Below are 71,758 nucleotides of genomic sequence, written 5' to 3'. Positions count from 1 at the left end.
AGATGTGTACGATACAGGAATTCTCTCCAACATCTGGAGGAAGAAACCAGTCGTCTATTAGGCGACCTCAACTGGAACAATCGAGTCCTCGTTACCAACTTACGACGAGGAGGAGATATCGAGTTTATTCGCGAAATTATCGCGAGTATCCAATTCTACCATGAGAACCTCATGAGATTCGCCGCAACCAGAACGGCGATTGAACGAACCAGAGACGAGGCCCATCAGTCGCACGATTGATGGAACCAAAAAACAAGGCAGGAATAGCTTATCCAAGCTACCACAAGATCGAGCCAGACTCTTCCGAGAATGTCAACTTGCGGGAGATTCAAAAGACGGTGGAGTATTACGGCAACAAGCTGTATGAGCTACCAATGGAGATGAGCAAAATATCACTCAAACAAGAGGAAATACTAACCCTCTTGCGTGATATCCAGAAAAGAATGGAGGAGATCGAAAGGCGAAAACCATATTCCGAAAAAATTCGGAATCAATGGTCCAAAGACCCAACGTATCCATCTCTATTTGATGCAACACCCAAGGAGTTGCAGCCGAAGGACATAATCCGAATCATGAAAGGCAAATATCATGAATAGCCTTGACAGAATCGGATTAGAAGATCTACAAGAGTTAGCAGAATCCTTTGCTAACCTCAATATGGTTGATCTAAAGATGAATCAAGGAGATGAGGTGCCCAAAACCGAGTCTCAAGAAGGAGAACCGTCAAAGAAGGGGTCAGCTCAAGAAAATGCAGGCCAGTTCCAACGAACCAGACGACAGAGGCCTCAGATGCAGGATACTCCTGTAGGAAAGGTCACACTAGAACCAATCCATCCATATGGATTGATTCTCAACCTCGACGAAGCCAGTTTCAAAGAATGGGAGGGTCTCATCGACGAATGGGCTTCATCATTAAAAGTCGTGATTGCCACAATAGATTACGACAAAAAAGAATTTGCCAGAATCTTCGAAGCTAGCTTAGCAGGCATGGCAAAACAATACTGGGATAAAATTGAGGTCCTGACAAGGGAGGAAATGTTTAGTAGCACGTCAATGTATGAAATCATTAAGGAAACTACTAAACAAATTAAAATCCATTTCTTGGGAATGGGTTTTTTCGAAGGATCCGCAGAGGAGAAGCGCAAGAAATATCAACAGGCACTTTACAATCTAAGATTGATGGTGCTAGAGCCAAAAGCTCTCGATGAAATTCTGCGCCTGTACTCCCTATATGTCCATATGGGGGAGGTTGAAGATCAGAAGGCCATGGACCTCTTTTTCCCAAAGTTTCCAAGTCCATGGAGGGAGATGCTCATCAATGAGTATGTTTCACCAGGAGGATATCCACTTGATAGCGCTTCAAGAAGGATGTCTTATGTCCACAAGAAGCTGTCCGAATGGTGTCAAAAGGCAGCGGATCAGAGGAATCTCAAGAGATTGAGGAGACTCAATAAGAGATCCCCATTGATGTGCGACCACATTGATCTTCCAACAGAGATTGGTGCTGAATTGCTATATCAAAGGAGGAGCCGAAAGAAACATAGGTACCAACCCTATGAAAGAAAGTCTAGAAGAAGTTCTTGGAAGCCAAGAACTATGTGGACCAGACAGAAGGCACGCTCCTACAAATCAGGCCAACGGAGCGGACCATCAAGAAACCGATTCTCAAATCAAAAGAGAATCCCGGTGAGAAAAACTTTTAGGCGTACTCAGGCCAAAGCAAATGAAAGTTTCAAGGATTGCAACTGCTGGTCGTGCGGTGCAAAGGGGTATATCTCTACCAATTGCCCCGACAACGAGAAGAAAGGGATAAAAAGATTCGAATCCACACAGGATATCGAAGATGCTATCTTTTACCAGAATTTGATACCCGTGTATCAGTTTGAAGATATATCCTCTGATGAGAGCATATATGAGCAAGAAGAAGTCTTTAGTTCTGAAGATTCGGAGATGACGGATGGATCAACCGGAGACGAGTCAGACTAAAGAAGAACACGTGGTACACCACACCCAGAAAGAGGATCAGGATGGTTTTTCTAGTCATTTTCTGATTCCACAAGAAGAGGTGGTGAAAAAACTCGTGAAAAAACTCAAGAAGGAAACCGGAGAGGTACAGACATACCAAGGGTTTTCCAATGGAAGATTGAATCGAGTTTTATATAGCTTGATTCCATCCAAAAGGAAGCATCATGTCTATTTTGGCGTTACAAACCGAGAAATGGCGCTTCCAATTGAGATTACAAGTAATCAGGTGGAAATCCAGCTGGTTCCAGCCGAAGATATAAGGCAGGATCTTAAGAAAATGAAGCCAGAAGTCGCAAGTACGATGAAATGGATTCATATTGGAGCAATTCAGTTGGTAATCAAATCTTCCCTCTTCCCAGGGACAGACCAACCAATTGACGTCGCACTCTGCGACAAAAGGATCAGAGATGCCAGAGAATCATCAGTTCTCGGAGCTTTTTCGGGCAATCTCTATGCCAAGAAGATTATAACCGAGTTCTACCCACAAATCGCTTATAATCTGCAGGATTCATCCTTCAGCCGAGCCCTGACTCTCTATCAGGACTACAAGAAGAAGGAACTTATGACGGGAGGAAATAGGCCATACTCATTGACTTATCAAGTCTCGCATGCCTTATCAAATTCCCATCACACGGAGTTATTTCTGGGAAAAGAATTTATTGAAATTCCAGAAATATTCAAGGAGGTAGCCAAGGCAGTCAATCCAAACCGAGTGGAGATTCCTCAGATCGGAGAAATCGACATCGATATTGGAGACAAGCAGGTGCTCATCTATACCCAGAGTCTCAGATTGGGAGCACCAAGGTTATCATTCCAAGGAAATAGGCTATCTTCAGGGCCTATAACAAGAAGTTTCTCTCATTCGTATGAGAGAAGGGCGATTCAGGAAACACCAGTTCTGGACATGAGGATCAAACTCAAATGTCCCGAAGGATGGAGACAAGTTTCCACAAGATTTGATACAACAAGCAGGGAAAACAAGTTTCCTTGTAGTTCGTTGTATTATTTGGCGAATCCATGAGACAACCGATACATCGGAACTCTTGAAGTGGGAGGTTTTGAAATCCAAACCGAAGGCCAAGCCGGACAAGAAGCGGATGTCCTGATCTTAGGACGAGATTTCCTTGACAAATATAAACCATGGTCATGGAAATCAGGAGGAATGAAGATTACAATTGGACGCCAAAGAGTGATGATCCAATGACAAGTCCATTCTCGATATACATCTCTGTAGGGATGTTATACGAGAAATACAAAGCAGAATATTTTGCTGCTTACGTGGATTCAGGAGCAGGGATCTGTACAGCAAAACGAGGAGTCTTTCCAGCAGAAGTTGAAGAAGAACTACCTCGAATTGCAGGAAGGGATTTCTCCAAAAAGATATTGCTTCTATCAAAGGGAGTAAAACAAACGGAAATATTGATCGGCGGAGCAGGACAGACACCTTGGTACAAGGTCAAGACTCCACCAATTTATTTCCATGATACCGGAGCAGATATATTATTCGGAAATAATTTTCTGCAAAGCTTCAAGCGGTATATACAAGACAATGAATCCAGGAGGCTAGTGTTCACAACCAATTGTGATCACAAGATCATTGTGCAAAGGCTCAATGGAGCTTTTCATCGCTCAATGCCAATCAAATTCCGCAGCAAGCGTGGTGATGATGGCAGACTCCAGAGACCCCAAATGAAGGATCAAAGGAGATTCGGTGAAGTTTTGCTCAAATGCAGAACTGAGGGATTCCCAGATCTCTCCGAGGAAGAAACTCAAATCCTCAAAGTATCCCTGATATCACACAAAGATATCAAAGAAGAAGAACATGTGTCCATTGCCGACGTCAAAAGAAGAATCCAGAAGTGTTACCACGAGGATCCTTTGGCATGGTGGGACAAGAACCAGCTCAGAGCAACCTTGAAAGTTAAAACTGGAAAGGAGCATGAGTTCGTAAGGTTCAGACCTATCCTGATGAACCCTCGAGATCAACAGGATATGATGAATATAATCAAGGAACACCTTGATTTAAAACTGATCGAAGAAGGAAGATCACCCTACATCAGTTCGGGATTTCTGGTGAGAAATCATGGGGAGATCAAGCGAGGAAAGCCAAGACTGGTCATTAATTACAAAGGGATTAATGACATTCTTGAGTTTGACGGATATTTCATCCCAAGCAGAGAACACCTTATTAACTGCATCAGAAGTGCAAGGGTATTCTCAAAGTTCGATTGCAAGTCGGGTTTTTACCAGATTCGCATGGAAGAAGGGAGTAAGAAGTTCACAGCCTTCTCAACTCCAAAAGGACATTATGTCTGGAATGTCATGCCAATGGGGTTAGCCAACGCGCCCCAGATATTCCAAAGGAAGATGGATAATCTCTTCAAAGATTATTCTTCGTTTATGTTTATTTATATTGATGACATTCTTATTGCATCAAAGAACATTCATGAACATGTTAGGCATCTGGAGATCTTTGCGGATGTTTGTCAACAAGAAGGACTAGTGCTGTCTGAAAAGAAGGCAGTCATAGCCACCCAGAAGATGGAGTTTCTGGGGATTGAGATCGATGAATCTGGGATAATTCTACAAGATCATATTGTGGAAAAAGTCCAGGGATTTCCGGAGGATCTCAGGGAGAAAAAGCAGCTCCAAAGCTTTCTCGGAGTTGTCAATTTTGCAGGGATATTTATCAAAAACCTTGCAGAACACAGAAAGGTTTTCAGTCCACTACTGAAGAAAGATGTTCCATTCATATGGAAAGAGGAGCATCGGGAGGGTATGAAGAAGTTGAAAGAGATTTGCAAAAATCTTCCGAAGCTTTCAATACCACAAGACGAGGATGACTTGGTCCTCTACACTGATGCGAGTGATTTCTGGTGGGCAGCTGTACTCACCAAGATCACCCATTTTGGAGAAGAACCTTGCAGATATTGCAGTGGCCTTTTCTCCGACAACGAAGCTGTGCGATGGCACATCAACGAGAAGGAATTCTTTGCAGTGCGAAAGGCGTTTAAAAAATGGCCGCTTTTCTTACTTGCTAAAAAATTCGTTTTGAAAGTAGATAACACTAACGTTAAAGCTTTCTTAACAAAAAAGATAGAATCTAAACCTGAAAAGGCTAGATTGCTTAGATGGCAAGCAGAATGCCAATATTATGATTATGATATTGTCATCTTGAAATCTGATCAAAATGTTCTTGCAGATTTCCTAACAATGGATGGAGCTCCCTGAGGTGGAGGCCATCGAGGCAAAACAGGCGCAGCTCTTTGAAAGTTTAGAGTTGCTACAACAATAATGGCAAAAGTGTGTTCTACACACCAAACAAGCAGGGAAGATACAAGCGGCTGATGAAGCTCAAGTATCTAACCAAATCGATGCATGCTTCATGAAGATGTTCAATCTTCAAGAAGTAATCAACAAGCCGCTCTTGCGCGTTATTCGAGATAATCGGATTAAAGCAATGCTTTCCGTACAGGACGGATTACCTGTAGCAGGGGATTCAAGTACCCCTAGCCCAAGTCCTGAGGTGATGATTTCACAGTCGGACCCTCGAGGAAAAGATGTTGTTAAGGGATCACACCCTGAATCAACATGTCAACCCTCCACCTCTGGGGTAAAAGAGGAAGAGATCAATCTTAGGCCTATGACAGGCCAAGTCAAGGTTGATACTGATTTTATTGATATTTCTCCTTCTTGGCAGATGTATCAAGACAGGTGGGAGAAACTTCTCACAAGAAAGGGCATTAATCCGGGAAATTGCCGGGTTGATGTTGCAGGAAAATATCCTCGAGTTTGGACAACCCCAGGAGCCAATCCAAACGACGTCAAGGAATGGTATGAGTTCGGGGCGTTAGCCTCAGTTTATACCGCCTCTCCAGCTTTCACCGAGATCAAGGGTCTACCCAAATGGATCCAAAAAACGGTGTTTGATGCATGGGAGAACAATGAGTCCCTCAAACGGGGAGATGTTCTGGAATTGTACTTTTTTAGTGTAGCACCGGAGCCAGTTGGAAAAGGAATCCGTGAGGCTTTCCACTTCATCAAGCTTCGGAGACCTGACACGGGAGCTCTGAACCGGATCAAAGTTCCCGATTTCCAAGCCGCAATCGTCTCAACATTCAAGGAGGACCAAATCTCCACTAGACGAGCATGGGGTCTATGGGTCTGTCTCACAGAGATGGATAAAATGAAGTCCAGATTCAAGTTCTACCAAAGTTCAGATCTGGGAACGTTCCTGGTTAACACAATGACAGGAACAACGACCCCTTTTGCCGAAAAATCTTTCAAAAATAAACGGCAAATGTTGTGGGAAAACAAGATAGCGGGGAGCAAGGAGACTCGTCGCAAATTTTGCAACATGGCTCATCTGGGCCATTGGATTGAGAAGGTCTGCGATCAATGTTCAACGCAGAAGGAGCCAGAATTCGGCAAAGGATTCTTCCCGAAACCTGACAGAAGGAGGTTCCGATCTGATGAACATGATGAACATCAGACTCCAAAGGGAAGAAACCCTCGGGCACCAAAAAAGTAAGGTGGCCGACAAAGCAAAGTGAATCATGTGATTCACAGCAAGGATCGCACCCACAAAAGAAACGACAAAAGTGGGTGGAATGACAAAAAGGACTACTCACCAAACGCTCCAGGACAAATGTGAGTGGAAGGGAAAAGCAGCCGGCCCCTACCAGCATTATCACAAAACGATAAAGCAAGGGTCCAGCACCATGTGATGACATTAACAAGTGTCGGCAATCAAGGCCGACAAAAGAAGGTGGGTGTCTTATTCAAGAAAGCTGGCCACGAAGATGGAATCTGAGGCCAACAACCGAGCAATTATAGAGGGGATCAAACCTCTATATAAACCCAAGTTCTGGAGAGAAGAAGATATCGGAAAATCACAACACATTTTCACAAGCACTTTCTCTCTCTAGAAAAATTATCCTTGTAATTTTTTTTTTTTTTAATTTTGTTTTCAAAGTTTTTTCGTTTTAGTTTTTAGTTCCTTTTTATTTTTATGTACACAAGTATTAGCTACTATGAGTAGCTAAACAAGTTAGTCTCCTCCCTTGGGGAGTATTTTATGAAATAAATTAATTATTATATAATTCCTCTATAAACGCTTAGTTTTTGTCCAACTATTCCGGTTGAGTAAAAATATTTTCTTTATTTTTCCAACAAAGTATTGAGTCAACACTTAGTGAAGGAGAAAGGTTGCAACCATCTCTTGCGAGTGTGTGGTTGGTGCGTGTCGGGTGGGCAGACGAGCCGTAAAACGCAACAGACTGACTCCTGAAGAAGACCAGTCGACAAAGGTATAATGTTGGTTTAAATTTAAGATTTATTTCGAAGTGTTAACGGAAGCATGTTGGGCCTGATTAATTGTTAAACTGTTTTAGAAATCATAATGAGGGTATTTTGTCTTGGTTTTGTAATATGTTGGGGTTATTCTGCACTTTTGATTATTTTGGGGTAGTTTTAGAATTTTCAGAAATTGGTCATGGCAGAAATTAGAAGAATCATAAAGGTGGTGTATTATGGAGCAAAAACTAAAGGTGATGTTATATTCTAGAAAATTGGGAAAGTTGATGTATTTATTGGCCAATACCCCTTATATTAAAATATACTATTGACCTTAAATTAAGTATATATATGAGGGACATAATAGGCAAATCAAATTTTGTAAAACATTGCACTTTTATAATAGGTATAGAGGTATAGATTGATCAAATATAAGATTAATTAATTGTATTTTTATTCGAATTTCTCCAACTCAACCGTGATATGAATCAAACGAAGTTAATAATTTAGTTCAAATGATACTATTTTTATTTGTCTAGGCTATTCTTAAACAATATTAAATCTCAAACTAGTATTTGAAATAGATTCCATTGTGATAAAGTCCAAAATGTCTCTTTTTAACTCTTTTTTTTCCCGTTATTTCTTTGATATAAATGTACTTTTATTTATTCTGGTCACGAGGGATTGTGGCCATGCAACAACTTGTACATTTGATTAAGACAATATGAGCTTGCAAGACCACTTAAGCTTTCTGCGAGCAACTAGTCAATAAGTTGCAAATTTATCTCATCTTATCTGTTAATACCCATTAATTCTTCTCCACGTATATGTACTAATCTCCAATTAATATACAGACAATTTTGTTTTAGTTGTCTTTTTTGTAGAATAAATTAAGCCACCTGTTTTTAATATTGATTCCATATGGATCCTATCTTGCAATTGAGAAGTAGGAAATTGGGCAGAATCTTCTTTTCGATCAGTAGTCGGCTTTCTTGAGAGGGAGAGAGAGAGAGAGAGCTTGTTTATGTACTATATATATGCATTATTTTTGTAAGATGAAGAAAGAAACTAAGAAACTAGCTAAAGAGAGAGAGAGAGAGAGAAAAAAAAGAAAGAAAAAAGAAACCATCAATATATAGTTAGTGGGGAAGAATGGTGGGAGAAACAGTAGAAAAGAAACTCTACAATACGGCATCAAAAGGGGATCTAACAACACTTCAAACACTGCTTCAAGAAGATCCCTATCTTGTTGAAAGTGTCTCATTTGCATGTTCAAGAAATGTTGTGCACATAGCAGCACTGCGGGGGCAAGCATCCATTGTTGAAGAGGTGCTGAACATCAACCCACAGCTAGCTCGAAATTTGGACTCCGAACAATCATCGCCTCTTCACGTTGCAGCAGCACAAGGGAACATTGTGATAGTGAGAAAGTTGTTATCAGTAGCCCCGGAGGCGTGCTGGTGGCGAGACTGTCATGATATGAACCCGATTCATATTGCAGCCATGAATGGGCATGACGAGGTGTTGAAGGTGCTGCTTGAAGAGAGTCATTTGCCTGCTATGGAGAGACTGCATCGCGGGCAGACTGTGTTTCACCTGTGTGTGAAACACGGTCAGCTTATGACATTGAAGGTTTTGGTGGAGAAATTGGGAGAGCTTGTGCATGCAAAGGATGATGATGGGGAGACACTCTTGCATTTGGCTACAAGGTCCAATCAGCTTGAGGTAATCAAGCGCCAACTCCATGTTTTGTTTGTTCATGTCTTCATCGTTTGAGTATGATATTTCATTAGTTATCATTCCACTTAACTTGCTATAATTCATACTCCATCCGTCTCAATTCAATATGTCACATTTCCTTATTTGAACTTTCCAATTCAATATGTTTATACCATCTGTCATTATGGCCCACACATAATTACCTCTTTTCTCATCTGAAAAAGAATATCTACATTTCTCCTATTATTTTGACAAATATAACCTCAAAAAAAGTTATTTTCTCTCTCCTATTTTATTTGGTGAATCGTAATTGAGTGGGTAGTGTTCTAACCGGTGAATCGTGATCGGATTGTGAATTTTACCTAGTATCGAACGTAAGAATCGAAAGAGAGTCTAGTGGAATTGAATTGCCAAGAACAAAAAGGAGTTTTTCGTTGTATTGAGGAGTGCGCACGTCAAAAATACATGGTACAAGTGCATGAGTATTTATAGAGTACACTTTAGGGGCAAAATAGTAATTTCAGTCTTGAAGTCACGTTCCCCGCGTGGTCAGGGGTACTATGGTAATTTCGCCTGCCTTCGCTCATTCCTCTGCTCAGAGACAGAGAACTGTGTGTATCGGGGAGTTCTGGATTCCTCTGTGAACACATGATTCCTCTGCTCTGACATTTCCCGGGTAAAGTGGTCGTTTCTGCCATTGACTATCTAGGAGTGGAGCATTCCTCTGACCTCAACGATTCCTCTGACCCGAGTGATTCCTCTGTCCAAGCCCATTCATCTGCTCTGTGCATATATTACTCCTCATCATTATTATAAATTATTCATTTCTTAATATTCATGTCTAAGCCTTGTGGCCTATTGAATTGGGATGGAGGAAGTAGAATATATAAGATTAATACTATATATCCGTACTATTTTATTAAAACTCATACCGAACTTAATGTTGTATGCACTTTGTGGACCGAGGTTGTATATACTAATTGTGTGATAAAAAATTATATATTTCATTTCATTACAATTCCCAAGTAATGATGCCTCAGATTGTAAAATACTTGGTGCAACACAAAATAACGAGGACGCAAACACCGAATTCCATGGGCAAGACAGAGCTGAAAATCTTGCGTGAGAGTAAGAGCCCTGGAGACAAAAGTAGATATTCAGAAATCAAAAACATGTTGAAAAAATTGCCAGATCCAACAAAGATGTTACCCGCCCGGATGGGCGAATCCGTTTTGGTGGTCCTAGTCCTAATAGCCACCATGGCATTCCAGGCGGGTATCGCCCCCCCGGGCGGCGTATGGGATGAAAACAAGAACACAACCATAGGTGTATTCAATATTACTGTCAGAGCCGGTGAAGCCATCATGGAATCTACTTATGGGCAAGCGTACATGTATGTGTTCGTGGTTTTTAACACCATAGCTTTCGTAGTATCTCTCCTCACAATCTTGCTCATCATGACCGGACTGCCATTCCGAAGCCGTGGTTTCTCCACTTTGGCCATGATTTTTATGTTTGCATCCGCTTTTAGTGTTTCAGTTAGTTATACATTTTCTATAATAGCCATCACTCCCGGAGAAGAACCATCTGGTTTGAGGTACATGTTTTTGTCCGTATACTTCATTGGAGGTCTATTTGTTATCTACTTTTTGGTTAAAGGTCCAGTGTCCGCTATGAGAGAATAGATTCATAAGGTTTAGTTTGGTCCCTAATTCTAATATTTCAAATGTATACTTGCTTTTCAAGCACCAATATGTAATAGTATGTGTAATATGGAATGTTTCAAACTCTAGTCTTTTTCCTTTTTTGTAATGAGTGAGATGAATAAAAGTTGTGGAGAACCTGTTTATGAAAGAAAATTTGCAGTTGCTTTCTGTAGTGCATATATTAAGATCTTTTTCTTTTCTTTTTTCAAATGAATATTGTTGATTTTTGAAAAAGTTGTTGTCAGTAGCCCCAGAGGCGTGCTGGTGGCGAGACTATCATGATATGAATAACCTGATTCATATTGCAGCCATGAATGGGCATGTTGACATCTTGGAGGAGTTGCTTCAAGAGAGTACGAATAAATTAAAATGTAATTTATGAAAAACTATGAAAAATGTCCTAAATTATCTAAGTACGAAGCAAGATGGACTTTAATATTTTTCTTGTTTGATTTTGACGATTTATTGCAAATCTTTTCATCTTATTTTTGGTTTGCGACAGAATGTAGTTCATCGGCCGATCGTCGTCACTTGTAATTTTAATGTAGTCATCAATCTTTTTCTTGGCTACTCTCTTTTGCAGTTCAGTAGGCTGCAACTCCATCGTGAGTTTTTTTTTTAGACGCTATAGTTTGTTTTGATTATTCGGGTGAATGTTTCTTTTCTTTCTTTTGAGTTGACGCTTTTTCAATTGATCCAATATTTATGTTTTCCATTGCTTGTGTATTTTGGATTGCATTGGCTACAATATTAAGATTTCCATGTTGATCGAATTTTATAGACTTGAGCATCGTTATAAAGCTAGCGCCATTTCTGTGTACGCTTGTGTGCTTAATCCTCTATAGTATATAGAGTTTGTTTCACCATGTGAAAAAATATATATATATATATTTGCTAAAATTACGTAATATTTTATTTTATAATATAAATTGTTCAAATTTATTATTTATTGTTTAGTTTGTTACTAATAGAAAAAAGGGTACCCTTTTTTATAGACGGATGAAGTATAAAAATACTTACTTCATCCGTTGTCTTACCCTTACTCCCTCCGTCCACGAAAAATGAGAACCATCTTTCCCTTTTAATACATGTCTCCACATCTTTTTCTTATCTTTTATTCTTACACATATCTTTTATTTACAAAAAGATCATTTTTAATTCAATCTCAACCACTCATTTCATACAATATTGCTACGCTAGCGTATCACCATTGGAGCGAGAGAAGACACAATCATATTGTAAGACACAATAACCACAAATAAAATTAAATTTCCCGAAGTACAGATACTTGGAGCAAGAGAAGAGACACAAGTGGTGAAAGAGAGGCAGAAGAATTAAGCAAATGAGCAATGCAATCCTTTGGCCACCTCATGAATGACTGGTACTGCCAAAAGAAAAATGTGTAAGTACTAAAAAAATCAAAGTCAACACAATTATTGTATAAACTCTTGTTTATTTGTTTCTTGTGTATCAAGGGGTTAGGTGATGAATGTGGTTCATGTCTAAGGTGTGTGTACGCTTATCCACATTTAGCATTTTATTGTGTAAGTCTATTTTGTAACTTATTTCTAGGTAACGAATTGTTTCCCTTGGGCGAAGCTCCCAAACATAGGTGGTTCATTAAATGTAGTGACCCGCTCTTTTATATATTTTAAATCCAGTAAATGAGTGTTTATTCTTGTTCATCAGTGAATGAAAATGGATATTACTCTGATATGAATTCAGCTTATGATCCTGAATTTATATTGTTAAAGCAGTCAATGATATTATTTCAGAGTTATAACTGACTTAGCAAAGTCACGTTATTTTTTTTAAGCGAGATGGAATTAGATTTATTTTTACTCAAATCGTGGATTATTTCCGACTCGTGAGTTAATTAAATCTGCGGATTTAATTTATATATTAAAACAACGAACGCATTAAATCTACGGATTTAATTTAGATTCATTTTATAACTTATCGATTTTAGCGAGATTTATTTAAATAAACAGTATCAAGCAGATACGAGCACGCGATTCATATTACAGATGCATAAAGAATACAAGTCATAAGAATTTGTTCCTAGTTACAATACAACTTTTACTCTTACTACATAGCTAGTGCAATCATCACTCACTTCCTATTTCCTACTCACTACCTGCTAACAAGGGAGGAAAAGATAAAGATATGAAATGTGTGGCACACCAGCAGTCTCCAATCCCCTCCAATTCCACTTACTCCTACCTTCCCCACCACTACACTCCTTTTCCCCCACCACTACACTCAAGTCTTCACCAATGAACTCTTAGTATCAACCCCAGCCAACAAACAACTCTCACTCTCACTTTATTCCACCGAAAAAAATATCGAAGAGCAGCCCCAATTCGTTCAGCCAAGTTCTCAAGGTAAGCCTTGCTTGCTCCACCTTCTTCCATGATTCTACCTGAATTATTGAGACAACAACAACAATTTATTTCAGTTCAGTTCCAACTCATTTAATCCCTCAAGAAATCGAAGAACAAGAGGGCTGCCAAACTTTAAGTTCGGTTATTCCAGTTCATTTAGCACAGCCAATAAGTTCGAACACATTCAAGGTATTAATTCTATTTCGAATATCTATTCTATCAAGCATTCGTACCAGAGCATGATCAATTCATTCATGTAAAATCCCATAGCATCAGTATTGCTTCACAGACAAAAAGAAAGAGAACACCTTAGCTCTTAAACGATCACAGACTTAGTCCCAACATTGATGTTTCAATATTCAGTTTGCATACTCGTCAACACTCGAGTAATAGAAACAAACGAGACTAGAGAACTTAGCTTTATAAATAAGACCGGCTGCCTTTTCGGTTGAGCCAAGACGACGACGATGACGGCGGCAGCTCTTACTGCCTCGGCAGAAATCGGGTGACAGCAGCAGCAGCAGCAGTAGTGTCGCGAATAGAGCAACGACGCTGAATCGCCGGCCTTCCACAGACGGTGGAGATAACGGCAGAACCATGGTGGCGGAGGTGCAACGGAATCAGGGCTCGACTCCCTGCCTACTTTGACATCTGAATCGGGACCGGAGCGACTCAGTGGAGGAGGCGAGACGACGCCGGCTTCGCCGATTGACGGCCAGGGAACCACGGCGGCGGCGATAGTATAGGCCGAGATTAGGGCTCAGATCTTGGGGCGACCTCCCCTGAAGCTGAAAGACAGCAGCAGCGGCTCGGTGCACGGCGGCGGTGGCGATTCCAGACGGAGCAACGCTGGCTTGAGGCGACAACGTCGCCGAAGATTTCAGGAGCGGCGGCGGCGATTTCCGATTTGGGAGAATTAGGGCTCCTCATTTGGGGATCCCCCATTAAATTGAGGAAAGAGGGAGGACGAACGAAGGCGGCGGCCCCAGAGACGCAGACGACGGCCGTTCGCCGGACACCTAATTGCAGCGGCGACGGCGACCTTTAATTCGTGAATTAAGGCTTGCTCTCCTCGCCTCGGACGAACTGTCAACAAGAGAGAAGCTACGGAGAGAGAGACGGGTGCGGTCGCGCCGGACCTAGACTCGGCGGTAGCCGACGCCGGTCGGAGCAGAGGCGGCGACTGAAATCATCGACTGATGTTGAGATGGGAGACTCGACTGATATGAGAGAGAGGGAGTTCTCGACTGATTGTTGAGAGAGAAGAGGGCCGACTGTTCTTGAAAGAGAGAGAGAGTGTAATTTTGCTTGGGCTTTCTATTTAATTTCTTTGGGCCTTTTGTTATACTCTTGGGCCGATTTTTTTTTAATAATTCAAAATGGGCTGGAGATATATATTCTTTTGTGCCTTGTATTAATTTAATTCTTGTGGGCCAGATTTAACCCCGTAATTAAGGCCCAGCTGCATTCATTAAATGGGTCCTTAATATTTTCTATTGGGCTGTTGTATTATCTTAGTTGGGCCTCGTTTGATTTATTTATTTGAGCCAGTTAATCAATTATTTATTCAGTTGGGCTCAGATTTATTTAATTACTTAAGCCAATGAATTATTTCAATTGGGCCTTTCATATTAATTATTCAAGCTCACTTCTACATAACTAATTATTAGGCTGCCTTATATTGAGCCTTTTAATTATTTAATCTTATAACATTACTTGTTTCTATTTTTATTAAGCCCGATTGAGTTTATGAGGTTATAAAGTGAATAAACCGAAATATTTATTTATTTATTTTCTATTGACTACGAGGAGCGGGGTTTATTTAATTGGTGGATTAGAACACCCTAAGAGAACGGATTAATTTTTATTAATTATCCGGCTTCATGAAACGAGACTTAGCTTTTGTTTAAATCCGATAGCTTGGATTAACAATAGAAATTCCTTGATTATTATTTCAGAATAATAATTCATGCATATAGATCATGCATAGTTAATTCTGTATTCTCATTATTTGAGGATTTTACTTGAGCAGTATCTTATTTATATTCTCGTAATAAAGGTCAATCACGAGATTAATAATCAGTCAAGGAACTACTGTACCACAGAAAGTTTATATCAGGTGGGCATTACTTTCATATATATCAAATGAGTTTAATGTTACAATTGAATAAGTTATTCCGTTACAAAATCTTTGAACTGAAAATTATTTCAACTGTTGTCTTGCCATAAATGTTTAAATTTTGGTATGATATCTATCTGATGTGTTATGTAATCGAATTCGGGTCCTGAGCAGTTGATAGCTATCCTGCCAGGGCTAGTGTACACCAGTGACCGTGAGTCATCTAGCGGGTTGGCCGGTCAAGTGACCGTGAGAGGTGGCCACCTCTCCGGCACACAGTTCCAGATATGATAGATTACGAGAGAACTTAGACTGCAGTCGAACTTTAAGAATCACAAATGAATTTAGTAAGCTTGGGCCTTTTAGCGAAAAACTCCCTTGCTGTACTGTTTATTATGGCATGACAATTTACAGTTTTGAAACATGTATTTTTATACTTAGGCATACGTGCCCACTGAGTACTTTTGTACTCAAGCCCTGCATATATTTCTAAATGTGCAGGTTGAGCAGCTGCCGATGGTGATGAAGTGACGAGCGGGACTCTTTTGGTCTTATTATGTATTAATGAACTCTAGGGTTACATGTCTTCATACATGTAATCAGAACCTTATTCCGCTGCGTACTCAGAAGTTTTATGTTATTTTGGATAAGTCGGAGTTATCCGAACTTACTAGTTATTTGAGTCTATACGACTAAAACTCCGTTATATTATAAATATCCCTGTTGTTAACAATGATACTGCGATCCTTTCTTGTTTGATTATTCCCCTTTCTACCCCGCTTCTAATCTCCCTCCATTAGTCACGGTTTCCCCGGCTTAATTATCCTTAATTATGTCCGGTCGTGACATTAAACTTGATTGCCAAGTTGTTGTGTTGATTTATTGCTTTAATGTCTATGTTTACGTGAATGTTCCTCCAAGGCGCAAAACACATTATGGCACACGTATCATCACATATTTCACATATTAATCAATTTTTTCAGCATCTTCTAACATACTCTTATTTCCCATGATTTGTTTATTAAAACATAGTAATTTATATTATATATTAAAATACGGCTTATATAAAAAGAAAAAGGAAAACAAGAACCTAGACAACCCTTGAAAGCATAGAGAAGCAGACTAAGGGCAGAGCCTCATTAAAACATCTTTAAGCAAAACCCAGAGGAAAAAGAGTGCTCGTCTATCACAAGATACAAAAAATCCGCAGAAAAGAGAGCTGAGTTGAGGTGACTTCTAAAATTCCGGCCTAACCATCGTACTAATGAAACCCCGACTCTCACATCCCAAAAACAAAAGCAAGACATAGACGAAAAACAACTAACAAGCCACAGCCTAAAAGAAAGAACCAAAAAAATGTGAACATTCTCAACATCGACTGGAAAAAACCATGAGGAATCCCTGGCCATGGGGACCGACCCCCCCGATCCCAGCTATGAGCGCACTCAAGAACTGAAAAAGAACCCGCGAGATGCTCCATCCCAAATCACATGATCCCAACCAAACAACCAACCAAGAAACTCAAGGGGTGCCGCCCAAAGAAGGAAGTGCAAAACATAACTACAACTATAACCACAAAAGCCGTCGAAGTCCGCATGCGGCCTCCCAGCACACACCACAGCTTGCACCCTCATCAAAACTAGACGAGAACTAAGCCAAGCAGACCATGCCTGCCACAACCAAACAGCATGAAGCGCCACCGAGCACCAAGAAAATGAGCAACAGCTAATGAACGACTCTAACATGGCTATGGGTCGACATATCTCTAGCAACAGCTTGACGAATCTCCTTAATAGCAAAAGGCCACCAACCCTCATATTTCTCACCATTAGCCATAATATCAGCTGGCATATTTCCCTCCCTATAAATGTAAGTGACGATCAATTTAAAATCCGGGAGAAGACGAAGAATATGTTTCCAAGACACCATGAAGCGCCAAGGAACATCCATGGAACAAGTCTCCAATAAGCGAACGACATACATAGAGTCGGCCTCAACCCAAAGATGCATCCAACCATGGTCATGAGCAATGTTGATGGCAGTAATGATGGCTAACAACTCTGCTTCAAATGCAAAACCAATGCCGCCTTTAAACATAGTAATTTATATCATTGAAGGAAATAGAGAAAAATATACTATAATATTACTCCCTCCGTCCGCCAAAAGTATTCCACTTTGGCTGGGCACGGAGTTTAATAAAATTGGAGATGATGTTGATGTAGTGGAGAAAGGGTCCCACCACTTTATGAGATGTGTGGTTGAGATTGAATTTGAGGTGGGTTTTTTGTAAATAAAGAGTGTTTGTAAGGATAAAATATAAAGGTGGATGGTGGGACCATGACTTAAAAAGGAAAGTGGAATACTTTTTGCGGACGCGAAATATAGTAATTGTGGAATACTTTTGGCGGACGGAGGGAGTATTAGTTATTGATTATATTTGAAGATAAAAAATGTTATTTTATACAAAAAAAAAAAGAAATATAAAATTAATTTCCGTCGGGTGAAAATGCATGCTAGTATAATCTAAAATATGAAGACTACAAACGATCATAGTTTATTGGCGTAAAAACCGGTCACAGAGACTTTTCATCGAACATCTCTCGCGCATATGCTTTCCGCAATTATTCAAGCAAATAATAATACTACGTCTCCTTCCTCTGCAACTACACTCAAATCAGATGTCGCAGACGTTTATATTCGTAACGAGATTTTCTCCTCCACGAGGATTGCAAGCCGTTGATACAGAGGTAGAGAACTAGCAACAGAATGAAGCTAAGGAAAACACACACCACCGCCGCCACAATATACCCAAGCGTTTGCTCTTCGTTCGGAGTCGTCATGATCAACGAAGCCCCATAGCCCACCGCAAGCGACGTCAGCGACAGCCACATCGCCGTCGTGGCCACCGCCAGGAAAAAGAAGTGCTCCAGCGGCAGCCCGGTGGTGATGAGCATGATTGTGATGAGGGAAGAAACGAAAGCTGTGGTGTTGGCATTGACGAAGTGCTTATACATCTTGGGATGTGTGTATGCCATCACTGCTTCACCGGCTTTGTGCGTTGACGTGTCGTCTTGCCACACGCCGCCGGGGGGTTGGAGGATGGATTGGAACGCCATGGTGGCGATGAGGACGACCACCACCATTGTGATGTCGGTCATCTTGGGGAGGATTCCCAGCAATTTCGAACGATTTGATAAACTATTCAAGATCTTTCTGATTTCTGGATAGGTGATTGGGTCTCGAGGGCTCTCCTTCAAGATATCCAACGCTGTTTTGCCCATGAATTCGTCATCTCCTTGTCTAGCTTAGTTCTTTGCACCAAGTATCTTATCATCTGTGATTTTTCATACGATTAATAACTGCAATTCTTTTTTTTTTTTTCATTGAACAAATAATTTTACACAAAAACTCCTGTCAAACCGATTCAACAGGAGACCACTTGATAATTTTATAGGTTGTATAATAGTGAACTCGAAAATGAGAACCTCACACATTAAAATTAATTAATAAGTGCATTATTTTTGGTATCAACTATTACTCATGTTATTTTATTTTTGAACTCATGATAATATGTTAAACTATCCATAGTTGTGACACTGATCCAACCCAACCTAAATTTACTTTTTAATAAAGGGTTAATAGCCAGAAAATACACGAAGTTTGCCCGAATTTGCAAATTGCACATGACCTTTAAAAATAGCCTCAAAATACATCAACTTTTGATTTTATCGTAAATTGTACATGCGTTGACCAACACATTAATCGGTGTTGACGTGGCTCCCGGAATTTGCCGACGTGAACGTTCCGACGTTCAAATAATAAGACGTCGTTTTGTAGTTATATTCTACACTCAAAACGACGTCGTTTTGACTGAGTCTAATTAAAAAAAAAGAAAAAAAAAAGAAAGAAAGAGAGGAAAATCTCCGGCGCCTCCCTTATCACTCCCAGCCGGCCCACCCTACACACCATCACCGGGTTCCGCCACCACCGCTCAGGCAAGCCGCCAGAGTGTGGCCTCTTTTTCTTCTCTGGCCCATTGCGCCCCAGATCTGCCGCCATCCTCCATCTCTGGCCCATTGCGCCCCAGAGCGTGGCTTTTAATAAAATATTTATTTCTCTCTCATCCACCTACACAACCTACAAACCTAATACAATTTCTACTCCCATTAGTGATACCAACCCAACCTACGTGTTTTTCTTTTGGATAAGATGTAAAATTTGTAGAATTTTGAGAGTTAGGATAATCTTGTGAATTTGGATAATTTTTGGAATTTGGATAAAAATGATTGGATGATTTGGATCCATAACTCAAAATGGAAATAAATATGAGAAAAAAACTAAACAGAATGTGAAATTGAGCAGAAGAGAAATATTTAGTTTGTATGTGAGAATAAACGCAAGTTTGAGTTCTATTTATAGAGTTCAAATTAGTAAGAATTTTGATATAATTTTAATATATGTATTTAATTAAAAAAATATATAAATTTGATTTTTGTTAAACAAAATTTGAAAATAATTAAAAAAGTGGACACATGGAAACATATGGGTTAATGTGGCGACGGTGACCTCCAAGGCGGGCACCCTGCTGGGGTCACCGTTGCTGGTAGCCTTAAAGTTGTGTCCTAAGCCCATTGGGCCAAAGGTGAAAACTAGGCTGGATCTGACTGCATAAAAATTGTGTAATTCTATTCATAATTTGCACTTTACTCTTTATAGCTTTTGAATAAATTAAATAATAAAAAAATAACAAAATTACTACTTTATCGCTATAAATCCTAAATTAAAATTCTATAAAATACTACACCCCCAGTCCCAACTTAAATGGTGCGTATTCATTTTTGAGCCGTCCCAACTAAAATAAGAGGTGAGACCGGATAAAACAATGAGCGTGGTCTCATTGACGTCATTATTTTTGTACCTTTTTAAAGCTATTTCTTTCAGTTTATTTGCGTTTTTTTTGTTTTGTTTTGTTTTTTTTTTCTTCTTTCTTTTTTTAAAACATTTTTTGAGCTATTCTTTTTAGTTTATTTGCGTTACTTTTGTTTTTTTTTTTTTTTTCATTTTTTATACTCCCTCCGTCCCCAAAATAAGTTCCTCTTTGGGGACGGCACGAGTTTTAAGGAAAAATATTAAAATATATTGATAGTGGAGAAAAATATGTTATACTAGTATTGGGAGTGGTGAAAAGGTGAAAAAATATTATAATTAGTATTGGGAGTTGTGAAAAAGTGAAAAGTAAGAATAAATAAAGTATTATTAGTGGTGGGGTAGGTGTCCAAAAATGGAAAGAAAGAAAGAGGAACTTATTTGGGGGACGTCCCAAAAAGGAAAAAGAGGAACTTATTTCAGGGACGGAGGGAGTAGTTTTTTTTTATATTTTTTTTATAGTTGAAGTGTATTTATTTATGTTAATATTTTTGTTCATATAAAATACTCCAAGTAAATACAACTTCTTCTAATAACAAATATTATTTTCGCTGATATAAAATATTACTTAATGGAAATATAACTTCTTCTAATAACAAATATTACCTTTTCTTATATCAATAAATTTGTTATCATAAAAAGTAATATTTGATACGACCAGAAGTAATATTTCTATTAAATAGTATTTATTATGAGCAAAAGTATTATTAGTAGAAGTCATATTTCTATTAAGTAATATCTGATAAGAGCAAAAGTAATACTATTTATTATTAGAAAAATTAATATTTGATATGAGCAAAAGTAATAGATACTATTAATTAAATAATTATTGAAATACAAAACATAACCATTATATATTTTAAAATTTATTATATGTATAATACATTAAAATATACAATTGACCTTAAATTAAATATATATGAGGGATATAATAGGCAAATCAAATTTTGTAAAACAATGCTCTTGTAATAGGTACAAATTGATAAAATATATGGTTTAGTGTATTTTTATTCGAATTTCTCCAATTCAACTGTGATATGAATCAAATAAAGTTAATTAATTAATTTAGTTTCAATTATACTATTTTTATTTGTCAAGGCTATTCTTCAACAATATTGAATCTCAACTATACGATATATTTGAAATAGATCCCATTGTGAAAAAGTTAAAAATTAACACACTCTCGTTTAACCTTTTTTCTTTTTTCTTTTTTCCCGTTATTTTATTGATAAATGTACTTTTTATTTATTCTGGTCATCAGGAGGATTGTGGCCATGCAACAACTTATTACATTTGATTAAGACAATATGAGCTTGCAAGACCACGAAGCGTGCAAGACCACTCAACTTGTTTGTTACTCCTGTCCCATTCTTCTCTACTATACATATAGTTCTCCAATATATAGATAACTACTTTTAAATTGTCTTTTTTGTGGAATAAATTAAGCCACCTTTTTTGAATATAGATTCCATGGATCCTATCTTGCAATCGAAAAGTACGAAATTGGGCAGAATCTTCTTTTATGCCAGAGTAGTATTAGTTGCATGTGCGTCGATGATGTGTGTCAATACGCAAATTCTATGGCTGATATTTATTTGGAGGGGCGAAATTTTATCTGCAATTGAATCATGTAGAGAGTGAAAATTTTATTTATTAATTAATTAAATATCGTTATTCAACAATTGTACAAATGTTGTTACATCCCTTTTTGATGCAGCATTTTGTACAGTTCTACTGCTAATATGCAGTTGTTCAAATGCTGTTTACATATATACCTTTCTGATACAACGTTTTGTACAGTTTCTTAATTTCTACTACTTCTCACACTATTCTTACCCACTAACTATATATTCATTCCTCACTTTTTAATTTCTTTTTTTTTTCTCTAGTTTCGCATTAATTACACATGATGTATGCATATATAATACTCCATCCGTCCCAAATGAAATGTCTTGTTTCTTTTCAGCACGATTATTTAGGAAAATATTAATTATATTATTAATTCGTGTGGTGTAGAGTTGAAAAGGTTATGTGGGTCCAAAAATTGTACTTTTTGAGGATAATTTTTTCCATAAAAAGAAATAAGATATTTCAATTGGGACAACCTAAAAAGAAAAACAAGACATTTCATTTGGGACGGAGCGAGTTTAATATAGTAATCCTCAAGGAAGCCGCCTGCAGGAAATGTTTAAAGTTTAAACAAAGACTTCTGTTAGGGTTGACCCTACAAAATTCTGCACGTGGTTTTGTAGCTCTCAAACATCACATCATCAAATTCATTAAATTGTATTAATATAAAAAGAAGTATTGTCATAAGAGAATGTGTTAATGCATGTATGAACATATAAAATGCATAGTTCTCTTAGTATGGCTTAATGGTTGCTTTTATCGCTGAACCCTAGACAAGTCTTCACGGCTTAAATATCGTTGAAGACATAAAAAAGTAAGGCTTAATGGTTGCTTTTATCAATTCTCAAAGACAAAAAATAAAAATTATCCACTATAAAAGAAAATTATAAAAAGTACCAATTTTGAACTTGAATGGACCCTTACTTAAATCACAAACTATACTAAAATCGTGAATTTTGCTCGACGCGCTCGACCAATGCATGTTGAACATTAGTGGTACATACAGTAAATTAAGCTCGACATGCTCGATTATTGTGATTCGAGTATGTCGAGCATTAATGTATTTATGGTAAATACATTAATGCTCGACATGCTCGACCTCTGCGAGTCGAGCATTAGTGGTATAAATATACTAATACTTGACATGCTTGACCATTACGAATCGATCGAACAATCGATCATTAGTGGTCGGACATTCTTAGAAAATGTACTTATGCTTGACATATTCGATCATAGCGAGTCGAGCAATCGAGCATCACTGGTCAAATTTCAGGATGTTTGGGGATGGGGGTAGGTTTTTTTTATTTTTTTTGTAGATTAATTTATTAATAAATTATTATATTTTATTAAAATAAGATTATTAAAAAAATGACATGTAATACCTAATTGCCATGTATTTGACACATAATCAGTGATTGCCACTTCATCTCGCCGGAGTTAATAATTTTGGGAACATTAAGAACGGATTCTCAATTCGTGTATTCATATGCCGATTTTGAAGTTGGTGAGAATATCATGAAATCTCAAAAAGCTTTTGAATTTAACGGCAATTAACCCTTAAAAAAGTATATATTTTTCATTTTATTTTTATATCACATAACTTTATGTCTACATCATGAGGGCAAGTTAGTATTTGCATTAAAATTTGGCTATTTTTGTTATAGATTTATAAGTGCATGTGATTTTATAAGTTTGTCTACTTATATTTTTGGCTATCTGTATATATTAAAACTACAAAACTTGTGCATATATATGCTGTTACATAGAAGAAGACTTGTACATCATATGTCTTGCAAAAAGGGGGAAAAACATGAGTAAAATGTACGAAATATCAAGCATATTTATGAAGTATATTAAGTGGCATTTATTGTTTATATATTAATAAAATACTATATGATTAAGTGTATTTTTGTTCTGAATTTCTCCAATTATTGTGATATGAATCAAAAACAGTTAATGTAGTTGAAATGGTACTATTTTTATTCGTCGAGGCTAATCTTCAAGGATATGTTTGCTTTGAGTATAAGGAATGAATGAGCTATATTTACCACCTTATACCTTGTTTGCTTTGATGTATGAAAAAAATCGGGCCAGTTGTATAATTTTTTGGGCAGCACCTTATTGTTTGAGAAATGGATAATTTTATACCTAGCTAAGAGATGGTGGTATAATTTTATATTACTTTACAAGGAGTGAATAAATATATTATCCTTCAAAACAAATAAGATATAGAAAATGTACGTGTGATCCCTGAGATAAATTTATACTTTATTATATTATCCCTCCATTTAGAGGGATAAAAAACAAACACACCCTAATAGTATTAAATCTTAGATATATTTGAAATAGATTGCATTTTGAAAAAGTTCAAAATTAACACTCTTCTCTTTCAACTTTTTTTCGCGTTATTTTATTGATGAAAGTACTTTGATTTATTGTGGTGAGGAGGATTGCCGCCATGCAACGACTTGTACATTTGATTATTAAAATATGAGTTTGCAAGAAGACGAAGCTTCTGCGTGCAACTAGCCATGTTGAAAATTCATCTCAACTTTGTTTGTTGGTCCCCATTCTTTTGTACATATATATATACTACTAATTCTCCAATATACATGCATTTTTTTTTAATTGTCTTTTTTTGTAGAATAAATTATGCCACCACCTTTTAATATAGATTCCATAGATCCTATCTTCCACAATTGAGAAGTAGGAAATTGGGCAGAATCTTCTTGAGGTCTTTGTTTAAACATTTCCAAGGCGCGCGGCTTTCTTCAGAGAGACAGAGCTTGTGTAAGTACTATATATACATACATAATTTTTGTAACATGAAGAAAGAAACTAAGAAACTAGCTAGAGAGAGAGAGAGAGAGAGAGAGAGAGAGAGAGAAAGAAAAAAGAAACCATCAATATATAGTTAGTGGGGAAGAATGGTGGGAGAAACAGTAGAAAAGAAACTCTACAATGCTGCATCAAATGGGGATCTATCTAACAATGCTTCAAACACTGCTTCAAGAAGATCCATATCTTGTTGAAAGTGTCTCATTTGCATGTTCAAGAAATGCTGTACACATAGCAGCACTGCGGGGGCAAGTAGCCATTGTTGAAGAGGTATGATCAATCTATACCTCTATACCTATTATAAAAGTGCAATGTTTTACAAAATTTGATTTGCCCATTATGTCCCTCATATATATACTTAATTTAAGGTCAATAGTATATTTTAATATAATATACATATAATAAATCTTAAAAATATATTATGGTTATGTTTTGTATTTCAATAATTATTTAAGTGGTAGTATCTATTAAAACTCTTCATCTACATAATTTAGTATCTAAGTGATTTTTAAAAATCGTCGGACATACAAAATTTGTGCATATATATGTTGTTATAGAGAATAAGACTTGTACATGTCTTGCAAAAAAGGGAAAGAATATGAGTAAAAAGTACTAAAGATCAAACATATCTATGAAGGTATATATTAAGTGACATTTATTTTTCATATACCAGAAATAGTATTGGTTGTGAATTCGAGTTCAAACACTTGAAATCACAATTAAAAAATTAATGGATAATTTTTAAATTTTTTATATGAAGGGTAAAATGATAAATTTTTAAGTTATTTTTATCTTAAAAGAAAATTTTTATTTGTACAATTCTAATTTGGGCATTTTTTTAAAGTCTACTCTTATTAAATTTACAAAATAAAAAAGATACTAAATTATGTAGATGAAGAGTTTTAATAGATACTACCACTTAAATAATTATTGAAATACAAAACATAACCATAATATATTTTTAAGATTTATTATATGTATATTATATTAAAATATACTATTGACCTTAAATTAAGTATATATATGAGGGACATAATAGGCAAATCAAATTTTGTAAAACATTGCACTTTTATAATAGGTATAGAGGTATAGATTGATCAAATATATGATTAATTAATTGTATTTTTATTCGAATTTCGCCAACTCAACCGTGATATGAATCAAACGAAGTTAATAATTTAGTTCAAATGATACTATTTTTATTTGTCTAGGCTATTCTTAAACAATATTAAATCTCAAACTAGTATTTGAAATAGATTCCATTGTGATAAAGTCCAAATTAAATGTCTTTTTAACTCTTTTTTTTCCCGTTATTTCATTGATATAAATGTACTTTTATTTATTCTGGTCACGAGGGACTGTGGCCATGCAACAACTTGTACATTTGATTAAGACAATATGAGCTTGCAAGACCACTTACGCTTTCTGCGAGCAACTAGTCAATAAAGTTGCAAATTTATCTCAACTTAATACCCATTCTTCTCCACGTATGTACTAATCTCCAATATACAGACAACTTTTTTTTAGTTGTCTTTTGTAGAATAAATTAAGCCACCTGTTTTTAATATTGATTCCATATGGATCCTATCTTGCAATTGAGAAGTAGGAAATTGGGCAGAATCTTCTTTTCGATCAGTAGTCCTAACAGAGGTCTTTGTTTGAACATTTCCATGCACGGCGGCTTTCTTGAGAGAGAGAGAGAGAGAGAGAGAGAGAGAGAGAGCTTGTTTATGTACTATATATATGCATTATTTTTGTAAGATGAAGAAAGAAACTAAGAAACTAGCTAAAGAGAGAGAGAGAGAGAAAAAAAAGAAAGAAAAAAGAAACCATCAATATATAGTTAGTGGGGAAGAATGGTGGGAGAAACAGTAGAAAAGAAACTCTACAATGCGGCATCAAAAGGGGATCTAACAACACTTCAAACACTGCTTCAAGAAGATCCCTATCTTGTTGAAAGTGTCTCATTTGCATGTTCAAGAAATGTTGTGCACATAGCAGCACTGCGGGGGCAAGCATCCATTGTTGAAGAGGTGCTGAACATCAACCCACAGCTAGCTCGAAATTTGGACTCCCAACAATCATCGCCTCTTCACGTTGCAGCAGCACAAGGGAACGTTGTGATAGTGAGAAAGTTGTTATCAGTGGCCCCAGAGGCGTGCTGGTGGCGAGACTGTCATGATATGAACCCGATTCATATTGCAGCCATGAATGGGCATGACGAGGTGTTGAAGGTGCTGCTTGAAGAGAGTCATTTGCCTGCTATGGAGAGATTGCATCGCGGGCAGACTGTGTTTCACCTGTGTGTGAAACACGGTCAGCTTATGACATTGAAGGTTTTGGTGGAGAAATTGGGAGAGCTTGTGCATGCAAAGGATGATGATGGGGAGACACTCTTGCATTTGGCTGCAAGGTCCAATCAGCTTGAGGTAATCAAGCGCCAACTCCATGTTTTGTTTGTTCATGTCTTCATCGTTTCAGTATGATATTTCATTAGTTATCATTCCACTTAACTTGCTATAATTCATATTCCATCCGTCTCAATTCAATATGTCACATTTCCTTATTTGAACGTTCCAATTCAATATGTTTATACCATCTGTCATTATGGCCCACACATAATTACCTCTTTTCTCATTTGAAAAAGAATATCTACATTTCTCTCTCCTATTATTTTGACAACTATAACCTCAAAAAAAGTTATTTTCTCTCTCCTATTTTATTTGGTGAATCGTAATTGAGTGGGTAGTGTTCTAACCGGTGAATCGTGATCGGATTGTGAATTTTACCTAGTATCGAATGTGAGAATCGAAAGAGAGTCGAGTGGAATTGAAGTGCCAAGAACAAAAAGGAGTTTTTCGTTGTATTGAGAAGTGCGCACGTCAAAAATACATGGTACAAGTGCATGGGTATTTATAGAGTACACTTTAGGGGCAAAATAGTAATTTCAGTCTTGAAGTCACGTTCCCCGCGTGGTCAGGGGTACTATGGTAATTTCACCTGCCTTCGCTCATTCCTCTGCTCAGAGACAGAGAACTGTGTGTATCGGGGAGTTCTGGATTCCTCTGCGAATTCCTCTGCTCTGACGCTTCCCGGGTAAAGTGGTCGTTTCTGCCATTGACTGTCTAGGAGTGGAGCATTCCTCTGACCTCAACGATCCCTCTGACCCGAGTGATTCCTCTGTCCAAGCCCATTCATCTGCTCTGCATATATTACTCCTCATCATTATTATAAATTATTCATTTCTTAATATTCATGTCTAAGCCTTGTGGCCTATTGAATTGGGACGGAGGGAGTAGAATATATAAGATTAATACTATATCCATCCACATTCACCAACTATTTTATTAAAACTTGTTGAGAATAAGATTCCAAAGTTAGTCAAAAGAAAAAGCAGCATGTAAAGTTAGTCAAAAGATAATCAAGGATCCCTTAATTATAGGGATCCTCATGATGTTGTAGGGATCCTCATGATGTTTTAGAATATCAGCTCCCTTCTTAATACTATAAAAGGGGATGATTGTATAAGCAAGAAACATCAAGAAAAAAAGAAATCAACAATCTTCTTCTATCCTTCTTCTATCCTTCTTTGTTCTAGGTTCAATCCTAAAATGATAATACTATGTTTTAACATGGTATCAGAGCAGGATTAACCATGGAACTCAGTTTTTTTTTCATCATTGTTCCTATACCTTCTACAAACCTTTGTCTCGAATCAAGGCTGAACAGCCCCTCTTCCTGAAAAAAAAACAGAACTCCCACAACATGTCAGAGGGTGAGAGTGAAACAACAACAACAAATCCAAATGAGTTAACGGTACAGATTGCAAATCTGGTACAAAACTCAAACAACGTCTCGCTGGGATTCAAGCTGGACGGCAACAACTATGCCGTATGGGCCCGTCTTATGAAGGTGGCCATAGGGAGCAGAGGCAAATCCAGTCACATAACCGGCAAACCACCACCACCAAAAACAACGGATTCCGACTACTACAAATGGGAAGAAGCAGATTTGTCCGTGTTTTCATGGCTGCTACAGAACATGGAAGGGAAGTTAGTACTCAATTTCGCCCAACACCAAACTGCTAAAGCCGTATGGGATAGCTTGGCCGTTACATATGGAAGTGGAACTACTGATCCACTCCAGATTTATGATCTGGAAGTAAGAGCAAACAAAGTAAATCAAGGGCAACTAACATTGGAGGATTATTGGAACAACTTACAGGCGATTTGGCTCAATATCGACAGAAGAGAACCTAATCCCATCGATTGTTGCGAAGAGGGAATCACAAAGTACCGGAAATTGATTGAAAGCCGGCGACTATTCCAATTCCTATCGGGATTAGATGCGAGATACGATAACATCCGGCGAGATATCCTCAAGGAATCTCCCTCTCCCTCAGCTGAATCGGCATTTTCTAAAGTAAGACGGGAGGCCGCCCGGCTACTGATTTTGCAACCGGCAACCAACCACGCCGACTTGGAGATCGCATCACAGGGAGGAATCGGCACGGGTCTTGCTGCTGCTCGACCCCTGTTCTCACGGTCAGAAGGACCGCCACCAATCAACCGCCACCAATCAACTGCTCGACCCCTGTTCTCCGGCGCCCCGTCGCAACGAAAGAAGGAGGACAAGTCGAAACTTTATTGCAGCCATTGTGGGATGCAGAGACACACAAAAGAGATGTGTTTTCAGATCGTGGGTTATCCCGAATGGTGGGACAAAAACCGAGGAACAGCTAAAGTGAAGGTAGCCGTGACCGTTGACAGCCAAGAAATCGCCGGCTCGGCAGTGGCGGTGGGCGGCAGCCATCATCCGATGGGCGAGAAAAGGGGAGCAGCGGCAGTGGCGGTGGGCGGCAGCCATCATCCGATGGGCGAGAAAAGGGGAGCAGCGGCTGTGAGGGAGGCAGCGCAAATGGGGGAAGAAGAAGGTATAGCGGCGCAAATGGGGGAAGAAGAAGGTATAGGGTTTGGTGGATATCCACTAAACCCTCCAACTTTTCGAAAATTCCAAAATAAACCCCATTTTATTCCCTTTCGGTCCACAAGTTCGAATAAATCACAAAATGCACCCCATTCAAATTATTTTGAGCCCCTAAATTCAGATGAATTACATAGAGAACCCCAAGTTTTCAACAAATCTGAAAATGACCCATATTTTTACATAAATTCCATAAATACCTCTCGTGCCTACCAAGTATCAAATAAAACAGGAGATAGGGATCAAGGATGGATTTTTGATTGTGGTGCCACAGATACAATGACATTTGATAAAACCAATATCGTTGAGTCATCACAATCCTTTAGAATCCATGTCCAAACTGCTAGTGGTGAATTGGCTAAAGTTGAAGGAGCCGGAACTATAGAAATTACTCCCACTTTAAAATTATCTAATTGCCTATATGTTCCATCTCTTTCACACAAATTACTGTCTATCAGTCATGTTACAAAGGAACTAAACTGTACTATGCTCATGCATCCCCATTTCTGTCTTCTTCAGGATATCAGAACGGGAGAGATTATTGGGCGTGGCACTGAGCGGGATGGACTGTACTATGTGGATGAGATAGCTCAACAAGGCAAGGTGATGCTGGCTCACGGAACTGCAGACCGGGAAGCCTGGCTTTGGCACCGACGTTTAGGGCATCCTTCCACGGGTTATCTTAAGCTTTTATTTCCTAAACTTATGAAAACTGAGGGTTTATCTTGTGAGACTTGTATTTTGGCCAAAAGTCACAGACAATCTTTTAAGCCTAATAATACTCAAGTAAACTCGATTTTTTCACTTGTTCATTCCGATGTTTGGGGTCCGTCACCTATCATGGGGGGTCAAAGTTTTAGATATTTTTTGCTCTTTATTGATGATTGCACTAGGATGACGTGGGTATATTTTCTAAAACACAAATCTGAAGTTTTTGAAAAGTTTACTCATTTCTATACCATGGTGCAAACTCAATTTCAGAAAAATATTCAAACCCTTAGAACAGATAATGGGGGGGAGTTTATTAATCATTCCATGAAACATTTTTGTCACCAAAAAGGTTTAATCCATCAAACTACATGCCCCCATACTCCTGAACAAAATGGTGTTGCTGAAAGAAAAAATCGAATTTTACTTGAAATGACTCGAGCCATGATGATTGAGTCAAAAGTACCCACCTCATTTTGGCCAGAAGCAGTTGCAACCTCTGTTTACCTTATAAACCGTCTCCCCACCAGAACCCTCCAGCTTAAAACCCCTTTGCAAAAATTATCTACCCTTGCTGAGATACCTGAAACCCTTACTCTTCAACCTCGTATCTTTGGGAGTTCTGTATTCGTTCATATTCCTAAACATGAACGAACAAAGCTCTCTCCTTGTGCTCTTAAGTGTGTCTTTGTTGGTTACGGGGTCAATCAAAAAGGGTATCGGTGTTACAATCCTCAAACCCGTCAAATCCTAACCACCATGAACTGCAATTTTTTAGAAACAGAATACTTTTACAACAACCATCTTACCAGTCAGGGGGAGAGAGAGAAAGAGAGTATAATTGACCTGTTAAGCTGGTTGCCAAAGCCGGATCCGGAAGCAGATCCAACAGAGGAAGTTAACCTGGCCACCGAGCATACTTCATCTACATATGAACAATCCAATCCACTACATGAGTCGCCTAGATCTTCTCCTAATCTGATATCTGGGGTAAGAATGTCTGAACCCACCATCTTACCTTCCGAGCTTACTAATCCTATCTTTCAAGATGAAGAAGTGGAACAGGAAAATATGTGTACAGCAGAGGAAGATAGGGGGAGATATGTGCTACCGCCAAGGAGTACACGAGGTGTTCCTCCGAAACGATACACCCCCGAAAAAGCTGGGAGAAATTCTCGATATTCTATTGGGGGTATCGCCAAAGGGAACCTTTCCAAAACTGCAGCTGCCTATGAAGTAGCTTTGTATGACGAAGAGATCCCGAAAAATGCGGAACAGGCTTTAAAGATTCCACATTGGAGAGATGCCATGAAGAACGAAATAGGTGCACTAAATCGAAACCATACATGGGAGAAGTGTAGACTACCAAAGGGGAAGAAAACTGTAGGATGCAAATGGGTCTTCACAATCAAAAGGAGACTGGATGGATCTATTGAGCGTTACAAAGCTCGATTGGTCGCAAAAGGATACACACAGATGTATGGGATCGACTATGAGGAGACCTTCTCACCTGTTGCAAAAATGAACACTGTCAGAGTACTCCTCTCAATTGCTGCTAATAAAGACTGGGATCTTCATCAGTTCGATGTTACAAATGCTTTCCTTCATGGAGAGCTTGAAGAAGAGAGGGAAGTCTACATGGAGGTGCCTCAAGGTTTTTCAGGAGATTTTGGAGAAGGTGAAGTTTGCAAGTTGAAGAAAACCTTATATGGGCTCAAGCAGTCTCCCAGAGCTTGGTTTGGAAGATTCACCGCAGCCATGAAGAAGTTTGGGTACCAGCAAAGCAACTCAGATCACACCTTATTCTTAAAGAAACGAGGTGATTTGATCTCTTGTTTGGTCATTTATGTTGATGACATGATCATAACAGGGGATGACACAGAGGAGATTCAGAAGTTGAAAGAAAGCTTGTTCAAAGAGTTCGAAATGAAGGACTTAGGAAAACTAAAATACTTCCTCGGAATTGAAGTTCTCAGATCAAAGAAGGGGATCTTCATCAACCAGAAAAAGTATACTCTAGATCTCCTAGCTGAAACTGGAATGCTAGATTGCAAGCCAGCAGAAACTCCTATTATTATAAATCATGGGCTACAAATTGTGGAAGGAGCTCAGTTAGCCGATCGAGGACAATATCAGCGTCTGGTAGGGAAACTTATCTACCTATCTCATACTCGACCTGACATTGCTTATGCTGTTGGTGTTGTTAGTCAATTCATGCACCAACCACAGGCTGACCACATGGAAGCTGCGCTCAGAATTGTGAGATATTTGAAGAAGACCTTTGACTATGGAGTGCTGTTCAAAAAGACTGGACATCTTGAAGTACAAGCTTACACCGATGCTGACTGGGCAGGAAACCCGAATGACAGAAAGTCAACTGCTGGATACTTTGCATCTGTGGGAGGAAATCTAGTCTCATGGAGAAGAAAGAAACAAAAGGTGGTTGCTCTCTCAAGTGCAGAATCAGAATTCAGAGGAATCAAGAGTGGGTTAACCGAAGTCCTTTGGCTAAGAAGATTGTTGATGGAATTAGGCCTACACCCAACAAAGACGTGCCAAATGTACTGTGACAACAAGGCTGCCATCAGCATATCTGAGAACCCAGTTCAACATGATAGAACTAAACATGTAGAAGTGGATAGGCACTTTATCAAGGAAAAGATTGAGGAAAAGATTGTGGAGCTCCCGTTTGTGAGGTCCGAAGATCAGCTCGCTGATATCTTAACCAAGGCTGTGGACTTCAAAAGTTTTTCAGAAGTTCTTTCCAAGTTGAGTATCGGAAATCCCGTCACTCAACTTGAGGGGGAGTGTTGAGAATAAGATTCCAAAGTTAGTCAAAAGAAAAAGCAGCATGTAAAGTTAGTCAAAAGATAATCAAGGATCCCTTAATTATAGGGATCCTCATGATGTTGTAGGGATCCTCATGATGTTTTAGAATATCAGCTCCCTTCTTAATACTATAAAAGGGGATGATTGTATAAGCAAGAAACATCAAGAAAAAAAGAAATCAACAATCTTCTTCTATCCTTCTTCTATCCTTCTTTGTTCTAGGTTCAATCCTAAAATGATAATACTATGTTTTAACAAAACTCATGCCGAACTTAATGTTGTATGCACTTTGTGGACCAAGGTAGTATATACTAATTGTGTGATAAAAATTTATATATTTCATTTCATTACAATTCCCAAGTGATGATGCCTCAGATTGTAAAATACTTGGTGGAATACAAAATAATGAGGACGCAAACACCGAATTCCATGGGCAAGACGGAGCTGAAAATCTTGCGTGAGAGTAAGAGCCCGGAAGACAAAAGTAGAGATTCCGAAATAAAAAACATGTTGAAAAAATTGCCAGATCCAACAAAGCTGTTATCCGCCCGGATGGGCGAATCCGTTTTGGTGGTCCTAGTCCTGATAGCCACCATGGCATTCCAGGCGGGTATCGCCCCCCCGGGCAGCGTATGGCAAGAAAATGAAAACAAGAACACAACCATAGCCGGTGAAAACAAGAACACAACCAGAGCCGGTGAAGCCATCTTGGCATCTACTTATGACGAATGGTACATGTATGTGTTCGTGGTTTTTAACACCATAGCTTTCGTAGTATCTCTCCTCACAATCTTGCTCATCATGACCGGACTGCCATTCCAAAGCCGTCGTTTCTCCACTTTGGCCATGATTTTTATGTTTGCATCCGCTTTTAGTGTTTCAGTTAGTTATGCATTTTCTATAATAGCCATCACTCCCGGAGAAGAACCAGTTGGTTTGAGGTACATGTTTTTGTCCGTATACTTCATTGGAGGTCTATTTGTTATCTACTTTGTGGTTAAAGGTCCAGTGTCCGCTATGAGAGACTAGATTCATAAGGTTTAGTTTGGTCCCTAATTCTAATATTTCAAATGTACTTGCTTTTCAAGCACCATGCACCAATATGTAATAGTATGTGTAATATGGAATGTTTCAAACTCTAGTCTTTTTCCTATTTTGTAATGAGTGAGATGAATAAAAAGTTGTGGAGAACCTGTTTATGAAAGAAAATTTGCAGTTGCTTTCTGTAGTGCATTAAGATCTTTTTTTTTTCTTTTCTTTTGCAAATGAATATTGTTGACTTTTGAAAAAGTTGTTGTCAGTAGCCCCAGAGGCGTGCTGGTGGCGAGACTATCATGATATGAATAACCCGATTCATATTGCAGCTGTTAGGAATTGACGTTACAACAATTGCAGCAACTCAATTCAAACGCAGCTATACAGAAAACGCAGCAACAACTCTCTCAACTCTCAACTTTAACACTCAAGTTTGTGATGAGAATTGAACAAGAAAATAAAGAAAGAAGACACCAGATTTTGACGTGGTTCAGTTGTTAAACCTACATCCACGGAAGATCACCCAAGAACTTGCACTAATCACGATCAAAAGTTACAAAGAATTACACAACGAAGAGCTAGAGATGAAAGCTCTCAAGCTTGAAACAAGACTACTTTAATTTTCTCACTCTCTTTTCACTCTTCTTCTCAGAGAATTCTTCTAACTTCTAACCTGATCTAGGAGGATTACATCAAGTATTTAAACTCATAAAATGATCAAGTCACAAGCTCACAAAGACAGCTGCAAGATGCTCTGCTCAAAGTCAAATTCTGTTAGTTTGTTAAAACAAACTGACTTTCTGCTTTTCACATAAGCCCTCCAACTATTGTTAATTGCTTTCAAGTCCTTACTTAACTAACTGCAATTATGAATTCACATTCTACAATTCTCCACCTTGAATCATCAGTGTAGTTCTACAACAATCTCCACCTTCAACCTGCTAGCTCACTTTGACAGATTACTCTCCTCATGAGAGTTAAGCTTAACCAATTCACAGCAGTACTCAAACTTGTTCTTAGGTAATGCTTTAGTAAGCATATCTGCTGCATTATCCTCAGTGCCTATTTTAACTATTTTAACATCACCTTTCTCAACTATATCTCTGACAAAATGCAGCTTCACATCAATATGCTTAGAGCGTTCATGAAATACCTGATGTTTAACAAGATGTACTGCACTTTGATTATCACATAATATAGTAACAGAGCCTTGAACAATACCCATCTCTTGCACCATACCTTTAAGCCACAATCCTTCTTTAACTGCCTCAGTGACAGCAATATACTCTGCCTCAGTTGTGGAGAGAGCAACCACGGACTGAAGCATAGATTTCCAACTGACAGCAGAGTTGAACAAAGTAAAGACATATCCAGTTTGAGACTTCCTGGTATCAATGCTCCCAGCATAATCTGAATCAACAAATCTATGTAAGGCTTCTCCATGTCTGTCATTCTGTTGTTTGAACAAAATTCCAACATTAAGAGTTCCCTTCAAGTACCTCAGAATATACTTTAGAGCCTCCCAATGAGCTTTTCCTGGATTAGACATGAACCTACTGGTCACACTAATTGAGTGAGCTAAATCAGGTCTAGTACAGACCATAGTATACATAATGCTCCCAACTATATTAGAATAAGGAACATTTTCCATCTCCACCTTCTCTCTGTCAGTTTGTGGCCTTTGCTTTTCCTCCAATTTGATATGTTGTGGGAGAGGTACACCAATAGCTTTAGCTTCATGCATCCTGAATTTCTTAAGAACTTTACTAATGTAATCAGACTGAATGAGAATAAGCTCTGACTTCTCTCTATTCCTCTTAATATCCATTCCTAAGATCCTCCTTGCTTCCCCCAAATCCTTCATATCAAACTATGAATTTAAAGCTCTCTTAACTGCATTCACTTCATTCATTGATTTTCTAGCCACTAGCATATCATCAACATATAGTAGTAGATATACAAAACTACCATCTTTAGCTTCTTTAAGATATACACACCTATCATAAGAAGACCTTCTGAAATTTATGCTCAGCATAAACTCATCAAACCTCTTGTTCCATTGTCTTGGACTTTGCTTAAGTCCATACAAAGACTTCTGTAACAAGCATACTTGAGACTCCTTCCCTGGAACACTAATGCCTTCAGGCTGATCCATATGGATAGTTTCCACTAGTTCACCATTGAGGAAAGTTGTCTTCACATCCAGTTGATGTAATTCAAGGTTAAACTGAGCTACTATTGACAGTAGAAGCCTAATTGAACTGTGCTTTACAACTGGAGAGTAGATCTCATTGAAGTCTATCCCTTCTTGTTGAGTAAAACCTCTAGCCACCAACCTAGCTTTATACCTCAATGTTTCCTTTCCATCAATGACCTCAATTTTTCTTTTAAACAACCATTTGCAGCTTACACACCTTTGTGTCTTTGGTTTAGGAACAAGTTTCCAGGTCTTGTTCTTGATCAGAGAATTGAATTTCCTCATTCATAGCTTCAATCCAAAACTTTGACTTTTTGCAAGATATAGCTTCTTTGTAAATCTTGGGTTCTTGGTAGCTAATTTTCTCAGCAACTGTTAATGCAAATGATATCTGATCTGCTTCAGCAAATCTGGCAGGAGGTTTGATGCTTCTTCTGATCCTGTCTCTTGCAAGTTGATACTCATGTAGATCATCTCCACCTTGGTCTGAAACATCATCTCCTTGTTCAGCATCAACTTCTTCCTTAACAGCCACATTCTTATTTGCATTTTCAGAATTAGTTTCAGCCTTTGAAGACTCCACCTCAAAATCTGTATCAGAGTTCTCCCCTTTAAAAGGCATGATCTCTTCTCTGAAGATAACATCTCTGCTGATCAGAGCTTTTCCTTTTCCAGCCTCAATGCACCATAGTTTGTAACCTTTTACACCACTAGGGTATCGTATCATTACACATTTCAATGCTCTTGGTTCCAACTTATCTTGCTTTATATGCATATAAGCAAGACACCCAAATTTCCTCAAATTTGTGTAATCTGCAGGCCTTCCAGTCCATCTCTCTTCAGGGGTTTTGAACTCAATTGCTGATGAAGGACAACTATTTATGAGATAGGCTGCAGTAACAACAGCTTCTCCCCAAAACCTTGCTGCCATTCCAGAGCTGGATAGCATACATCTGACTCTCTCTAAGAGGGCCATGTTCATCCTTTCAACCACCCCATTTTGCTGTGGATTTCCAGGAACAGATTTGTGCCTCTTGATTTCTTTTGCTTTACAGTAGTCTTGAAACTTTTCAGATACAAATTCTAAATCATTGTCTGTTCTTAGACATTTAAGTTTAGAATTCTTCTCATTTTCAACTAGGCTGCACCACTCAACAAACTTATCAAACACATTTATTTTATTTTTAATCACATAAACCCAAACTTTCCTGGAATAGTCATCAACAAAAGACAAGAAGTAGTTTCCTCCACCTACTGTGGTGGTCTTAGAAGGACCCCATAAGTCAGCATGCACATATTGAAGTGGAGCAGTAGAAGTATGTTTGCCTATTGGATATGACAACTTTTTACTTTTACTCAATACACATGCTTCACAATCATGCATTTTAATATCATGTTGTAGCTTAAGAGTGCCTTGTTTCTTAAGTTCAGTAAGTCATTTTTCACTAACATGACCTAGTCTAGCATGCCATATCATAGTATCATTATTAGCAATGTTCTCATTTTCACCTGTTATAGTAGAAGCAATCAAATGATATAAACTATGCATTCTCATGCCTTTCATGATAGTTCTAGAACCCTTAATCACAAGCAAACTATCTTTATCAGACTTAAACTCATAGCCTTTGGCTTGCAGAAAACCAAGGGAAATTAAGTTTCTCTTGAGACTGGGAATATACCTGACCTCAGTTAACATTCTGATGGAGCCATCATGAAGCTTGAGTTTTACTGAGCCGAATCCCTTAACAGTGCATACTTCATCATTTCCTAGTATCACTGATCCCAAGCTTTCTTCCTGCAAATCACAAAACCAGGATTTAGTTGGACACATATGAAAAGAACAACCTGAATCAAGAATCCATTCAGATCCAGGTTTGGAAGAGATTATGTTTAAAGCTTCTGCTTCTTGAAGTTGTTCTGCAATGTCGGCAGTATCAGGTGCAGCTCCCTTTTGAGCTTGTTTTCTCTTCCAACTATAGCAATCCTTCCTTATGTGGCCAGGCTTTAGGCAGTAATGACACTTCCTGTTGTCCTTGGTGTCATCATCATTTCCCTTTGAATTCTGCCCAGACTTTTGCTTATCTTTCCATGGTTTCTTTGACTTTCCCTTTGTGAATTTTCCCTTGACATTCAGACTCTCATTTGGAGCTTCTGGTTTGGAGTCTGCAGCTTTCTGGAGTTCTTTTGATTTCAGGGCATTAATCACTTCTTCAAGAGTAATGGAGGCCTCTCTACCATAGAGCATGGCATCCTTTAGATTATCATATGATTTGGGTAAAGCATTCAGGAGAAGAATGGCTTTATCCTCATCTTCAAGATTGACTTCAATGTCTGCAAGATCATCAACTACCTTATTGAAGTCATCTAATTGATCCAAGATTGCTTTATCCTCTGTAATCCTATAGGAATACAGTCTCCTCTTCATGTAGAGCCTATTTGCCAAATATTTGGTCATATAAAGGCTCTCCAATTTCTCCCAAACTCCTGCTGCTGTCTCTTCCTTTGCAACTTCACGCAAGACTTTATCTCCCAAACACAGTATGATAGCACTGTGAGCCTTTTGCATCATTTCAAGATGTTTTCCACCATCTTCTTCACCCTTAGGGAGTTTCTTGGTTGTTAGAGCACCAAGAAGTCCCTGCTGAGTAAGAATCGCCTTCATTTTCAATCTCCAAAGGGAAAAATCATTTTTCCCCGTGAATTTCTCGGTCTCAAACTTCGCAGCTGCCATAACTGGAATAAACACCCCAAAACACTTGTGGATCTGATTTTTTCTTCTTTCAATCGCAATACACCTTGCTGCGCCTCGCTTCGATTCCCACAGACGGCGTCACTTTTGTTAGGAATTGACGTTACAACAATTGCAGCAACTCAATTCAAACGCAACAATGCAGAAAAACGCAGCAACAACTCTCTCAACTCTCAACTTTAACACTCAAGTTTGTGATGAGAATTGAACAAGAAAATAAAGAAAGAAGACACCAGATTTTTACGTGGTTCGGTTGTTAAACCTACATCCACGGAAGATCACCCAAGAACTTGCACTAAACACGATCAAAAGTTACAAAGAATTACACAACGAAGAGCTAGAGATGAAAGCTCTCAAGCCTGAAACAAGACTACTTTTCTCACTCTTTTTTCACTCTTCTTCTCAGAGAATTCTTCTAACTTCTAACCTGATCTAGGAGGATTACATCAAGTATTTAAACTTATAAAATGATCAAGTAACGAGCTCACAAAGACAGCTGCAAGATGCTCTGCTCAAAGTCGAATTCTGTTAGTTTGTTAAAACAAACTAACTTTCTGCTTTTCACAAAAGCCCTCCAACTATTGTTAATTGCTTTCAAGTCCTTACTTAACTAACTGCAATTATGAATTCACATTCTACAGCAGCCATGAATGGGCATGTTGACATCTTGGAGGAGTTGCTTCAAGAGAGTACGAATAAATTAAAATGTAATTTATGAAAAACTATGAAAAATGTCCTAAATTATCTAAGTACGAAGCAAGATGGACTTTAATATTTTTCTTGTTTGATTTTGACGATTTATTGCAAATCTTTTCATCTTATTTTTGGTTTGCGACAGAATGTAGTTCAGCGGCCGATCATTGTCACTTGTAATTTTAATGTAGTCATCAATCTTTTTCTAGCTACTCTCTTTTGCGGTTCAGTAGGCTGCAACTCCATCGTGAGTTTTTTTTAGACGCTATAGTTTGTTTTGACGTAAACATTGTTGAGTGTACTTTGTAAAGGACTTGTATAAACTCTAGCTTGTTTATTTGTTTCTTGTGTATCAAGGAGTTGGGTGATGAATATGGTTCATGTCTAAGGTGTGCACGCCTATCCACATCTAGCATTTTATTGCATAAGTCTATTTTGTAACTTATTTCCAGGTCACAAATTGTTTCCCTTGGGCGAAGCTCCCAAACGTAGATGGTTCACTGAACCTGATTACCAAGTTGTTGTGTTGATTTATTGCTTTAATGTTTATGTTTACGTGAATGTTCCTCCAAGGCGCAAAACACATTATGGCACACGTCTCATCACATATTTCACATATTAATCAATTTTTTCAGTATCTTCTAACATCTCTTATTTCCCATGATTTGTTTATTAAAACATAGTAATTTATATTATTAAAATACGACTTATATAAAAAGAAAAAGGAAAACAAGAACCTAGAAAACCCTTGAAAGCACAGAGATATAGACTAAGGGCCGAGCCTCGTTAAAACATCTTTGAGCAAAAACCAGAGGGAAAAAAACTTATATAGAGGAAAAAGAGTGCTCGTCCATCACAAGATACGAAAAATTCGCAGGAAAGAGAGCTGAGTTGAGGTGACTTCTAGAACTCCAGTCAAACCATCGTCCTAAAGAAACCCCGACTCTCACATCCCAAAAACAAAAGCAAGACACAAACGAAAAACAACTAACAAGCCACAACCTAAAAGAAAAAACCAAAAAAACGTGAACATTCTCAACATCAACCAGAAAAAACTGTGAGGATTCCCTGGCCATGGAGCCCGACCCCTCGGATCCCAGCCAGGGACGGAGCCAGGGGGGGGGGCTAGAGCCCCCTCCCAAATTTTGAGTTTTTTTTTTAATTTAAATTTTAAAATATATATAGATATATGTTTATACCTATTATAAAATAATTTTGTTTTATAAAAGAGTATTTAGTTATTATATTCTCTCATATATACTTAATTTAAGGATAATTCTGTTATTTAAAACTATATAATCTATGAAATATTGTTTGTTATTATTACTATTATACTTGTCTTTTAATAAAAAAATGCCTAATATGTATGAAATGCTAAAAAAAATTATAATGTATTGAAACTAATTTGTAATATATAGAAAATATATAATCTATGAACATGTTGTTTGTTATTATTATTATTATGCTTTCCTTTTAATAAAAAATGTCTTAAATATACGGAATGTCCAAAAAAAGTTTTGTGATATATTGAAACTATATAATCTATGAAAATATTGTTCGTTATTATTAGTATTATGCTCGTATTTTAATGAAAAATACCTTAAATATACAGAATGCCCAAAAAAAAAATCTCGGAGGCTACCGCCCCCGAACCCCCGTACAAGTTCAGCCCCCCCCCCCCCCCGAACTTAATTCCTGGCTCCGTCCCTGATCCCAGCTATATATGAGCGCACCCAAGAACCCGGGAGAGGCTCCATCCCAAATCACATGATCCCAACCAAACAACCAACCAAGAAACTCAAGGGGGGCCGCCCAAAGAAGGAAGTGCAAAACATAACTACAACTATACCACAAAAAAGCCGTCGAAGTCCGCATGCGGCCTCCCAACACACACCGCAGCTTGCACCCTCATCAAAACTAGCCGAGAACTAAGCCAGGTAGACCGAAGCCATTCCTGCCACAACCACAACCAAACTGCATGAAGCGCCACCGAGCACCAAGAAAATGAGCAGCATCTAATGAACGACTCTAACATGACTATGCATGGGTCGACATATATATCTCTAGCAATAGCTTGACGAATCTCTTTAATAGCAAAAGGCCACCAGCCCTCCTTTGTCTCACCATTAGCCAAAATATCAGTTGGCATATTTCCCTCCCTATAAATGTGAGTGACCAACAAATTAAAATCCGGGAGAAGATGAAGAATATGTTTCCAAGACACCATGACGCGCCAAGGAACATCCATGGAACGAGTCTCTAACAAGCGAACGACATACATAGAGTCAACCACGGTCATGAGCAATGTTGACGGGGTAGGGGGGGCTAGAGCCCCCTCCCAAATTTTGAGTTTTTTTTTTTTTTTTTTTTTTTTTTAATTTTAAAACATATATAGATATATGTTTATACCTATTATAAAATAATTTTGTTTTATAAAAGAGTATTTGGTTATTATATTCTCTCATATATACTTAATTTAAGGATAATTCTGTTATTTAAAACTATATAATCTATGAAATATTGTTTGTTATTATTAGTATTATACTTGTCTTTTAATAAAAAATGCCTAATATGTATGAAATGCTAAAAAAAATTATAATGTATTGAAACTAATTTATAATATATTGAAAATATATAATCTATGAACATGTTGTTTGTTATTATTATTATTATTATGCTTGCCTTTTAATAAAAAATGTCTTAAATATACGGAATGTCCAAAAAACATTTTGTGATATATTGAAACTATATAATCAATGAAAATATTGTTCGTTATTATTAGTATTATGCTCGTATTTTAATTAAAAAAATACCTTAAAAATATAGAATGCCCAAAAAAATCTCTTGGGGGGCGGTCAGCCCCCCCCCCCCGAACTTAATTCCTGGCTCTGTCCCTGGCAGTAATGATGGCTAACAACTCTGCTTCAAAACCAAAACCGATGCCGCCTTTAAACATAGTAATTTATATCATTGAAGAAAATAGAAAAAAATACTCCCTCCGTCCATGAAAGGAACTTCCTAGGAGGGAGTGGCACAGGTTTTAAGAAAAAATATTGTTGAGTATATTGAGATTGGAGAAAATGTAGTTGAGTGTATTGGAAGTTGTGAAAATGTGTTATAATTAATATTGAGAGTTGTGAAAAGTGAAAAGTAAGAGTAATTATAAGTGGTGGGGTATATTCCAAAAATAGGTAGGAAGTTTTTTTGTGGACGTCCCAAAAAGGAAAGATAGGAAGTTCTTTCGTTGACGGATAAAGTATATAATATTATTAGTTATTGATTATAGTTGAAGATAAAAAATGTTATTTTATACCAAAAAAAAAACAAATATAAAATTAATTTCCTTCGGGTGAAAATGCTAGTATAATCTACAATATGAAGACTACAAACGATCATAATTTATTGGCGTAAAAACCGGTCACAGAGACTTTTGATCGAACATCTCTCGCGCATATGCTTTCCGCAATTATTCAAGAAAATAATAATACCTCTCCTTCCTCTGCAACTACACTCAAATCAGATGTCGTAGACGTTTATATTCATAACGAGATTTTCTCCTCCACGAGGATTGCAAGCCATTGATACAAAGGTAGAGAACTAGCAACAGAATGAAGCTAAGGAAAACACACACCACCGCCGCCACAATATACCCAAGCGTTTGCTCTTCGTTAGGAGTGGTCATGATCAACGAAGCCCCATAGCCCACCGCGAGCGACGTCAGCGACAGCCACATCGCCGTCGTGGCCACCGCCAGAAAAAAGAAGTGCTCCAGCGGCAGCCCGGTGGTGATGAGCATGATTGTGATGAGAGATGAAACGAACGCCGTGGTGTTGGCATTGACGAAGTGCTTATACATCTTGGGATGTGTGTATGCCATCACAGCTTCGCCGGCTTTGTGCGATGACGTGTCGTCCTGCCACACGCCGCCGGGGGTTGGAGGACGGATTGGAAGGCCATGGTGGCGATGAGGACGACCACCACCATTGTGATGTCGGTCATCTTGGGGAGGATTCCCAGCAATTTTGAACGATCTGATAAACTATTCAAGATCTTTCTGATTTCTGGATAGGTGATTGGGTCTCGAGGGCTCTCCTTCAAGATATCCAACGCTGTTTTGCCCATTGAATTCGTCATCTCCTTGTCTAGTTTAGTTCTTTGCACCAAGTATCTTATCATCTGTGATTTTTCATACTATTAATAGCTGAAATTCTTTTTTTTTTTCCATTGAACAAATAATTTTACAGAAAAACGATCCTGTGAACCTGGTTCATGGTGAAACTGGCTTTACAATATCACTACTTCAACCTACAATTGATAATTTATCATTTTAAAGTGTCATTTGTATGTCAACATAATGTTATTGTGAAGTCGGTTTCACAGGAGATCACCTGATAATTTTATAGTTTGTAACATGAAATCGAAAATGAGACTTTTATTAACCTCGGACATTAAAATTAACCAACAAGTGCATTATTTTTGGTATCAACTATTACTCATGTTATTTTATTTTTGAACTCATGACAATATGTTAAACTATTCACAGTCGTGACACTCATCCAACTCAACCTAACTCAACTTTTTAATAAAATATTCATTTATTTCTCATCCACCTACACAACCCACAACCTAATATAATTTCTACTCTCATTAGTGACACCAAGCCAACCTACATATTTTTCTTTTGGATAAGATGTAAAATTTGTAGAATCTTGAAAGTTAGGGTAATCTTGAGAATTTGGATAATTTTTGAAATTTGAATTAAAAAAATTAGGATGATTTGGATCCATAACTCAAAATGAAAATAAATATGAGAAAAAAACTAAACAGAATGTGAAATATAGAAATTTAGTTTGTATGTGAGAATAAACACAAATTTGAGTTCTATTTATGAGGAGATTTCCTGTACAACCAGTTGTGTGATACAATCAGATCATCCAAGACCAATATCCTTACTCATCTGGAGTAAATATATATAGTAAGTTGGTTGGATCTTGATAGGGTAAGAAATGGTTGTATCATACAACCGGTTGTACATAAGATTTTGTGTCTATTTATAGAGTTCACATTAGTAAGAATTTTGATATAATTTTAATATATATTTTTTTATTAAAAAATATACAAATTTAATTTTGTTAAACAAAATATGAAAATAATTAAAAAAAGTGGACATATGGATTAATTAATGTGAAGACGGTGACCTCCAACGCAGGCACCCTCAAAGTTGTATCCTAAGCCCATTGGGCCAAAGGTCAAAACTAGGCTGGACCGGTCTGAATAAAAATTGTGTAATTCTATTCATAATTTGTACTTTACACTTTATAGCTTTCGAATAAAATAATAATAAAAATAATAACAAAATCACTACTTTATCCCTATAACTCCTAAATTAAAATTCTATAAAATACTAATTTAAATTAGTGTTTTATAGAATTTTATCATTGTAGTTTGTAGCCCCAAAAATTTGAAGAAAAAAAAAAAAAGACACGCCTGTACGTAATTTAACACATCTCAATCTCTCCAATAATGTTATCCAAAAATAAATACAAGATTCAACAGAAATCTAAAATATAAAGATCAAACTGAAGCAGCATATCAGCTAAAAGAATAGTCTAAGTCAATGAAAAGTAGTACCATGAAAAGTATGCATTAGTCATTTTTATATTGTAAAGATAAAAATAGCCACAAATAAAAAAAAGAAGTAAGTTTTGACTTAATTAAAGTGTTATTTTGCCCTTATTTGACCTTAATTTGCCTAAATTAGCCTTAATTCATGAAAGAAAATTCTTTGAAATTAATTGTGAATTGTGGGTAAAATATGATCATTTCATGATTAAGGGAGTTCTTTTGTTATAAATTGTAGGCAAAATAGGGTAGTTCAAGACTAAGAAACATTTAAGTCGTGAATTATAGATAAAATATGGTGAAATTAAAATGACAAATTAATACAACAAACAAAAAAGGGTTGGTAGTTACCTCAAGTTGATTGCACCTAACAGCCAAATGCAGTATTGTCTCGCCATCATCATCCTTTGCACAAACAAGCTCACCCAACTTCTCCACCAAAACATTCAATGCTCTCAGCTGACGATGCTTCACACACAGATGCAGCACAGTTTGCCCGCGACGCACTCTCTCCATAGCAGGATACAAATCAAGTCGAAGCAGCTCCTCCAAGATCTCGACATTCCCATCCATGGCCGCAACATGAACCGGGTTCATATCATGGCCGTCTCGCCACCAGCACGTCTCTGGGGCTACTGATAACAATCTCTTGGCAATCTCGAGCTTCCCTTCTTCTACTGCGATGTGAAGAGGTGACAGTTTTTGGGAGTCTAAGATCCGAGTTAGCCGCGGATTCATCTTCAACACCTCTTCCACAATGCTTACTTGTCCATGCGTGATTCCTATGTGTAATAGATTTCTTGAAAATGGAAATGAAACTGCATCGAGAAGGTGGGGATCTTGTTGCAGCAGTTGTTTAAGTGTTGCTAATCCTCCTGATGTTCAAGGCCCACAAGAAATCTATTTTTAATAGGTCTCTTAAATCTAAACTCAAGTCACGGTAAATTGCTTAACATTCTATGATTCACTTAGCTGGGTTTTCAAAATTTAATGAATAAATAATTGAAAACAATTCTCTTGAGTTAAGAACACCAACAATATTCTTACTCGTCTTTCTTTTGTAATTGGAATTATAAATAACCAATTAAATCATGATGCAATGCATGACTCATTTCATACTCAAGCATATAAGTGTTTACTTAAAATATGCACAAGCCCAAGTAATAATAAAGGCAGCCCACGGCGAGATCGCCGCCTCTCTCCTCTTTCTCTACTCTGCTCTACTATACTCTGCTCTGCTAGCTTCAACCAGCTCTGCTCTCCAGCTCTGGTCATTCAGCTCTGGTCTCCCAGCTCTAGTCTCCAGCTCTGGTCTCCCAGCTCTGGTCATTCAGCTCTGGTCATTTAGCTCTGGTCTCCCAGCTCTGGTCTCCAGCTCTGGTCTTCAGCTCTGCTCTGCCCCTCTCGCTCTGCTCTGCCCCTCTCTACTCTGCTCTGCCCCTCTCGCTCTACCCTGCCCCTCTCGCTTTGCTCTGCCCCTCTCTCTTTCTCAGCCCACCGGTACACCTCACGCCGATCACCTCCTTGGCAACGGCGAAGCGCCGTCACCTCCCTCTGTTTATCCGGCGACCGCAGCAAGCCTCGGCCGCTACCCGCACTCTCCTCTCCTCCAGACCTGACGGAAACGCAACCTACAGCTTACAGGCCACGCCTCCGCCGAGCCCTAGATCCCCAATTCAGCCACCACCGCCCTTACTCTACTTTTGATTCTCTCTTACTCCGGCGACAGACGACGAGGTCGCCGCCGACAGCAACAACCCCTCCGACACCTCAGACCCAACGCAGAACAAAACAAACTCAAATCTCTACCTTTCTTTTTTTTCTTTTAACATAGACATCCTTTGTATGCAAGCATAAACACATAATCAGAGTATATGCACATGTGTTTTTGAAATGTCATTTTGTTCGATCATGAAACGAAATGGACTCAGAATGAATGGAGAAATCTCAAAGTTGAGAAGAACTTACCTATGGTAGCTGCGCACTTCAGGGACGAAGAAAGAGCTTTGTGAGAAGCTTAGAGTTGCAAGAAATTTTCCAAATGGATCAGCTGAATTGTTGAAGAAGGGGAGATGATTGACTTTTTTAAGGAGTACAAAAGGTAACTGGGACGTGGATGCACCCTCTCCACACTCCCTAAATCACCATGATATTTTGCTAATTAGAAATTAGCAAAATATCTAGGGAATTAGTCATGTTTGGGCTCAATGGGCTTCGTTTGTGTGCTGAAAATTTCCACATGGATCGGCTGTTGGGGGTTAGAGTATGGTGAATTGAGGTTGTTGATTAGACAAATAAAATCCCTAAGGATAAAATTGTTGAAACTGTAAAAATTTCTTCAGGGTTGGTTAACTAGTAACTCGTATAAATGCTAGAATGCTTAATTAAATAAATATGCAATGCATATAAATTTAATAACTAAATTTACAAATGCTTTTGTAAATCATTTTTGTTGGAATTAAAATAAATTCTTTTTCTCAATCCGGCGTGAATCATCTTAAATCTAAGTTCAAAATTATTCTAAACTTAGCTCGAGGAAACGGGGTATTACAGGTGGACTTAATTGATTGCTGGAATTCTTTATTAATTGTTAGAATTTTCTGTTTATTTATTTAGGATTAGAACCATTGCAATTCTTTTGGATTTTATTTATTTATTTTTAAATTTAGTATTTTCTCATTTTTTTCCCATAAATTTCGTTTTTGTTGAGTTTCTTTGCAGGTTGAATTTTAGGAGAATTCTCGCCGATCCCTTGGGAGACGATCTTGCTTACTGCTGTCTGCGCAGTGTGGGCATACCGGCTGACCGTCGGATATTTTTGGTGTAAAACGACGCACCACTCAACTTATTTAATCTATTGGCATTTCATCCAACAAGCATGATTAGTTAAAAAATACAGAGTATACAAATGAGTATATATGCTTAAGGGGACTTAGCATGATACAAAAATCAGTTTATATATATATATATAGAAGAGGGCTACCATGAAAACACCTCTTAGTCTATAAAATAAGAACAATAATTGACCATAGATCTAGATTGATCGATGGCTTGGATTTGATTCTGGTGATTCATTTCAATTCATAATTAAATTCATACGATTATTTAGTAGAAGGATATAATTGGTATTGTGAAAATTTGACTTCCCATCTCTAACCACTCGGTTCCTATATTTGTGGCTATTAATTAGGAAAGTAAGATTTTCCATGTTTGACACTTAATTTCCTGAATTAACGTGAGAGTTTAGAGGTGTAATTTATGTGAGTCTACACATTATTCTATGATGTAATTTCAATTTCTGATAGTTTGACACTTATAAGTAATGATGTTACGAATTGGACGTACTTTTGTTACGAATTAATTTTTGTCATGAATTTTAATTTATGTTACAAATTGGAAGTATTTTTGTTATGAATTATATTTTCATGTAACAAGAAAATTTTTCATTCTATATGCACGAATTGAAAATATTATTGTTATGAATTAATTCTATGCACGAATTGGAAATTTTTGTATGTAATATTTCAAAATTATTACTTTTTTCACGAAAATTGTTAATTTTACTCACGAAAACTTGTAATTTTAATTATTTAATTAAGTGATTATTGTCGTAAAAAATAACCATTGATATGAATAAAGGTAAAAAAAATTAAAAAAAAAACAGAAATGTAATATTTTAATATTATATTTTTCACGTCAATTATATTTTGTTAAGTAATGATTATCGTAGGAAAAAGTTACTCCCTTCGTCCACCAATTCAAGGCCTACTTGCCTTTTTGGTCCGTCCACAAAAACAAGGCCTACCTATTTTTGGTAAGTTTTTATTCATTATTTAATCAAAAAAGTCAAAGATTTTTTACAAAAAAGTGGGACCCTTTCTCCACTCAACTAATAAAAATACACTTTTTCTTAAACAGTGGGACCCTTTCTCCACTCAACTAATAAAAATACATTTTTTCTTAAGACTCGTGTTTTTTCATAGAGGCCTTTAATTGGTGGACGGAGAGAGTATTATTTTGTCAAGGTAATATTTCAAAATAAGCAAAAATCGCTGAAAACATGAAAAAACCGGTGAAGAGAAAAAACTAAAAAAAAAACAAAAAAAAAATCGCAAAAAAAAAAAATCTCAAAAACGCGTCCAATGAGTTTTGAACCGCTCTGACCTTGGGGACTAAGGGGTGTGAGGTGCTATCAACAATCATTGCACCAAGGCATTCATTTAGTTTACAATTACTATAAAATCACCGAATTTTGGTTGAACAAGAACTTGACATAATTAATGAAAGCCTCAATCCGTATTTAAAAAAAATAAAAAATTGATACTCGTCTATATAACATATAAAAGAGCAGTTTAAGGTAAAATTTTAACGCCATTTTTTAAAGGAATTTAAAAAGACGTGATTAACTTTTTGCTCGAGATAACCGCAAATTTATAATTAGCTTTATACGGTTTTTATCCTTAATTCCTTCAAAGAAAAATAAAAACTACCCATGATCCCATTATTTTCCGTAACTGAAACTCTCTCTCTTCTTCTAAAAGATACATCTCTATAAAATGCAATCGCTTTTCACTTCTTTTCAGCCATCGCAACCGCTGGTCTGCTGCCATCTTCCGCCTTTCTGCTCGCCGCCGTTACCTATCATCCACAGCAGGAACGTCATTGTCATTAGCACCATTTTCCCATCTAACTTATCAACATTGTCGAGTCGTGACCTCGTATATTATTAATAACCAGTACGCTCATTTGTGCGATGCACGACGAATATCTAAATCCATTTAAATAAATATATATAAATATTAAAGTTTAAATAAATACAAAACATGTTTTAAAAATAAAATAAAACAAAATAATCCACATCAATTACTCAGTAAAATCCTGAATTTGAAAATGTAAATTTTCAACTTTATATAAAATGTAATAAAAATTATTCAATAATAAACATTAGCATTACACATTATTATTATAGAGTATTACACGCCATAATAAATATTTCAAATACAAACATAAATAAAGAGTTGGAAAATATTAATGAAGAGAGAGAAATTTTTTTTTTAAATTTTTAATAACTTTTTCATTTTAAATTCATTTTTAATGATTTTTATGCTATATTAAATTTAAGATGCGTATAGTATATTTTTTCATGAATCAAATTTGACAATGTTTACAAAAGAATTAAAATATAAAAAAACAAAAAGAAAAAAATAATGAAAAAATTGGTGAAAGAAGAGAGAAAAAGAGAGGGAAGAAATGGAGGAAAAAACTAGTCTTTTATATATTACTATATAGACTAGTGACTAAATTTTAAATATAAAAATTACTTTTAAACACTCCATCTGTCTCATAAGAATGTGCATTATTGTTGGTGACACTAATTTAAATAAATTTTAGGTGAGTGTATTGGAAGGGAGAAATGAGTCAACTATATTGTAAAGTAGGGATAAGAGCACTCGCAGCGAGACACACGGGACCAGGCTCGCCTAGCTCGTGTGAGACTGCTACCGCTGCTGAGTCCACCCAGCGCGAGGCGCAACGCGATTTGGCTCACCGGGCGCGAAGATGAGAGAGAAGGACGCGTTAGATACACCGTCCAATGGGAAAATTGCATATATTAAAAAAATTCTAAAAAATATGGGAATGCAGAATGGCATTTTTTTGTAAAATAATACTATAATTAAAACTAAAATGAAAATAATTATATAATATATTGTGGTTAGATAGTTGAAGTGGTCACCGATAAATCATAAAATATAGATATAGTTAAATTGGATATAATATTGGAGACGTAGAAGATAGAAAAATTAATCCAATAAAGGTTGGATGGTTGGCCCATCACTATTAGAGATAGTCTTATATCAATGAAACAGGAGAAAACATCATTATATGTGATAGAAATGAGCAGCAACAGCAATTAATGATGTAATAATGTAAGAAAGTTTAAGCATATAACTTTCCCAAAAGGAAGAGAAACTAAATCAGTTATTCAAGTAGAACAAAAGGAACAATAGAAAGACTTGTGGAGCTTAAAATAATGAATTGAAGCAACAAAAAAAGTTTTATAAGCTTACAAAAAAAAAAGTCTGAACTTGTAACTAACAATTAATCTTGGATGCTGGGTAATAGTGACCGCAACTGCGCTCTCACTGTAACTTTAAAGTTGGGACTTCTCAAGCTCAACATTCTTTTCTCATTTTCTTCAACTAGAACTCGAACATGAAGGTCTAGTTGGTCTCCTTGTAAATCCTCTTGTTCTTCTACTATCTTTTTAGCTGACTCTACCGCTGATTCACTGCAATGTTCCAAATAAATTGATTTCAGCGTTGCTATTTCTCCAACTTCTGAAGGGATCTCCTCCAATTCTGTTAATCTTAGAAGACGAAGCTCGTGGAGAAGTGGAAAGTGGGAGCTCTCTGCCATCGTCCAATTTTTAAGACCTTCACACTCATCCAATTGTAGTAGCTTGAGGCTCTGGAATTGGCTCTCAGTAGTGTCCCACTTGCCTGTTTTGAAGGTACCACGATGTAATACTAACTTCTGAAGAAGGGGTAACCACCCTATCTTTTCCAATATCTCTACCAACTCCAGATCATAAGAGTCATCGAGAGATAACTTCAACTTCTTGAGGGATTGTGGGAAACTAATACTCTGCAAATACTCATCACAATCATGATTGATGCGGCAGTACAAGCTTTCTAATTTACTGAGACACTGAAAATAGCTGAAACAGTTTGCTCTCTCCATTTGTTTCAATTCACTCAAACTCTCCATATCTTCCCAGTCGTAAACTAGATGCAATTTCCTCACATTGGGAATTCTTTTAACCACCCTCTTATTCAAATACAAATTCTTTGCTCCTCTGAGCGTTTGTAGATTCTCCATGATAACCATCTCACTCGGAGGATCTGGGAGAGTCAATGCTCCTCTCATAAACACGAGATGCCTAAGTTGATGCATTTGCCAAATCTCAATCGGTACAACATGACCATGCCCAAGACCATGAAAAATTCTAGTTCTACTCGTATCCCAAATCTGATCGGCTGAAGTCTGAGAATGAAGTATTAAGGTATTTAGGTTCCAAAGCAAATTGATAGAAGAAGGGAAACCGGTGTCGCGGTGAAGTCTAACAGCAAGGTACCGTGAGTTCACCAATTCAAAAACATCGCCTAGGAAATGAAGACCACTTGCTGTAGTAAAATTAAAATAATATTCTCCCAACAAGTAATCATATGTTAATGAACTTGTATCTCTATCATATGCTTTGAATGTTCTCAACAATCTAAAATCGTGAGGCGTTTCAAAGTCTTTCCTGTCATCACATAGTATTATAGAACGAGCATGTGGCAAAGATCCCGAGACTTCACTTGTTACCCTACTTCCAGCATTTTGAAAAACAACCCGACGACGAGGTTCGTTATCTATGACTGAAGGAGACTTTCCTATGATATGATAAAACCTCTCCTTTTCAACTTCTTTCAAGCACACGCCCCTCAACAAATCATGAATTCTACAGTATTTGACATTTCCAATAGACCCCAACTTATCAACTATTATGAGATTTCTATCGACCAATTCCATTAAGTACTCATGCGCAATTGTTTCCAAGCGTTTGCCAGTACTCGTTGGTTTTAAAAATCCTTCAGAAACCCATAGCTTCTTCAGCATTGAGGCACGAATTGAACGATCTTCATCAAAAACACCCATATACAAAAAGCATGGCTTCAAATAGTTGGGCAAATAGGTATAGCTCATTCGCAATATTTTCAAGCAAAATTCATCATTATTGGTAATGACAATTGAATTTAAATTTTGCTCTATACGCACCCAATATTCTCTACTACGCTCAGATTTTGCCAAGAGACCTCCAATTGTAGCAATTGATAAAGGAAGCCCTTTACAATTTGCTACAATTTTCTTTGCAATGTTCTGCGCAACTCAGGAGGAAAACTTTCTCCCCCAAACACAGTCTTGCATAACAAATCCCAACTACTAGCCTCATCTAGAAATTTCATACCAACACCATAAGACTCACCCAACTGCAAATTAAAGTTTGACAGCCTAGTTGTTACTATTATTCGACTGCCGTTTTTGCAATCAGGAAAGGAAGACCTGAACTTGTTCCACACCTCTATACTCCAAATATCATCCATAATTATGAGATACCTCCTACCCCATAAATACTGGTATAGTTTTAATCCCAATTTGCCCTCACTTATTTGTGATTTTTGCCCCAGTTGGTTCTCAATCAGATCACACTCCGGATCCCCACTTGCTTGGTAAAGAACATCTCTAAGTGTCTCTCTAACTTTATAAGTTTGAGAAATTGTAGTCCAAGCACAAATATCAAAACGCTGTTTAACAAGCGCATGCTCAAATACATGCCGGGCAAGAGTGGTCTTACCAATGCCGCCCATCCCCATAATTGGGATGATTTGGCGTCTCAGTTGGCCTCCGGTGAGCTTATCCAGCACTTCAACTAACACCTCGTCGAAGCCCACCATTATGCTTTCCTTGACAGCGGAAGAGGAGCCAACATGAGTTGAGGAGACCTTTCTCTGCTGTTGAGCTGCGGCTGCAATCTCCATGGCTTCCTTCTTGATGAAATTCATTTCTTCTATCACTTGTTGTAGATCGTGATAGTAGTCGTCTTTAATAGTTACGCATTTACACAGAGCTCGAAGCAAGTTTATAAAACTGGACATCTTCCCATGAATTGTGGATCGGTTATCAATTTGAACCACAATTTGGGACTCGATGACATCCTCAGCTGCATAAACTGCATCAGCAATGCGACGCTCCAATGGATCCGCTTCATGGTCATCAACAACTGGGGAAATATAAGCATCAAGAAAATCCTGCAAGAAGGTAATATTTTCAGTAAGAGATTCAACTTGTTGTTTGTCGAGATAAATTGGAGGGGAAGGATGATTTTTGATGCGATCTATGATATGCATAAGAGAAACCAGAGCTCCATAAGCTGCCATATATGATTAACTCTTTGAATGCGGACACAGAATGTATATATTTATGGGAAGTGTGAATGAAAATATTTGAGAGGTAAAAGAAGACAACCAATCTTTTATGCAAAGATGATCAGAGATGAAAGATGACAATTAACCAATCTGGTATTATGATTCCACAATTGAGAATTGAATCTTTTTATAGCAGAAATAGTTGAACAAGTCATGTGCAACATTATTGAAATCAATAAAATATGCTGCAGCTGGCTTAGTAAATTATTAGTGCAACTATTGATCCAAAAAAAATACTATTAGTGTAACTACTATGCACCTAACATGCCATCTGCACTATTCATTTAAATAAGCTGCAATTGTCGGAAACAGATTGTTTTATTGCACGCCATTAATTTAATTTAATTGTCGGATTGATATGTTTTATGCCCCGCCCCCCCAAAATTTCGCTTCAGCCGATCAACGGCTATTTTATTTTATCTTTTCTCCTCTATAAATACATTCCACTTTCCATTCCATTTTTTCACATTCAAACACTATTAGTACCAAAAGTACCAACCGGGAAAAAAAAATCTAAGTAAATTGGTACTTTTGGCAATATTATTGCCAATACTGTCATGCATGCACGAATGATACTAGTGATCATAAGAGATAGTATATGGCACTAATGACACTAATATGGTCATAAGTACCATTTGTGCAACACTACATAAGGGAAAATATATGGCACTAATGACACTAATATGGCCATAAGTACCATTCGTGCAACATCCTAAACGGAGAATCTAAACCTTAAATGGATAATTTAAACCCTACGAGAAAGTGTTCAAAATTATCATATAACTGTACTCATCTATATAAGACAAGACAATGTATCACCATAACTAAATGGCACTAATGACACTAATATGGTCACTAGTACCATTCGTGCATGGCCTTATTGGCACTAATAGTGCTAAGTGTACCAATTTACTTAGATTTTTTTTTTCAGTTGGCACATATGGCACCAATAGTGCCTAACCCGCGCAAACCTGAACCCGGTCAGCCCTAATTAAGGGCAAAATAGTCCTAAAACATAAAAAATGGCCAAATTTTGTATTTTTTTAATTAGTTGCCAAATTTTGTGTTTCCTTCCTCAAAATGGCCACCCGAGTATATTGTTTCTATTTTGTTAATGTAGAAAATTTACTTATAATCTTATGCATCTCCCAAGAAAATCTAAGATCATACGATGCTTGGTGGAGTACAAAATAATAGGGACGGAATCAAAGAACTCGATGGGCAAAACACCACTGCAAATCTTCAAGGAGATCCATGAGCAAGAGAGTCATCCAGAAATAGAAAAAATCCTGATCGATGAATCAGATTGGGATATCCTAACAAAATGTTAGACAAATTAACACTCGACCTCCGCAGAAGAATACACGATCAGACAATGGTGGTGATGGTGCTGATAGGGATAATGGCGTTCCAAGCGGCTGTCAGCCCCTCGGGCGGCGTATGGCATGATGACACGTCATCCCACGAAATGGGTGAAGCAGTGATGGCAACTACTCATCCCAAACTATATAAACACTTCATTCGTGCTAACAACACGGCTTTTGTTTCATCTGTCATCGCAATCTTGTTGCTCGGCAATGGGCCACTATCATTTGTCGTGATCCCCGCCTTGCTCGTGTAGGTATCTCTGGCATCTATTTCTGTGAGTTATGCAGGTTCTATTTTGGTGACCACTCTAAATACGAATTCGATTTTCACTTAAATAGTAGTGAAAATTGCTACCTTAAGAAGTATTACTAAATGAAAAGTGGACACCTCAGCGACCGATCCCACAGGTCGCCGAGGACAGTGCAAAATTTCTCTTGTTCTCAGCGACACAATTCATTTTTGCGCGCGATTTTCTTGTTTTGGTCATATCTCTCGCGTTTAATCATCGATTCACATTCTGTTTGCTTCCACAAACTCATATTGAGATCATCATGCTCTCATTCAGATCATGTTTTCTAATTCGGCTTCAATAGTTATGTAAATTTCACCAAAGACATCCTAAAAGCATTAAAAACCATAGAAAAATGAGTGTACATTATCATGTCTCTGATCTTTCTTCGCCCAATCGTGAATTGGTAGCTCGCACTTGTTGATACAAATCTAAGATGCATTGCCACTGTGGAGTGTTGGCCCAATATCATTAATTCCCCCCCAAGCCCAAGCCCAAGCCCAAGCCCATTCCCTTTATACCCTAAGTCCAAATCAGCCCCCCCCCCCCATTTCATCACTCCCCTGCGCCGCTCCTCTCTCTCCCCTCCTAACCTTTTTGTCTTCCCCTCTCCACCGCCCTTCCACCGCCCCGTCTCCTCGTTTCCCCACCTTCGACTTTAATGCTCCACCCTTTTAATCCCCGCTGCATTGGCTTTCCATTGTAGGGAGTTTTACACACTGTTTGATCGGAAGGCTCTGCTATTCCTTCCCGAAGTGTCGCCGGATTCCTGTTGGTGGTTTTCTGTTTGGTGACTGTGTGTGTGAACCTCGCTCCGATTGATTGCGTGTATCGCCGGATTCCTGACCGTTGGATTCCTGTTTGGTGATACACTGTGGATTTTGGTGGCTGTGCAAAGCGAGACTTGAGTGCCGATTAGTTCTCCATGTTTCCTTGAGCCTTGATCATTTAAGCTGCCGGAAGAGCCGAGCCTACCGTGGGAAAATCTGAGCCAAAGTGTCCCGAGGACACATTTTCCCACTTCGATCTTTTCTGTTCTTTCTTGCTTTTCTGTCTCCTTTCGTTTTTCTCTCTTTGTATCAGTTTACTTGTTGGTTTCTTGATGTTCTACAGGTACAAGTACTGAGGAGTGAAGACGAAGAAGAAGAAGGAACGTGAAGTGGATCTTGGCACTAGAGTGTCGTGTGAAGGCGGCAGGACGGTCGGGAACCAAGAGGTGAACCTCCGGCTAGGCGAAGATACCCAACAGTGGTATCAGAGCCACGGTGACCTAGCCGGGGCACCCTCCGACCGCACCTCCTTCACCCCGCCGCCCTCTGGGCTGCGCCGATTCGCTCCCGACGAGCAAGGATTGTGGTAAGTCTGGACTTTCCCCTACCTGGGAATCCAGCTCTGGTAAATTGGCTTGAACTTGAAGACTCCCTAGTGTTAGGGTTGGTTTTTTGCTCTGTTGTATGTGCACTCTGTACTGGTATCTTGCGATCCTCCCTTTGTGCTTCCGCTTATTGATCTTCTATGAGGTTTTCTTGCTCTGGTGACTTCCCTGAGTGTTTTTTGCTCATCTCCTTGTGAACCCTAGCATTCCAAGCTTGAGAGCCTTTGTGCTCGGACTTTCTTGCTTTCGGTCCAGTTCGTCTGGATTCCCCTGTGGGTCTCCTCGTGCGAGTAGCCTGGATAGCAAGAGTAGTCAAGGGTTCACCGGCAGCCCTGAGCTGTTGCTTATTTTTCTGCTCTGGAAAGTTTTTTCTCTGGCATCTTGTGTACCTAGTTGAGCTCTGCTCTGGGTTGTTGCTTGCTGTCTACTTTGTTGTTTGTTGGTGTCTGTGAGGCTGTTGTCTTGAGTGTTGCTGCTTGCAGCTGTTTGAGTCTCTTTGTCATTATGATCAACTGCTATATGGTGAGGGAAAGGTCTATCCCTGGGTTTAGAACTTGCATCAGTAGGGATGTAGTGTTTAATGAACTTACCATTCCATGTTTGACTGAATCCTCACAATCTGATGCTCCAAGTGAGGTGGAGAAACTGAAATCCTTTGATCATGAAAGATATGAGTTTATGTTTCCTCCCCCCACTTTTGCTTTTGAGGTGGATCCTCAACCCAACATGCATGCTAAACCAGAAAACTTGCTTGAGCCTGTTATGAATGATCCTAATAATAATGAAACTTGGATACTTGTGGAACAGCCTACTGAATGTTATGTTATTGAGTGCAAATTGTTGTCAACAGTCAAGCATGGAACTGATAACTTGAGAGACAAAACTAGGCTTGTTGTTAAGGGATTTACTAAGAAAGAAGGCATAAATTACAATGGAATATTTGCTCCAGTTGCAAAACTGAATTACTGCAAGAAAACCTTTAACTTAGATCATGGTTAAAAAGTTCAATCTCTTTGTGTCTTTATGTGACAAGTTTAGCCGCTGTGGCTGCTTGTCTCTCCTTTGTCTTTGTTTTTCTGTCTTTTGCATGATGAGTGTTGTCTCTAAGCTGCATGTTGTGTTCTGATCTGTGTGTTCTTGTCTTCTCTGCTTTGTTTATCCTTGTTGTCTGCTCTGTGTGTTCTGTTGTGTTTTGTATGTGGTCTGTTGAGTCTTCAATGATAATCCTTTGGATTTGAGAAATTGGTGATTTCCCTTGGGTTGGTCTCTGCTGTTGAGATTGAGTTAAATATGCATAATATTTTTCTCACCCTCTATTGTCTTGTCTTTGTGATAGGATGATAGTAAAAATGGCTGTGATGATAAAGCTCGATTCAAAGGCTGGCTCTTCCCTGGTGACTTAATGATCATTGTGCCAAAGGTGGAATGTGGAGTGTTGGCCCAATATCATTAATTCCCCCCCCAAGCCCAAGCCCAAGCCCATTCCCTTTATACCCTAAGTCCAAATCAGCCCCCCCCCCCCCATTTCATCACTCCCCTGCGCCGCTCCTCTCTCTCCCCTCATAACCTTTTTGTCTTCCCCTCTCCACCGCCCTTCCACCGCCCCGTCTCCTCGTTTCCCCACCTTCGACTTTAATGCTCCACCCTTTTAATCCCCGCTGCATTGGCTTTCCATTGTAGGGAGTTTTACACACTGTTTGATCGGAAGGCTCTGCTATTCCTTCCCGAAGTGTCGCCGGATTCCTGTTGGTGGTTTTCTGTTTGGTGACTGTGTGTGTGAACCTCACTCCGATTGATTGCGTGTATCGCCGGATTCCTGACCGTTGGATTCCTGTTTGGTGATACACTGTGGATTTTGGTGGCTGTGCAAAGCGAGACTTGAGTGCCGATTAGTTCTCCATGTTTCCTTGAGCCTTGATCATTTAAGCTGCCGGAAGAGCCGAGCCTACCGTGGGAAAATCTAAGCCAAAGTGTCCCGAGGACACATTTTCCCACTTCGATCTTTTCTGTTCTTTCTTGCTTTTCTGTCTCCTTTCGTTTTTCTCTCTTTGTATCAGTTTACTTGTTGGTTTCTTGATGTTCTACAGGTACAGGTACTGAGGAGTGAAGACGAAGAAGAAGAAGGAACGTGAAGTGGATCTTGGCACTAGAGTGTCGTGTTGGTGTTTACCGAACCAACACCTAAAACTATAGAGAGAAACCGTGAACTATACCTAGTGTGGTGACTTGAAGAAGACGAAGTAAAAATGATCGGAAACCTTGCCTCAAAGAGAAAACAGCAGTTGTATTCGAAAATATGAGATAGCGTAGATTATAATACACGAGCTCGGGCCCTATTTATAGATTTACAAACGGAGGGGTAAAATAGTAAAAACATCTTCGATGCATGCGTCTTGCGTGGTGGAAGGGTATACTGGTAATTTCAATGATACGCGGGGAGACCTTCCCGCGCATTTAATGACTCCTCTGGTAGAAATGTCTTTTCTGGCAAAGGCGTCTCCTCTGGCGATGTAATGTCTGGTGGAGGTGACTCCTCTGGTAGACACGCCGTCTCTGGCAAAGGCTTCCCCTCTGGCGATGGTGACTTCCCTGGCACGGATGACTCCTCTGGTAGAAACGTCGTCTCTGGCAAAGGCTTCTCCTCTGGCGATGGTGACTTCTCTGAAGAACGCGATTCCTCTGGCAAGAGCCATTCCTCTAATGAGTGAGATCCTTCTGGTAAGAATGGTTCGTCTGACCCATATGGCTCCTCTGACGGGAGTGATTCCTCTGATTTGTACTTTCTCCCTACTCTGCACATATTGCTCCTCACCAACCACTCCCCCCTCTAGTCTGGTTGAACCGGGTATTCTTCGTGTTCAACCAGTGGTGTATTATTAGCATCAACACTTTATTGTTTTCCTTGATCCCCTGTAAATCATAAAGACATAAGCATTTTGATATTATGAGAGAGTAAAGATAAGCCCTGTAAATTGTTCTCTGGCGTTTTTGTTGCTCCCACCCCCTGGTCTGGCTAGTTCACTCTGGAGTGGTGCAACTAGCCAGAGGATTCGCCCGCGTGGATGACGTCATCTGCATTAAATGCCTGCCCAGTCTACAGTGTTTTCCCCGTACCCCGAGGTTACTTTTTAACCTTTGCGTCCTTTCGCCTTTCCGTAGAAATTCTCATCCGTTGATTTTTTCCGTATGCCACGTGCCGTTCATCCCGCGTGTTGATGGTTACCCGCGTACAATCTTACTTAGCCGATTCGAACTCCCATTTTTTCACTATTCTTCTTCTCCAAGTTTTCCGAACGATTTTTCTGCGTTTTCCGGCGATTTCCTCACTGTTCCGGCGTCCTCCCGCGACCCTTCCGCTCCAGGTTTTACCGTCTATCTTTCTCTGGCCTAGGTAACTCGCGCATCCTCTTCACTGCAATTTTGTGTTTAATCGTAGCGTAGTGGTATAACTGTTGGTGCTCTGATTGAGCGTGTTAGAAACCCTAGGATTGGCATTTCCCATCATGGCCTGCACCTCCGCCCCTCAACCCTCTCGCTCGCCTTCTCCTTCTGCCCGAGACCCTTCGTCTTCCTCCCCCTTGCAACAAGATCCCGAGAGTCTTTCTTCCCCCTCTGTTTCTGACGAATCTCAAACTGCGCCCCTTCCTCCTCCACCTAAGAAAAAGGGGAAAAGGACTCCTCAACTCCCCAAACGTGTTCCTCCATCCCGTCTTAGTGTCGCGGAGGTGGAGAAATTGAGAAGCAAATGTAGGCGTCCTGATGGTTTAAAATTCGAGACCTTCTCTAAGGATTCAACGCCTCCTAAAAGCCTTTGTCATCCCAAGGTGATAGTTGTTTGGAAAGCCCAGATAGATGCTGGTTTAAGGCTCCCTCCTCCTACTCTGCCGGTTGACGTTTGTAACTATTTTCACATCCCTTTCTTTCAAGTCGCTCCTTCTGCTATCCGGAGGTTATATGCCTTCCATGTTTTGTGCCGGGCTCACGGTGTTGGGGACACCGCCAAATTGTTCTGTCAGACCCAGACCCTTCGCATGCAGGGCAATCCCTTGTATAGCTTTGCTGCTCACCCGAAATATCCTACCACCTTCCTTTCCTCTCTGAATTCTTTCGATAAGGGCTTCCTGAAGCATTATTGTTATGTGCGCACTCTTTTCGGCACCTGGCGCGACTATCACGTTTTGGAACTGGAATGGCATACACGTCGCACTACTTATAAACCAGCCTCTCCAGAGGTCCCTTCTACTCGTGACCAGAGTATTATAGCCCATCTTAACGCTATGAATAAGGCCCAGCCCCTAGACTGTAGGTACCTTGCTGAGAATAATTCATCTCTGGCATACAATGGTCTATTTCCCCTGTACCCAGAGAAATCAATAGGTAAAAAATATATATTAAAAAACATATTAGCTTTTGTTACCCTGATTTTAATGATGTGAAATTTTGGTTTGCAGATATGTCTTGGAGGCACAAGTGTGGGGACAATTTGCCTGACACTCCTTCTCTTGCTGGCCGCGGGGAACATGGTGCAGGCGGTTCTGCTTCCATAACGAATCCCTCGGAACAGCCTACTGGGGCCGAGCTGATCCCCATTCCTCCTGTAGTTGAAATCCCAGAGGGGAATGTGGAAGCCTCGCGTCCATTTGACGCGGAGGAAGTTGATGCGGGAGCCCTTGTTCATAGGGGTAGACGCTCCAGTGCTGGTGATGCCGCTGGCACCTGTGGAGAAGATATCCAAATCGTGGATATTACTGATGAGGTTCCTTCGCCCGATTCAGCTCCCGGTGTCCCCCTTGCTGAGCTTTCGAAGAAAAGGAAGAGGGGCTCCCTAATTTCTGTGGGTGAGAAGGAGAAACAAGAAAGCCTGAAAAAGGCCGGCAAATCCTCAGAGCCAGCAAGGAAGTCTGCTGGTGGTGTGAAGATTCTCCCTTCTGCTGGGGACAAGGGCAAGGGGCCCGCTAAGAAGTCAGCTGGTGGTTCTAAAGTTCTCCCCTCGGCCGGTGGAAAGGGTAAGGGCAAAGCTGTGGTGCCCTCGGCTGACGAACCAGAGGATCTTGTTCCTGGGCCGATTTCGAGTTTATCGGGGCAGGAATTGATTGACGCCTTGATAGCTCGTGTCCACTCAAAGGACCAAGAGAAAATGGAGAAGCTGACCCGACCGGCTTTAGCTACTCAGCTCTGCCGGTTGGCTCTTCAGGTATCCTGCATCTTATGCTCTTTATTAAGAATTTTTTAAATTACTAACCTTTTTATGGTTTTGTTGGAACCCATTTTATCTTCTTGCAGGTGGAGTCGGGGATGTGGGGGGCTGTTAAATGTATCCATGACTACGAGATGGCAGAGAAAGAGAGAGAAAAAGAGCAGGCAGATATCGCCAAGCGCGATGATGCTGTTGCCGGAGTTGTGGAGCGCCTGAGCAAGGCCGAAGCGGAGGTTGCTGAGTTGAAAGATAAATTAGCTCAGGTGGAGGTGGAGAGAGCGTCCTTGGCCTCCGAATTGTCGAGAGCCACAAAGGAGAGCCACGAAAGCTTAGCAGGACAGGGGTGAAACAAATACAAAAATTGCTTCTTAGCAGGTCAGAGGGAAAACAAACATCAGAGATAAACACCTTTTCTTCCACGATCCAACACTCCGAGTCCTTCTTCGTCGCTGGAACACGCTCACCTCCTTTCGTGGCTCTCCTTTGTGGCTCTCGACAATTCGGAGGCCAAGGACGCTCTCTCCACCTCCACCTGAGCTAATTTATCTTTCAACTCAGCAACCTCCGCTTCGGCCTTGCTCAGGCGCTCCACAACTCCGGCAACAGCATCATCGCGCTTGGCGATATCTGCCTGCTCTTTTTCTCTCTCTTTCTCTGCCATCTCGTAGTCATGGATACATTTAACAGCCCCCCACATCCCCGACTCCACCTGCAAGAAGATAAAATGGGTTCCAACAAAACCATAAAAAGGTTAGTAATTTAAAAAATTCTTAATAAAGAGCATAAGATGCAGGATACCTGAAGAGCCAACCGGCAGAGCTGAGTAGCTAAAGTCGGTCGGGTCAGCTTCTCCATTTTCTCTTGGTCCTTTGAGTGGACACGAGCTATCAAGGCGTCAATCAATTCCTGCCCCGATAAACTCGAAATCGGCCCAGGAACAAGATCCTCTGGTTCGTCAGCCGAGGGCACCACAGCTTTGCCCTTACCCTTTCCACCGGCCGAGGGGAGAACTTTAGAACCACCAGCTGACTTCTTAGCGGGCCCCTTGCCCTTGTCCCCAGCAGAAGGGAGAATCTTCACACCACCAGCAGACTTCCTTGCTGGCTCTGAGGATTTGCCGGCCTTTTTCAGGCTTTCTTGTTTCTCCTTCTCACCCACAGAAATTAGGGAGCCCCTCTTCCTTTTCTTCGAAAGCTCAGCAAGGGGGACACCGGGAGCTGAATCGGGCGAAGGAACCTCATCAGTAATATCCACGATTTGGATATCTTCTCCACAGGTGCCAGCGGCATCACCAGCACTGGAGCGTCTACCCCTATGAACAAGGGCTCCCGCATCAACTTCCTCCGCGTCAAATGGACGCGAGGCTTCCACATTCCCCTCTGGGATTTCAACTACAGGAGGAATGGGGATCAGCTCGGCCCCAGTAGGCTGTTCCGAGGGATTCGTTACGGAAGCAGAACCGCCTGCACCATGTTCCCCGCGGCCAGCAAGAGAAGGAGTGTCAGGCAAATTGTCCCCACACTTGTGCCTCCAAGACATATCTGCAAACCAAAATTTCACATCATTAAAATCAGGGTAACAAAAGCTAATATGTTTTTTAATATATATTTTTTACCTATTGATTTCTCTGGGTACAGGGGAAATAGACCATTGTATGCCAGAGATGAATTATTCTCAGCAAGGTACCTACAGTCTAGGGGCTGGGCCTTATTCATAGCGTTAAGATGGGCTATAATACTCTGGTCACGAGTAGAAGGGACCTCAGGAGAGGCTGGTTTATAAGTAGTGCGACGTGTATGCCATTCCAGTTCCAAAACGTGATAGTCGCGCCAGGTGCCGAAAAGAGTGCGCACATAACAATAATGCTTCAGGAAGCCCTTATCGAAAGAATTCAGAGAGGAAAGGAAGGTGGTAGGATATTTCGGGTGAGCAGCAAAGCTATACAGGGGATTGCCCTGCATGCGAAGGGTCTGGGTCTGACAGAACAATTTGGCGGTGTCCCCAACACCGTGAGCCCGGCACAAACATGGAAGGCATATAACCTCCGGATAGCAGAAGGAGCGACTTGAAAGAAAGGGATGTGAAAATAGTTACAAACGTCAACCAGCAGAGTAGGAGGAGGGAGCCTTAAACCAGCATCTATCTGGGCTTTCCAAACAACTATCACCTTGGGATGACGAAGGCTTTCAGGAGGCGTTGAATCCTTAGAGAAGGTCTCGAATTTTAAACCATCAGGACGCCTACATTTGCTTCTCAATTTCTCCACCTCCGCGACACTAAGACGGGATGGAGGAACACGTTTGTGGAGTTGAGGAGTCCTTTTCCCCTTTTTCTTAGGTGGAGGAGGAAGGGGCGCAGTTTGAGATTCGTCAGAAACAGAGGGGGAAGAAAGACTCTCGGGATCTTGTTGCAAGGGGGAGGAAGACGAAGGGTCTCGGGCAGAAGGAGAAGGCGAGCGAGAGGGTTGAGGGGCGGAGGTGCAGGCCATGATGGGAAATGCCAATCCTAGGGTTTCTAACACGCTCAATCAGAGCACCAACAGTTATACCACTACGCTACGATTAAACACAAAATTGCAGTGAAGAGGATGCGCGAGTTACCTAGGCCAGAGAAAGATAGACGGTAAAACCTGGAGCGGAAGGGTCGCGGGAGGACGCCGGAACAGTGAGGAAATCGCCGGAAAACGCAGAAAAATCGTTCGGAAAACTTGGAGAAGAAGAATAGTGAAAAAATGGGAGTTCGAATCGGCTAAGTAAGATTGTACGCGGGTCACCATCAACACGCGGGATGAACGGCACGTGGCATACGGAAAAAATCAACGGATGAGAATTTCTACGGAAAGGCGAAAGGACGCAAAGGTTAAAAAGTAACCTCGGGGTACGGGGAAAACACTGTAGACTGGGCAGGCATTTAATGCAGATGACGTCATCCACGCGGGCGAATCCTCTGGCTAGTTGCACCACTCCAGAGTGAACTAGCCAGACCAGGGGGTGGGAGCAACAAAAACGCCAGAGAACAATTTACAGGGCTTATCTTTACTCTCTCATAATATCAAAATGCTTATGTCTTTATGATTTACAGGGGATCAAGGAAAACAACAAAGTGTTGATGCTAATAATACACCACTGGTTGAACACGAAGAATACCCGGTTCAACCAGACTAGAGGGGGGAGTGGTTGGTGAGGAGCAATATGTGCAGAGTAGGGAGAAAGTACAAATCAGAGGAATCACTCCCGTCAGAGGAGCCATATGGGTCAGACGAACCATTCTTACCAGAAGGATCTCACTCATTAGAGGAATGGCTCTTGCCAGAGGAATCGCGTTCTTCAGAGAAGTCACCATCGCCAGAGGAGAAGCCTTTGCCAGAGACGACGTTTCTACCAGAGGAGTCATCCGTGCCAGGGAAGTCACCATCGCCAGAGGGGAAGCCTTTGCCAGAGACGGCGTGTCTACCAGAGGAGTCACCTCCACCAGACATTACATCGCCAGAGGAGACGCCTTTGCCAGAAAAGACATTTCTACCAGAGGAGTCATTAAATGCGCGGGAAGGTCTCCCCGCGTATCATTGAAATTACCAGTATACCCTTCCACCACGCAAGACGCATGCATCGAAGATGTTTTTACTATTTTACCCCTCCGTTTGTAAATCTATAAATAGGGCCCGAGCTCGTGTATTATAATCTACGCTATCTCATATTTTCGAATACAACTGCTGTTTTCTCTTTGAGGCAAGGTTTCCGATCATTTTTACTTCGTCTTCTTCAAGTCACCACACTAGGTATAGTTCACGGTTTCTCTCTATAGTTTTAGGTGTTGGTTCGGTAAACACCACGTGTGAAGGCGGCAGGACGGTCGGGAACCAAGAGGTGAACCTCCGGCTAGGCGAAGATACCCAACAGCCACAATGCATCACTTTTTTTGTTGATGCCAACAATTTGATTTTCACTAACTATACGCCAAGAAGACATTAGTGTTATATGTTCTTAACCGACAAAAGTGTTTGTACGCGTTTTTGTAATTATTGACTAGGAATGTGGGTTGCAAATTTTAATTGAAAATTAATCATTTAAATAATTCAACTAATATCTAAAATTAGATTTATAATATTATGTATTTATTTTTCTTTTTGTTGAATTTATTGATGATTTGATTTATAAATTATATTTAATATTTATATTTCTGTACGAAAAATAACATACTAATTGATTTTATGCATATAATGCTTGGATCCTAAAGACTCATTTTCTGAATTTGATATTGAAAAGCTACTTCGTCTTGCAAAGTTTTATTCGTCTGAATTTTTTGAAGTTGCTTTGTATGACCTTGAAAATCAGCATTGAGAACATTATTGTTGCTATGCGCCTGGATGAAAAATTCTTAAAACTATTAGGGATTGGAGATCTTGCCGAGAAGATGGTTTCACAAAAGAAACATGACAATTTTTTCATTGATGTATTTGTTAGTTAAGTTATCACTGACTTTACGAGTTGTCCCTGCTACAGTTAAAAGAGCCGAAAATCATCAAGAGTGTTCTTCACAATTGTATGGAAGACAATCTTTTGAACAATTGCTTAGTAATTATATGGAGTACCTTATATCGAAAAAGATGTATCATGTTACTAATTAAGTTATTATGCGAGGTTTAATTTCAGAACATGAAAAATAGGAGAGAAACGTTGTGATTTTTGAAATAAATTGTTTATTTTATATTTTTGACTTGTTATGTAATTAAAATGACATTATAATTGTATTAATGATTAGTATTATTTATTTTTAATTTAATTGTTTATTGTTTATTTAATTATTATTTTTATTAAAAAAATTGGACCCCCTAAATCCAAAATCTGACTCCACCCGTCTATCGCACGAGTGGGTTTACTAGTACATCTGCATCTACACTGCAATAAGATGTTGCATACGTTTGTACTCATAACGAGATTTTCTCTTCCACGAGGATTGCAAGCCGTTGATAGAGTGGTAGAGAATTAGCAACAAAATGAAGCTGAGGAACACACACACCACCGCCGGCACAATATATCCTAGCGTTTGCTCTTCATTAGGAGTGGTCATGATCACTGAAGCCCCATAGCCCACCGCGAGCGACGTCAGCGACAGCCACATCGCCGTCGTGGCCACCGCCAGGAAAAAGAAGTGCTCCAGCGGCAGCCCGGTGGTGATGAGCATGATTGTGATGAGAGATGAAACGAACGCCGTGGTGTTGGCATTAACGAAGTGCTTATACATTTTGGGATGTGTGTATGCCATCACAGCTTCGCCGGCCTTGTGCGATGGCGTGTCGTCCTGCCACACGCCGCCGGGGGGTTGGAGGATGGATTGGAACGCCATGGTGGCGATGAGGACGACCACCACCATTGTGATGTCGGTCATCTTGGGGAGGATTCCCAGCAACTTTGAACGATCTGATAAACTATTCAAGATCTTTCTGATTTCCGGATAGGTGATTGGGTCTCGAGGGCTCTCCTTCAAGATATCCAACGCTGTTTTCCCCGTCGAATTCGTCATCTCCTTGTCTAGTTTAGTTCTTTGCACCAAGTATCTTATCATCTGTGATTTTTCATACCATTAATAACTGCAATTTTTTTTTTCATTGAACAAATAATTTTATAGGTCTACTCGAAAATGCGACTTTTAACCTTAGACATTAAACAATAACTAATAAATGCATTTTTGTTGCGTATAAACTATTACTCGTGTTCTTTTATGGGCGATTCTATTCCTAACCCCCATTTTTACTCCTTATAACCCCTTTTTAAAATACTAATAATAATTAATTAGAAATTTACTATTATACTCTATATTCTATAGCCCCAAATTAAATTAAATTTTAAATTTTTTAATAACAAATTTTTTAGATTTCTCTATAGCCCGATTTTCTTGTAATGGCTAATTGTTAAAGTTGCGGGCTGAGCCCATTGGGCCAAAGGTGAAAACAAGGCTGGACCGGACTGAATAGAAAGGTAGTTCTATTCATATTCTCCAATCTCCACTTTACTCTTTATAGTATTTGAATAAAAAAATATATAATAATAAAATTACTACTTTATCCCTATAACTCTTAAATTAAGATTCTATAAAATACTAATTTAAATTAGTATTTTATATAATTTTATCACTGTAGTTTGTAGCCCCCATAAATTTGAAGAAAGAAAAGTACGTTGTAATTTAACACATCTCGATCTATCCAATAATTTTATCCAAAAAAAAAAAAATACTCAACAGAAATCTAAAATACAATGTATCAGCCAAAATAATAATCTAAGTCAATGAAAAGTAGTACCATGAAAAGTATGCATTAGTCATTTTTATATTGTAAAGATAAATACAGCCACAAATAAAGAAAGAAGCAAGTTTTGACTTAATTAATATGTTATTTTGCCCTTATTTGACCTTAAGTTGCCAAAATTCAAATGGGATCCTCTGTCCCAAAATATAGTGTGTACCACGTGTACCACTCTTCATTTTTTTATATTTTTAAATTATTTTTTATTTAATTTTAATTTATTATGCTTTTATATAATATAAAGATAATTAACAAGGGTTCACTCATCCATTTAGGGTTTATAATTAATTTTTTATATTTATTTGAATTAATAATAGATTATTTGGGTTCATTAATTCGTATATAATTTTTTAAATTTTAATTTTTCAATGATAAATACTAATTAGAGTTTATAATATAATAATAATTTTTATTTTTATAAAAAACAATTTATAAAACAAAGAAATAAAGAGTGGTACACGTGGTACACACAATATTCTGGACAGAGGATCCCATTTGGCCAAAATTAGCCTTAATTCATGAAAGAAAATTCTTAGTAATTAATTGTGAATTGATGGTAAAATATGATCATTTCAAGATTAAGGGATTTCTGTTGTTATAATTGTAGGCGAAATAGGGTAGTTCAAGACTAAGAAACATTTAAGTCGTGAATTATAGATAAAATATGGTGAAATTGAAATGACAAATTAAGACAACAAACAAAAAAGGGTTGGTGGTTACCTCAAGTTGATTGCACCTCACAGCCAAATGCAGTATTGTCTCGCCATCATCATCCTTTGCACAAACAAGCTCACCCAACTTCTCCACCAAAACATTCAATGCTCTAAGCTGACGATGCTTCACACACAGATGCAGCACAGTTTGCCCGCGACGCACTCTCTCCATAGCTGGATACAAATCGAGTCGAAGCAGCTCCTCCAAGATCTCGACATTCCCATCCATGGCCGCAACATGAACCGGGTTCATATCATGGCCGTCTCGCCACCAGCACGTCTCTGGGGCTACTGATAACAATCTCTTGGCAATCTCGAGCTTCCCTTCTTCTACTGCGATGTGAAGAGGCGACAGTTTTTGGGAGTCTAGGATCCGAGCTAGCCGCGGATTCATCTTCAACACCTCTTCCACAATGCTTACTTGTCCATGCGTGATTCCTATGTGTAATAGATTTCTTGAAAAGGCAAATGGGGCTTCATGAGCAAGATATGGATCTTGTTGAAGCAGTTGTTTAAGTGTTTCTAAATCCCCTTTTGATGCAGCATCGTAGAGTTTCTTTTCTGCTGCTTCTTTCACCATTCTTCCCTAACTACCTACATATATTGATGGCTTTCTTTCTTTCTTTCTCTACTTTCTTTTTATTCTTCTTCATATTATTCAAATTATGCATGTATATATAATACACAAGCTCTATCTCTCTCAAGAAATTAAGCCGCCATGCATGGAAATGCTTAATTAAAGTTATTAAACAAAGACCATATTTATCGATCAGTTAGCTACTTAAGATTGACTAAGAAAAGTTCTTATGTGGTATTGTAATTCTCAAACATCATATCAGATTCAATGAATCTATATATGCTAAAATTAAATCTTATTACAAATAGTATTATCATATAATATGTCATAAGAAAATATATATATTATATATATATAAATGAAAGAAGTACTCTATCTCCATCCAGAAAAAATAGTCATAGTTTTAATAGTAATAGTTGAGTATATATATAATTAATGTGAGTGGAGAAGATAGTGTTAATAATGCTATTTTTTTTTTTTTTTTGATAAACTAACAATATGAGATAAATAAATTTAAAGGCTGCACCACAGTGGACTCGAATCCATGACCTTTGGCCTTGGACATTAACCCTTACCGCTTGACCAACACACACATGTTAATAATGATAATTAATTGTATTACATGGTGATCACCATGTAATAGAAAGTTTTCAAAAAATAGAAATGATCTCCGTCCGGAAAGAGTATGTCACAATTGTCATTTTTGGCATCCAGAAAAGAATATGTTACTTTCCTTTTTAAGACATGGTCCACATATTTTTATTATTATTTATCCTTGCAATTCCATTATTTACAAAAAAACCACCTCTTTATTCAATATCAACCATTCATTTTAAACAATGATGAGACCATTTAACAACTACATCAAAATCACCAACCATTTTCTTAAATCCGTGGCATAGCCAAAGTGACATACTCCAAACGGATGAATGGAGTAATTTTTGTGGGCAAAAATAAACTATTTTTTGTGCGACATACTATCAATTAAAAAAAGTATAATTCTTTTTTATTTTGTTGGAGAAGAGGAACAGTGGGATTGAACTCGAAACTAATCTTCACCGTTTAGATATCTCCGAAAAGATTAAAAAATATAGTAGTTCTTAATTTCTTAAAAAAAAAAAGTTACACATACAACCAACTTATACTGTGCATAGCAATGTTTAAAAAAAAGACTTATTAAGGATGGACCTAAAAGAAGATTCTGCCTAATTTCCTACTTCTCAATCACAAGATATGAGTCATGCATGCATGCATGTGGAATCTATATTCAAAAGGGACATATATATGGAGTCTACATGAATGTATATTTCTCTGTTTTTTCTAGTCCTCTCGTCTCCAAATTAGTGTAATTAGTCATCGAAGCACATATATTAAGGAAGTGGGTAATTTATTTATTTTTTGCTCTTAAATATTGCATGGAAATCACGAAAAAAAGTAAAAAAGTTGTATTAA

The 71,758-nt window shown here is 38.7% G+C and overlaps 8 protein-coding genes across 9 annotated transcripts in view; 2 read left to right on the top strand and 6 right to left on the bottom strand.

The window, feature by feature from the left end:
- The window catches only part of LOC130995161 (ankyrin repeat-containing protein At5g02620-like), a 12,499-nt gene extending 1,601 nt beyond the window's left edge, over positions 1–10,898 (top strand). The window contains exons 1-2 of one of the 2 annotated variants that reach the window (XM_057920310.1): positions 7,679–9,045; positions 10,080–10,898. In XM_057920310.1, the coding sequence (XP_057776293.1) occupies positions 8,473–9,045; positions 10,080–10,724 (1,218 nt within the window). In that variant the 5' untranslated portion in view covers positions 7,679–8,472 and the 3' untranslated portion in view covers positions 10,725–10,898. Of the gene's footprint in view, positions 1–7,678; positions 9,046–10,079 lie in introns of those variants that run through there. The other variant, XM_057920311.1, reaches the window with a different exon arrangement.
- A 6,075-nt stretch (positions 10,899–16,973) lies between these two features.
- Positions 16,974–17,345, bottom strand: LOC130994516 (uncharacterized). The gene has a single exon (XM_057919559.1). The coding sequence runs from the start codon at positions 17,343–17,345 to the stop codon at positions 16,974–16,976; it is 372 nt and encodes a 123-aa protein (XP_057775542.1).
- Positions 17,346–17,748: 403 nt separating this feature from the next.
- Positions 17,749–18,578, bottom strand: LOC130995160 (uncharacterized). Its single transcript, XM_057920309.1, has one exon. It carries the CDS (start codon positions 18,527–18,529, stop codon positions 17,918–17,920), a length of 612 nt encoding a protein of 203 aa, XP_057776292.1. The 5' UTR covers positions 18,530–18,578; the 3' UTR covers positions 17,749–17,917.
- A 15,012-nt stretch (positions 18,579–33,590) lies between these two features.
- LOC130994515 (uncharacterized) lies at positions 33,591–34,190 on the top strand. Its single transcript, XM_057919558.1, has one exon. The coding sequence runs from the start codon at positions 33,591–33,593 to the stop codon at positions 34,188–34,190; it is 600 nt and encodes a 199-aa protein (XP_057775541.1).
- A 9,151-nt stretch (positions 34,191–43,341) lies between these two features.
- On the bottom strand, positions 43,342–46,318 carry LOC130995159 (ankyrin repeat-containing protein BDA1-like). The gene is made up of 2 exons (XM_057920308.1): positions 45,809–46,318; positions 43,342–44,011 (listed from the first exon to the last, which is right to left on the bottom strand). Exons 1-2 carry the CDS (start codon positions 46,193–46,195, stop codon positions 43,712–43,714), a joined length of 687 nt encoding a protein of 228 aa, XP_057776291.1. The 5' UTR covers positions 46,196–46,318; the 3' UTR covers positions 43,342–43,711.
- A 5,238-nt stretch (positions 46,319–51,556) lies between these two features.
- LOC130994514 (late blight resistance protein R1-A-like) lies at positions 51,557–53,158 on the bottom strand. The gene has a single exon (XM_057919556.1). It carries the CDS (start codon positions 53,156–53,158, stop codon positions 51,557–51,559), a length of 1,602 nt encoding a protein of 533 aa, XP_057775539.1.
- Positions 53,159–53,358: 200 nt separating this feature from the next.
- On the bottom strand, positions 53,359–54,438 carry LOC130994513 (putative late blight resistance protein homolog R1B-19). Its single transcript, XM_057919555.1, has one exon. The coding sequence runs from the start codon at positions 54,436–54,438 to the stop codon at positions 53,359–53,361; it is 1,080 nt and encodes a 359-aa protein (XP_057775538.1).
- A 13,043-nt stretch (positions 54,439–67,481) lies between these two features.
- LOC130995158 (ankyrin repeat-containing protein At5g02620-like) lies at positions 67,482–70,363 on the bottom strand. Its single transcript, XM_057920307.1, has 2 exons — positions 69,737–70,363; positions 67,482–68,280 (listed from the first exon to the last, which is right to left on the bottom strand). The coding sequence occupies exons 1-2, from the start codon at positions 70,307–70,309 to the stop codon at positions 67,609–67,611; spliced, it is 1,245 nt and encodes a 414-aa protein (XP_057776290.1). The 5' UTR covers positions 70,310–70,363; the 3' UTR covers positions 67,482–67,608.
- Positions 70,364–71,758: the final 1,395 nt, after the last annotated feature.

The sequence above is a fragment of the Salvia miltiorrhiza genome, chromosome 7 (assembly GCF_028751815.1).
Source record: "Salvia miltiorrhiza cultivar Shanhuang (shh) chromosome 7, IMPLAD_Smil_shh, whole genome shotgun sequence".
NCBI classification, from domain to species: Eukaryota; Viridiplantae; Streptophyta; class Magnoliopsida; order Lamiales; family Lamiaceae; genus Salvia; species Salvia miltiorrhiza.
Note: the sequence above shows the minus strand (reverse complement) of the source record. Positions and strands in the feature narration are given on the sequence as shown.

Bases quoted from the DNA above. Each gene is read 5' to 3' on its own strand.
- LOC130994516 (XM_057919559.1), bottom strand. From the start codon at position 17,345: ATGTTTAAAGGCGGCATTGGTTTTGCATTTGAAGCAGAGTTGTTAGCC.
- LOC130995160 (XM_057920309.1), bottom strand. From the start codon at position 18,529: ATGGGCAAAACAGCGTTGGATATCTTGAAGGAGAGCCCTCGAGACCCA.
- LOC130994515 (XM_057919558.1), top strand. From the start codon at position 33,591: ATGGGCAAGACGGAGCTGAAAATCTTGCGTGAGAGTAAGAGCCCGGAA.
- LOC130995159 (XM_057920308.1), bottom strand. From the start codon at position 46,195: ATGAATCCGCGGCTAACTCGGATCTTAGACTCCCAAAAACTGTCACCT. The intron at 44,012-45,808 runs GTAACTACCAAC...GAAAAATCACAG, and splicing joins TTAGGTGCAATCAACTTGAG to ATGATAAGATACTTGGTGCA.
- LOC130994514 (XM_057919556.1), bottom strand. From the start codon at position 53,158: ATGGGTGTTTTTGATGAAGATCGTTCAATTCGTGCCTCAATGCTGAAG.
- LOC130994513 (XM_057919555.1), bottom strand. From the start codon at position 54,438: ATGGCAGCTTATGGAGCTCTGGTTTCTCTTATGCATATCATAGATCGC.
- LOC130995158 (XM_057920307.1), bottom strand. From the start codon at position 70,309: ATGGTGAAAGAAGCAGCAGAAAAGAAACTCTACGATGCTGCATCAAAA. The intron at 68,281-69,736 runs GTAACCACCAAC...GAAAAATCACAG, and splicing joins TGAGGTGCAATCAACTTGAG to ATGATAAGATACTTGGTGCA.